A 72,089-nucleotide genomic window follows, 5' to 3' on the forward strand; every position below is an offset into this window, starting at 1 on the left:
AGAGGGATAGGGGAGGGAGATGATAGAGACAGAGGGACAGAGGGATAGGGGAGGGAGATGATAGAGACAGAGGGACAGGGGAGGGAGATGAGAGAGAGACAGAGGAGCAGAGGGACAGGAGAGAGAAATGATAGAGAGACAGAATAGCAGAGGGACAGGTGAGGGAGATGATAGAGAGGCAGAGGAGCAGATGGACAGGTGAGGGAGATGATAGACAGACAGAGGGGCGGGGGAGGAAGATGATAGAGACAGAGGGACAGAGGAGGGAAATGATAGAGATAGAGGGACAGAGGGACAGGGGAGAGAAATGATAGAGAGACAGAATAGCAGAGGGACAGGCGAGGGAGATGATAGAGAGAGGGACAGAGGGACAGGGGAGGGAGATGATAGAAACAGAGGGACAGGGGGATAGGGGAGGGAGATGATAGAGAGAGGGACAGAGGGATAGGGGAGGGAGATGATAGACACAGAGGGACAGGGGAGGGAGATGAGAGAGAGACAGAGGAGCAGAGGGACAGGGGAGAGAAATGATAGAGAGACAGAATAGCAGAGGGACAGGTGAGGGAGATGATAGAGAGGCAGAGGAGCAGATGGACATGTGAGGAAGATGATAGAGACAGAGGGATAGAGGGATAGGGGAGGGCGATGATCGAGACAGAGAGACAGGGGGATAGGGGAGGGAGATGATAGAGAGAGGGACAGGGGGATAGGGGAGGGAGATGATAGAGAGAGGGACAGGGGGATAGGGGAGGGAGATGATAGAGACAGAGGGACAGGGGGATAGGGGAGGGAGATGATAGAGAGAGGGACAGGGGGATAGGGGAGGGAGATGATAGAGACAGAGGGACAGGGGAGGGAAATGATAGAGACAGAGGGACAGGGGAGGGAGATGAGAGACAGAGGGGCAGAGGGACAGGGGAGAGAAATGATAGAGAGACAGAATAGCAGAGGGACAGGCGAGGGAGATGATAGAGAGACAGAGGGACAGAGGGACAGGGGAGGGAGTTGATAGAAACAGAGGGACAGGGGGATAGGGGAGGGAGATGATAGAGACAGAGGGACAGAGGAGGGAGATGATAGAGAGAGGGACAGAGGGATAGGGGAGGGAGATGATAGAGACAGAGGGACAGGGGGATAGGGGAGGGAGATGATAGAGAGAGGGACAGAGGGATAGGGGAGGGAGATGATAGAGAGAGGGACAGAGGGATAGGGGAGGGAGATGATAGAGACAGAGGGACAGAGGGATAGGGGAGGGAGATGATAGAGACAGAGGGACAGGGGAGGGAGATGAGAGAGAGACAGAGGAGCAGAGGGACAGGGGAGAGAAATGATAGAGAGACAGAATAGCAGAGGGACAGGTGAGGGAGATGATAGAGAGGCAGAGGAGCAGATGGACAGGTGAGGGAGATGATAGAGAGAGAGGGATAGAGGGAGAGAGATGAGAGACAGAGGGGCAGAGGGATAGGGGAGGGAGATGATAGAGACAGACAGGGGAAGGTGATGAGAGAGAGAGAGACAGAGGGACAGGGGTGAGAGATGATAGAGAGACAGAGGGGCAGAGGGATAGGGGAGGGAGATGATAGAGAGACAGAGGGGCAGAGGGATAGGGGAGGGAGATGATAGAGACAGAGGGACAGGGGAGGGAGATGATAGAGAGACAGAATAGCAGAGGGACGGGTGAGGGAGATGATAGAAAGGCAGAGGGGCGGGGGGGAGTTGACAGAGGGGCAGGGGAGGAAGATGATATAGACAGAGGGACAGAGGGGCAGAGGGATAGGGGAGGGAGATGATAGAGACAGAGGGACAGGGGAGGGAGATGAGAGACAGAGGGGCAGAGGGATAGGGGAGGGAGATGAGAGAGACAGAGGGACAGGGGAGGGAGATGAGAGAGAGACAGAGGGGCAGAGGGATAGGGGAGGGAGATGATAGAGAGACAGAGGGGCAGAGGGATAGGGGAGGGAGATGATAGAGACAGAGGGATAGGGGAGGGAGATGATAGAAACAGAGGGACAGGGGGATAGGGGAGGGAGATGATAGAGGGACAGAGGAGCAGAGGGACAGGGGAGAGAAATGATAGAGAGACAGAATAACAGAGGGACAGGCGAGGGAGATGATAGAGAGAGGGACAGAGGGATAGGGGAGGGAGATGATAGAGGGACAGAGGAGCAGAGGGACAGGGGAGAGAAATGATAGAGAGACAGAATAACAGAGGGACAGGCGAGGGAGATGATAGAGAGAGGGACAGAGGGATAGGGGAGGGAGATGATAGAGACAGAGGGACAGGTGAGGGAGATGATAGAAACAGAGGGATAGGGGAGGGAGATGATAGAGACAGAGGGGCAGAGGGATAGGGGAGGGAGATGATAGAGAGACAGAGGAGCAGAGGGACAGGCGAGGGAGATGATAGAGAGACAGAGGGGCAGAGGGACAGGGGAGGGAGATGATAGAGAGACAGAATAGCAGAGGGACGGGTGAGGGAGATGATAGAGAGGCAGAGGGGCGGGGGGGAGATGACAGAGGGGCAGGGGAGGAAGATGATAGAGACAGAGGGACAGAGGGGCAGAGGGATAGGGGAGGGAGATGATAGAGACAGAGGGACAGGGGAGGGAGATGAGAGACAGAGGGGCAGAGGGATAGGGGAGGGAGATGATAGAGACAGAGAGACGGGAGGGAGATGATAGAGACAGAGAGACAAGGGAGGGACATGATAGAGACAGAGGGACAGGGGAGGGAGATGAGAGACAGAGGGGCAGAGGGATAGGGGAGGGAGATGATAGAAAGAAGATAGAGGGAAGTGAGAGCGAGATGGACACATTTGGTTATTGAATTGAATACACTTTCTATGACACAGGGCAAATTGTTAGCGGTCTGTCCACTAATAATGAATATGACCCCCAGGCTGTCTGTCTGTCTATTCTAACTCAATAAAACCATCTCCTTTCTCCAAGCTTTTCCTTTTCACTGTAGTCATTTCACAGAATTGACCCCCGTGCCCCTTTGGTCATGTGTAGTGTCCCTTTGTCCTGTCACCCACTGACCCATGCTATTACTGGAAGGCTAAATCGAGACACACATGTTGAATACTTTATCAGGGTTCAGTGTTGAGCAATACAATATGAAGGACCCAAATTGTCAAAGGTCATACAGACGCCTGGACTTAGGAGCTCAAACACACACACCCACGCACGCACGCACACACACACACACACAGTAGTGTACAATGGTTGCCTGAGGCAGGGGTTTCTGGGGTAATTAAGGTCTTAATCGAAGTTGTATGGCGGCCTTCCAAATATGGGCGTCTTACGCACATACAACACATGCATGCTGTGTTTAGTATGTTGTCTGCAGAATGTCAGCGTTTGGCACCATGAAAGAACACACACACAGTGCACTCCGCCTGTTCCAATGGCCTTTTTCCTACTTGTTATTGGCTGTATGGTCAGCGGGTCAGCTTATTAAAACCTGTTGAGGACAGGCGTTCCTCAAAAATCGAATAATTTCAATTTCTCAAACATACGACTATTTTACACCATTTTAAAGATAGACTTCTCCTTAATCCAACCACATTGTCCAATTTCAAAAAGGCTTTACAGCGAAAGCAAAACATTAGATTATGTTAGGAGAGTACATAGACAAAAATAACCACACAGCCATTTTCCAAGCAAGTATATATGTCACAAAAACCCAAAACACAGCTAAATGAAGCACTAACCTTTGACGATCTTCATCAGATGACACTCCTAGGACATCATGTTACTCAATACATGTATTGTTTGTTCGATAAAGTTCATATTTATATCCAAAAGCAGCATTTTACATTGGCGCGTGATTTTCAGAAAATGTATTCCCACCAAAAACTGCCGGTGAATTTACAAAAATACTCATCATAAACGTTGACAAAATACACAACAATTATTTTAAGAATTATAGATACAGTACTCCTTTATGCAACCACTGTGTCAGATTTTAAAATAGCTTTACGGAGAAAGCACATTTTTCAATATTCTGAGTACATAGCTCGCCATCACAGCAAGCTATCACGCCATCACAGACACCTGCCAAGTTTGGGGTCACCTAAACTCAGAATTAGTATTATAAATATTCTCTTACCTTTGCTGATCTTCGTCAGAATGCACTCCCAGGACTGCTACTTCCACAAGAAATGTTGTTTTTGTTCGAAATAATCCATATTTATGTCCAAATACCTCCGTTTTGTTCGTGTGTACAGAGCACTATCCAAAGGCATAACGCGCAAGCACGGTACCAGAGACAAAAAGTCAAAATGTTCCATTACCGTTCTTAGAAGCATGTCAAACGCTGTTTAAAATCAATCTTTATGGTATTTTTAACGTAAAAATGCGATAATATTCCAACCGGACAATAGCATATTCATTCAAGAAGAAAAAGAGGGAACGGCGCGCTCGCGGGACCGCGCATATCCAATCCCTTTGTCCCCAGGCAGTCCACTCAGTGACTGAGCTACTATACTCTGCCCAGTGACAGGAGAATGCTGAAAGAACTTTCTGAAGGCTGTTGACGTGACCCCACAGACACTGTAGTTTCGATAGAGATTCAAAAGAAGAACTACAATTCTCAGACTTTCCACTTCCTGGTTGGATATTTCTCAGGTTTTTGCCTGCCATATGAGTTCTGTTACACTCACAGACACCATTCAAACAGTTTTAGAAACTTCAGAGTGTTTTCTATCCAGATCTACTAAAGATATGAGTAGTAACCAGTTTAATTTGGGTACATTTTTCATCCGGCCGTGAAAATACTGCCCCCTATCCCAAACAGGTTACTCTCTGAGGCCACGTTTGAATGAGATGGGGGGTCCTCATAACAGTCAGCCTATTACCGTAAAGAATAGTGTTGTTAGTTATCTGATGCGTGGGTGGGAATGTACTGAGCTGTGTATGTTTGCGTGTGTGCGTTGAATTAATTAACACAGTGTTATACACTGTAACCAACAGCTGCATTGAGAGGCCCAGTGACACCACAATGAGAGGGTCACATATTTTTTTTAAAGGTATTTTTAAGGGTCAGTATGTTATTTCATGTAAAAAGAAAAAAGGCTGCCAATGATCCCCCCCCCCCCCCCCAGTAAATTAACTGCAGGCCAATAGTCTTGTTCCCTTACGTGGGCCACTTGTACAAAGGGAAACACACACGCATACAAACGCACACTCATGCACACAAACCCACGCTGTGAGAGTATGCACGTACGTGTACATGCGTGTGTGTGAGTCTGGGAAGAGGGGGAACCAAACCTGTGTAACTGCGTCAAAAGAGAGAGAGAGAGAGATCCTCTAGGTCAGGGCTCTTCAAACCTGTTCCTGGAGAGTTACTGTCCTGTAAGTTTTCACTCCAACCATAATCTAGCACACCCGATTCTAATAATTAGCTGGTTGACGAGATAAACGGGGTTGGGGTGAAAACCTACAGGAGGGTAGCTCTCCGGGAACAGGGGTTGTACAACTAACAGTAACAGCATTGTGTAGCTGGAGAGAAGACGAGGAAGTGATACGGAGTCTCATGCCTTTACGCATGTGACACTCATCTTGTGGATTACTTACACTCGTCCCTTTTCTACATTTCTGTTCCACTTTCCATTTGTGATGGCTCAGTTTAGCGGTGTGGGAGACAGTGAGTCAGCTAACCCAGGTCCTCTGTGTTTCTGTGTGTCTTTATTTTCACTGCATGGAGACCAATTGTCCACTTGCGAGAAAATAAGGAAAGTGAAAACGTACCGCAGAGGTTTTCAACCCTACGAGGTCCGGAGTCTGCTGGTCTTCTGTTCTACCTGATAATTGATTGCACCCACCTGGTGTCCCAGGTCTAAATCAGTCCCTGATTAGAGGGCAGCACTGGGGGAAAAAACACAGTGGAACTGGCTTTGTGGTCCAAAGTGGAGTTTGAGGGATGTATTGAATTGAGTAAATGTAATACAGTATATACTGAGTGTACAAAACAGTAGGAAGACCTTTCTAATATTGTTGCGCATTCTTTTGCCCTCAGAACAGCCTCAGTTCTTTGGGGGCATGGACTCTACAAGGTGTCAAGCGTTCCACAGGGATGCTGGCCCATGTTGACTCCAATGCTTCCCACAGTGGTGTCAAGTTGGCTGATGTCCTTTGGGTTGTGGACCATTCTTGATACACACGCAAAACTGTTGAGCGTGAAAAACCCAGCAGCGTTGCAGTTCTTGACAGAAATCGGTGCGCCTGGCACCTACTACCATACCCCGTTCAAAGGTACTTCAATCGTTTGTCTTGCCCATTCACCCTCTGAATGGCACACATACACAATCCATGTCTCAATTGTGTCAAGGCTTAGAAATCCTTCTTTAGCCATGTCTGATATACCACAGCCTTCAGCCAATCAGCATCCAGGACCCAAACTACCCGGTTTATAATGGAATATACTGTATAACACAAAATAGAAAATAAATCTGCCCCTGTGGTGAAACCCTAGCTCCGAGGCGCCCGCGCCTGCCAGTAACCACAAAACACAAACATCCCTAGCAGGAAGACATACTTTCCATCAAACTCACAGTAGGTAAGTGAGTAGGACAGTGAATCCAGACTACATCAGCTCACTGACCCACAGAACGCGCTTTCGTGTGGCACGCATGTCTGTCTGTGCATGTCTGTCTGTGCATGTCTGCATGCTCAGCCCTGCTCAAGGTCAGCCCAGTTGTCCTTGCGATCCATAGTCTAAACAGAGGCTTTCAGACCACTGTCTCTGTCTGTCCCCATCACCAGTCCACTCATCTCCTCTGACAACACAGTCACAACCATGTCGGAGAGCACTGCTGAAATGACCTTATTTTCTCTCTCCGTCTCTCCCCCCCCCCCCCTCATCTGCGTGTGTGTGTTCTGTCCCAGGGCAGGACATTTTAAATCAGGCGTCTGAGGGGGAAACTGATATCGCTATATTTAAAAAAGGATTTATTCCTTATCTGGAGCAGCAATACAGAGTGGAAGCCGTGACAGAGGTTTAGAGAGAGCGAGAGAGAGAGAGAAAGAGAGAGGTTTCAGGGACATATTCAGTGAGGACCAACCACACTAATACGTCATACAAGGCCAGAGCTCCAGATACTGTTCATTCTAGGTAACTACACTGACCTCCTCAATCAAACACAGGGGTTCCCAAACGTTTTCCACTTGGGCCCTCCTTCCAGCATTGGGGAACGTCCCGCGCCCCCACCACGTCTATTTCTATGTGCACAAGCCCTGTTCATGACAGAAACTGTTCACACCCTCTGGTTGTCGGAGTGAACATATATACAGTTTCTTTAATTACTTGTCACTTTTATCTCTTATTCTTATCCATATATTTTTTTAACTGCATTGTTGGTTAGGGGGACTCGTAAATAAGGTCTACCTGTTGTATTTGGCGCATGTGACTAATACAATTTGATTTGACCTACTCATTCAAGGGTTTTTCTTTTTTACTATTTTCTACATTGTGGAATAGTGAAGACATCAACATGATGAAATACCACATATGGAATCATGTAGTAACCAAAAAAAGTGTTAAACAAATCAAAATATATTTTATATTTGAGATTCTTCAAAGTAGCCACCCAACCCCATTGGGTTGAGGTCGGGTGATTGTGGAGTTCAGTTAATCTGATGCAGCACTATATCACTCTCCTTCTTGGTCAAATAGCCCTTCCACAGCCTGGAAGTTTGTTGGGTCATTGTCCTGTTGAAAAACAAATTATAGTCCTACTAAGCGCAAGCCAGATGGGATGGCGTATCGCTGCAGAATGATGTGGTAGCCATGCTGGTTAAGTGTGCCTTGAATTCTAAATAAATCACTGACAGTGTCCCCAGAAAAGCACCCCCACACTTCTTCCTCCATGCTTCACGTGGGAACTACACATGCGGAGATCATCCGTTCACCTACTCTGCGTCTCAAAGACACAGCGTTTGGAACCAAATATCTTAAATTTGGACTCATCAGACCAAAGGACAGATTTCCACCGGTCTAATGTCCATTGCTCGTGTTTTTTAGATGGGCTTCACAATTGACCTCAGGATCTCGTCACGGTATCTCTATGCATTCAAATTGCCATCGATAAAATGCAATTGTGTTTGTTGTCCGTAGCTTATGCCTGCCCTTACCATAACCCCACCGCCACCATGGGGCTCTCTGTTCAGAACGTTGACGTCAGCAAACCGCTATACACATGGTCTGCGGTTGAGGCCGGTTGGACCTATTGCCAAATACTCTAAAGCGACATTGGAGGCGGCTTATGGTAGATAAATTGATATTAAAATTATGTTGCAACAGCTCTGGTGAACATTCCTGCAGTAAGCATGTCAAATTACACGCTCCAACACTTGAGACATCTGTGGCATTGTGTGACAACTGCACATTTTAGAGTGGCCTTTTACTGTCCATAGCACAAGGTGCAACTGTGTAATGATCCTGCTATTTAATCAGCTTCTTGATATGCCACACCTGTCATGTGGATGGATTATCTAGGAAAAGGAGAAATGCTTACTAACAAGGATGTAAAGAAATATGTGCACAAAATTGAGAAATAAGCTTTTTGTGCATATGGAATTTTTTGGGGATATTTCATTTCAGCTCATTAAACATGGGACCAACACTTTACATGTTGCATTTATATTTTTGGTCAGAGTATATGATTTTTTGGGGGAGCCCCCCTTGCCCCCGCCAGAGGGTACGCCCCACAGTTCGCGAACCACTGATCTAGCAGACCATAGACAACCAATTGCGTGATCTGAGTCACGGCACCAATGCGACCCACCCGGTATTGAACCTGGGTCGACCATGTTCTTTCAGACCATGTTAGCCCACAGAATATGAAACAAGTGACTTGGAACCAATGATGTATGTGTTAGCGTTTTACAAGCTTATCCACAGAATCCTCCATCCCGTGTCTCATGCTCTACTCAAATGATCAAATGTAGGTCATGAGCGCTGTTCATTTTGGGGGGGGGGGGGGGGGGTTGTGTTTGTTTGGCTCGTGGCGGAGTGTAAGTTTTAGATCCTCTCTGGCGTAAACCGTCAGATAAATTATCCAGCAGGCTGTTGGCCCACTAACGGATGTAACTGTCAAACATTTGAGAATCTCCCTCTAAATTATCTTCTTATCTTCATAGAAGCATTATGTGTGTTTTTCTGTGTACTGTATATCAGCTCTTTCTCTCAGGGGTTGCAATGATTGATTTAATTGATCCGATCAACAACAACAAAAATAACGTTGAGGAATGGATCCCAAAATCCCAGGATCTGTAAATATGCTATTTGACTGGTTTGATTCTAAGCAGTGGTGTAAAGTACTTAAATAAAAATACTTTAAAGTACTACTTAAGTAGTTTTGGGGGGGTATCTGTACTTTACTATTTATATTCTTTGACAACTTTTACTTTTAATTCACTACATTCCTAAAGAAAATGATGTACTTTTTACTCCATACAGTTTCCCTGACACCCAAAAGTACTCGTTACATTTTAAATGCTTAGCAGGACAGGAAAATGGTCCAATTCACGCACTTATAAAGAGAACATCCCTGGTCATCCCTAATACCTGATCTGGCGGATTCACTAAACAAAAATGCTTTGTTTGTAAATTATGTCTGAGAGTTGGAGTGTGCCCCTGGCTATCTGTTTGGTTTACTTAATATAAGGAATTTGACATGATTTATACTTTTACTTTTGATACGTAAGTGCATTTTAGCAATTACATTTACTCTTCATACTTAAGCGTATTTAGAACCAAATACTTTTAGAGACTTACTCAAGATGTATTTTACTGGGTGACTTTCACTTTTACTTGAGTCATTTTCTATTAAGGCATCTTTACTTTAACTCAAGTATGACAATTGGGTACTTTTCCCACCACTGATTCTAAGCTACATACGGCGACAGGTAGCCTAGCGCTTAAAGCATTGGGGAAGTAAGTAACTGAAAGGCACTTTAACCCTAATTGCTCCTGTATGTCACTCTGGATAAGTGTCTGCTAAATCACTAAAATGTAAGTGTTATCTGATAAAGCATTCCTGAATAAAGTTAGGCAAAATGTTGTCTTTTAGAAAATAGTATTTTTGTTTGAATAATATACCGTTAATGTGTCTCCTTTGAGCTAATGCGCTCATTGAATGATGATTCACAAACTGCAAGTATATCCCTATCAGTCAGTGAGCACATGGCACAGTAAGGTACAGTATATTGAGAGATACAGGGGAGGGCATACGTGTCTCAAGAGAGAATCACAAAACAGAAGCAGCAGTTTGGACTGAGACATACGCTCAGCTCAGGAGGTCCCCAGGGCCTGGTTCCATTTCTGGCGAGAGCTCCTCACATCTGCTCCTGTTCTCCTCCCACATGGCTACATTCCAAATCAAACCGTTATTGCCTTCCCTCTGCCCTTGGTGAAACTCCAGGTAGATCTGAATTCTGAAAGAGACGCTACAGTAGGTAAGAGCAAGTGATGGTCCGAAAATACTGAATAGAGCTTCTACCATGTCTGTCCATCTGTCTTTCAGTTCTATCAAATTAGAGGGAGCAAATCATCAAGGACACTTTTGAATGGAGCCCAGACCCTGATCCCTCCAACACAATGAGCCAACCCCTTTACCCCAGGTGCAGAATGGGGAAGAATACTACCCACCATGCACCACAGCGATTGAAACCCCCCACTCTATGGCCATTGGCTCTCTGCGTGCGTGTGTGTGTGTGTGTTTCGTTGGTAAGCTTGGATTTACACATTCTGTGGACTGTTATTGGTCAATATTGTCTTAATTTGGGTTTCTGACTGAGCCTTCTCCTCTGTGAAATGACTGAAAACACCAGCATTCTCAAACTTGTTTGAGTAGTGAAGCTTTGCATACCAATGATAAGAGTAAAAATACAACCATAATGGCTCAGATTCAGCAGCGTTAGAATAACAGGCATCCATACATGTCTAATAAGTCCCATGGTGTCTTTTCGTAAATAAAAGAACTAGGCACAGGCATTTCACACACACACACACACACACACACACACACACACACACACACACACACACACACACACACAAAGTCGAGGTTCATGGCAATCTTTCCCCAGCGGTCCCCTGAGTTCCCATCATCTTCTCACAAACACTGAAGAGGAAAACTGGGAATTTATCCACCGAAATAAAATAACAATTACATCTAAGAGCCTTTGAATTATTCATGAGTTATTGTCTGAGAGATGCTGTGTGTGTGTTTTTAGAGAGATTGTGTCGTTTAAAAAAAAAGTGTGCTAGATTTAGGGTCCTGGCGGAGAGTAAAATAACGCATGTGTGCTAGAGAGTGCATGCATACACATGGTGCACAGTGCCACCCTGTGGAGCAATGTGTAACTGTCTGCTCTGGGACTTGGATGAAATGACAGGTATGACAAAATCCATAGCTGATATGAACGGATTGGACAGTAAGCATATTGTAGTAACTTCATATTGCCTTGATAGTCTAAGTGGAATTTTACCATATTGATTATACGATTGCACTTATAAGACACTATTTGCTGTATCCAAATAAAATGATCGGACTTATGCACACGCGTACAGTACCAGTCAAAAGTTTGGACACACCTACGCATTCAATGCTTTTTTTAATTTTTTATTTTTTTTACAATTTTCTACATTGTAGAATAATAGTGAAGACATCAAAACTATGAAATAACTCATATGGAATCACGTAGTAACCCATTTTCCTTTAACAAATCAAAATATATTTGGCATTCTCTCAACTAGTTCCACCTGGAATGCTTTTCCAACAGTCTTGAAGGAGTTGGCTGCTTTTCCTTCACTCTGCGATCATCTGTTCACCTACACTGCGTTTCACAAAGAAACGGCGGTTGGAACCAAAAATCTTAAATTTGGACAGATTTCCACCGGTCTAATGTCCATTGCTTGTGATTCTTGGCCAAAGCAAGGCTCTTCTTATTGGTGTCTTTTAGTAGTGGTTTCTCTGCAGCAATTTGACCATGAAGGCCTGATTCACGCAGTCTCCTCTGAACAATTGATGTTGAGATGTGTCTTACTTGAACTCTGTGAAGCATTTATTTGGTCTGTAATCTGAGGCTGGTAACTCTAATGAATTTATCCTCTGCAGCAGAGGTAACTCTGGGTCTTCCTTTCCTTTGGCGGTCCTCATGAGAGCCAGTTTCATCATAGCGTTTGATGGTTTTTGTGACTGCACTTGAAGAAACTTTCAAAGTTCTTGAAATGTTCCGCATTGACTGATCTTAAAGTAATGATGGACTGTCGTTTCTCTTTGCTTATTTGAGCTGTTCTTGCCATAATATGGACTTGGTCTTTTACCAAATAGGGCTCTCTTCTGTATACCAACCCTAACTTGTCACATCACAACTGATTGGCTCAAACACATTAAGGAAAGAAATTCCAAAAATTAACTTTTAACAAGGCACACCTGTTAATTGCAATGCATTCCAGGTGACTACCTCATGAAGCTGGTTGAGAGAATGCCAAGAGTGTGCAAAGCTGTCATCAAGGCAAAGGGTTGTGTCACGACTTCCGCCGAAGTCGGCTCCTCTCCTTGTTCGGCGATCGATGTCACCGGTTTTCTAGCCATCGCCGCTCCATTTTTCATATTTACATTTGTTTTGTCTTGTTCCATACACACCTGGTTTTCATTCCCTAATCACACTGCATGTATTTAGTCCTCTGTTCAGCTCCATGTGTAAGGATCTATGTGTAGCTGGTGCAGAGGAGTCAGGGGCAGGACAGCAGAGATGAGTAAATAAAAGTAACTTTACTTAAAGTCATCAAAATACAAGAGAATGACCAAGCCCACAAATACGGACCACAATACAACAAACAATCACTCACAACCAACCATGGGAACAGAGGCTTAAATAATAAACAGGTAATTGGGTGAGTGAAACCAGGTGTGTAAGACATAGACAAAACAAATGGAAAATGAAAAGTGGATCGGCGGTGGCTTGAAAGCTGGTGACGTCGACTGCCGCGCGAACAAGGAGAGGGACCGACTTCGGCGGAAGTCGTGACACCATGTCTTTGTGTGAAATTGTTGGATGTCATATTCCGTGTTTTGGACACGTTTATTGTATTTTGTGCTGTCGTTTTGGAACGGAATAAAAGTGCGCCTGTTACTACATGCTACTCTCCTGCACCCGACTTCGCCTTCCTTACACACCTGTAACAGGTTGCTATTTGAAGAAACTCAAATATGAAATATTTTGATTTGTTTAACACTTCTTTGGTTACTATATGATTCCATATGTGTTATTTAATAGTTTTGATGTATTCACTATTATTCTACAATGTAGAAAATAGTAAAAATAAAGAAAAACCCTTGAATGAGTAGGTGTTCTAAAACTTTTGACCGGTAGTATAGGTTGTAATAGACCTATGGCTTTTTTTCTGGTTTTGCTTCCCCGTGATTTTACCCACGCACCACCACTGCATTGTAAGGGATTGGTTTGAGTAATTTTAAGCAGCAGAGAAGGTAATTTAGAGACCAGTCCCTGTGTACTACTATGAATAAATACACTGAACAAAAATATAAAACGCAACATGTAAAGTGCTGGTTTCATGAGCTGAAATAAAAGATCCCAGAACTTTTCCATTTGCACAAAAAGCTTATTTCTTCCAATTTTGTGCACAAATTTGTTTACATCCCTATTAGTAAGCATTTTCTCATTTGTCAAGATAGGCCACATCTGTGGATGGATTATCAAGAAGCTGATTAAACAGCATGATCATTACACAGTTGCACCTTGTGCTGGAGACAATAAATGACCACTCTATTTGCAGTTTTGTCAATGTCACAGATTGAGGGAGAGTGCAATTGGCATGCCTTGTGAAGCTGGTTGAGTGAATGCCAAGAGTGTGCAAAGCTGTCATCAAGGCAAAGGGTGGCTACTACATGATTCCATGTGTTATTTCGTAGTTTTGATGTCTTCACTATTATTCTGCAATGTAGAAAATAGTAAAAATAAAGAAAAACCCTTGAATGCGTAGGTATGTCCTAACTTTTGACTGGTACTGTATATAATCCGGACTCCAACATTGCTCATCCTAATAGTTCTACATTTCTTAATTACATTATTTTACTTGTATATGTGTGTTTTGTTAGATATTACTGCACTGTTGGAGCTAGGCACACAAGCATTTCGCTCCACCCGCAATAACATCTGCTAAATGTCTAAGCGACCAAAAAAATTGTATTAGATATTTTGAAGAAAATAAAACTGATCCGATTATATAAAATTATCGATAACAGAGCTTTGGTCCGCGATGCTTTATGCTAGAAACAAGCTGTGAAATACCTGGTTAAAACGTGATGTCATTGTTTCGGTTATTTGACATTCAGGGACTGACTTTACTTGGGAAGTAATCCAATTATGTCACTATCACTTGATTTAGCTATTCACTTTCTGTACAATAGAACATGTTTAAACCCAGATAGCTTTTAGGGAAACACTTGTGAGTTGAAGCACTTAAAGCTTACATGTTCTGCGTCGGTAGGCCTACTCTGTCTGGGGTGGAAAGGTAAACCTAACTTTTGGAAGTACCATGCTCAAGATTCCTAATGACGTCTCAAGATGTAATTATTTGCAAACGGGCAGTTTCGTTGTAAACAACACACATGGATTTGGCATTGGAGAAATATGATAAACACAGGCCTATTTCTGTCCATTCTTAGCCTGTAATTTGTGTGGTATTAATAAAAGATTCTGCTAACATGTAAAATGACATAAATCATGCAATTCTTTCTCAGACCTACAAATACAATGCTAGATTCATGCGTGGTCTTCTGGCCTACAGCCCTGTGCGCTATAAAAATTCCCACCTTGCCATTTAATGCTTACAGGACTAATAATAGTTAGCAAAACTGCATATCTAAGTCTCTGGGCCCAGATTAACAAAACCGTTTTAAGAAGAATTGTCTTCTTAACTATAGACTTATGAACAAAGTAAAGCAAATGTGCTATTCCTCAAAAAGGTTATTGGAAATGTTCTTGCGTTATGTTTCTCCTTAAAAAGTTGTAAAGAAATGAAATTCTTGAAGAAAAGATTATTGGATTTGTTCTTAATTCCAAGATTGCTAAACCCCTATTTTAAAACTCAGGGCAGTGGGAGAATAAGCTAATGAAAGCAATTGAACATGTTAAACTTTCAGATGAAGTATTGATTATTTGAAACCCAACAAGGTGTCTCAGTGTGAAATACGCTAACATGATTGCCAATGCTAGCTAGATACAGTTGAAGTCGGAGGTTTACATACACCTTAGCCAAATACATTTAAACTCCGTTTTTCACAATTCATGACATTTAATCCCAGTACAAATTCCCTGTTTTAGGTCAGTTAGGATCACCACTTTATTTTAAGAATGTGAAATGTCAGAATAATAGCATAGAGAATGATTTATTTCAGCTTTTATTTCTTTCATCACATTCAGAGTGGGTCAGAAGTTTATATACACTCAATTAGTATTTGGTAGCATTGCCTTTAAATTGTTTAACTTGGGTCAAAAGTTTCAGGTAGCCTTCCACAAGCTTCCCACAGTAAATTGGGTGAATTTTGGCACATTCCTCCTGACAGAGCTGGTGTAACTGAGACAGGTTTGTAGGCCTCCTTGTTCACACACGCTTTTTCAGTTCTGCACACACATTTTTTGCTGCCCTTAAGCCATTTTGCCACAACTTTTGAAGTATGCTTGGGGTCATTGTCCATGTGGAAGACCCATTTGCGACCAAGCTTTAACTTCCTGACTGATGTCTTGAGATGTTCGGCTTGCAAGCCTCTCCCTTTTTCCTCCAAACATAATGATGATCATTATGGCCAAACAGTTCTATTTTTGTTTCATCAGACCAGAGGACATTTCTCCAAAAAGTATGATCTTTGTCCCTATGTGCAGTTGCAAACCGTAGTCTGGCTTTTTTTTATGGCGGTTTTGGAGCAGTGGCTTCTTCCTTGCGGAGCGGCCTTTCAGGTTATGTCGATATTGGACTCGTTTTACTGTGGATATAAATACTTTTGTATCTGTTTCCTCCAGCATCTTAACAAGGTCCTTTGCTGTTGTTCTGGGATTGATTTGCACTTTTCGCACCAAATTACGCTCATCTCTAGGAGACAGAACGCGTCTCCTTCCTGAGCGGTTTGATGGCTGCGTGGTCCCATGGTGTTTATACTTGCGTACTATTGTTTGTACAGATGAATGTGGTACCTTCAGGCTTTTGGAAATTGCTCCCAAGAATGAACCAAACTTGTGGAAGTCAACAATTTATTTTCTGAGGTCTTGGCTGATTTCTTTTGAGTTTCCCATGATGTCATGCAAAGAGGCACTGAGTTTGAAGGTAGGCCTTGAAATACATCCACAGGTACACCTCCAATTGACTCAAATGATGTCAATTAGCCTATCAGAAGCCTCTACAGCCATGACATCATTTTCTGGAATTTTCCAAGCTGTTTAAAGGCACAGTCAACTTAGTGTATGTAAACTTCTGACCCACTGGAATTGTGATACAGTGAATTATAAGTGAAATAATCTGTCTGTAAACAATTGTTGGAAAAATTACTTGTGTCCTGCACAAAGTAGATGCCCTAACCGACTTGCCAAAACTATAGTTTGTTAACAAGAAATGTGTGGAGTGGTTGAAAAACGAGTTTTAATGACTCCAACCTAAGTGTATGTAAACTTCTGACTTCAACTGTAGGTTGCCTAGCGAATCTTAAGATAGTTAAGACATTTGTGAGAAAATATTTTAGAAGTTCGTAAGAAAAACATTAAATGTTAAGATATTGTTGAGGAATTCACTTAAACTATCTTTTTAACTTCCTAAAAAGTGTTTTGTTAATCTGGGCCATGGTCTGTCGTTGTTTTGTGACAACTTTTACTAAACTTACTAAAGAAAATAAGAAAATTACTCCATACATTTTCCCATAGACCCAAAATTACATTACATTTTGAATGCTTAGTAGGACAAGAAAATGGAACAATTAACGCATTTATCAAGAAAACAACATCTACGTAACATTGCAAAAATCTGAAACTTTCTGTCCAAAAATGTTGCAGAAAAATTAATCCATGCTATTGTCACTTCTAGGTTAGACTACTGCAATGCTCTAATTTCCGGCTACCTGGATAAAGCACTAAATAATCTTCAGTTAGTGCTAAACACGGCTGCTAGAATCTTGACTAGAACCAAAAAAATGTGATCATATTACTCCATTGCTAGCCTCTTTACACTGGCTTCCTGTTAAGGCAGGGGCTGATTTCAAGGTTTTACTGCTAACCTACAAAGCATTACATGGGCTTGCTCATACCCATCTTAACGATTTGGTCCTGCCGTACATACATACATGTACGCTACGGTCACAAGATGCAGGCCTCCTTACTGTCCCTAGAATTTCTAAGCAAACAGCTGGAGGCAGGGCTTTCTCCTATAGAGCTCAATTTTTATGGAATAGTCTGCCTACCCATGTGAGAGACGCAGACTCAGTCTCAACCTTTAAGTCTTCATTGAAGACTCATCTCTTCAGTAGGTCCTATGATTGAGTGTAGTCTGGCCCAGGAGAGTGAAGGTGAACGGAAAGGCACTGGAGCAACGAACCGTCCTTGCTGTTTCTGCCTGGTCGGTTACCCTCTCTCCACTGGGATTCTCTGCCTCTAACCCTATTACAGGGGCTGAGTCACTGGCTTACTGGTGCTCTTCCATGCCGTCCCTAGGAGGGGTACGTCACTTGAGTGGGTTGAGTCACTGACATGATCTTCCTGTCCGGGTTGTCGCCCCCCCTTCGGTTGTGCCGTGGCGGAGATCTTTGTGGGCTATACTCGGCCTTGTCTCAGGATGGTAAATTGGTGGTTGAAGATATCCCTCTAGTGGTGTGGGGGCTGTGCTTTGGAAAAGTGGGTGGGGTTATATCCTGCCTATTTGGCCCTGTCCGGGGGTATCGTCGGATGGGGCCACAGTGTCTCCCGACCCCTCCTGCTTCGTAGGCTGACCACACCGCTCGCGTCGCGTGCGTTGCAAAATACATTTAGAAATCTATGTTATTCTATTATTGCACCCACACTGCTCACGCGCGTCTGCGTTGCCAAAGGCTAAAATAGAACTCTTTTCTATTTCTGACACAGATCGTGCTGCAAGTTCTTCCTCTCCCATCTCCTCATTGGTTAATAGAAGCAGGTACCCACGTGCCATCTCATCATTGGTTATACCCATGTGGGTAATTGTCATAGCAGAGGACCTTGTGCATTTCAGGTAAAATAACAACTCACTGTTTATATCCTAGGACAAATTAGCTAGCAACAGCAAGCTAGCTAAATAGGACAAATTAGCTAGCAAGCTAGCTAAATTGCCATAAATGTTTAATGCTTTTCAACCTGTTCCCAAATTAATGTAATTGGTTCAGAGTTTGTTTTGATATTTTAACCTGCGTATTGTCGTCGCATTTGGTGTAGGGGAACACAATAAATGTATGCACGATGGCGCACGCGCGCAGCCGGTTTGGGTTCCGTGTCAGCCTCCAGTATTTCTGCTGCAGTAGTTTATGTGTGGGGGGGCTAGGGTCAGTCTTTTATATCTGGAGTATTTCTCCTTTCTTATCCGGTGTCCTGTGTGAATTTAAGTATGCTCTCTCTAATTCTCTCTTTCTCTCTCTCGGAGGACCTGAGCCCTAGGACCATGCCTCAGGACTACCTGGCCTGATGACTCCTTGCTGTCCCCAGTCCACCTGGCCGTGCTGCTGCTCCAGTTTAAACTGTTCTGCCTGCAGCTATGGAACCCTGACCTGTTCACCGGACGTGCTACCTTGTCCCGGACCTGCTGTTTTCAACTCTTTAGAGACAGCAGGAGCGGTAGAGATATTCTGAATGATCGGGTATGAAAAGCCAACTGACATTTACTCCTGAGGTGCTGACCTGTTGCACCCTCTACAACCACTGTGATTATTATTATTTGACCATGCTGGTCATCTATGAACATCTTGGCCATGTTCTGTTATAATCTACACCCGGCACAGCTAGAAGAGGACTGGCCACTCCTCATTTCTTCCTAGGTTCTGGCCTTTCTAGGGAGTTTTTCCTAGCCACCGTGCTTCTACACCTACATTGCTTGCTGTTTGGGGTTTTAGGCTAGGTTTCTGTACAGCACTTTGTGACATCAGCTGATGTAAGAAGGGCTTTATAAATAAATACATTTGATTGATTGATGGTCATCCCTACTGCCTCTGATTTACTAAACACAAATCAAATTTTATTGGTCACATACACATGGTTAGCAGATGTTAATGCGAGTGTAGCGAAATGCTTGTGCTTCTAAACTCAAAAAAAGAAACATCCCTTTTTCAAGACCCTGTCTTTCAAAGATCTTCATTGTTAGAGGGTTTAAACACTGTCTCCCATGCTTGTTCAATGAACCATAAACAATTCATGAACATGCGCCTGTGGAACGGTCGTTAAGACACTAACAGCTTACAGACGGTAGGCAATTAAGGTCACAGTTATGAAAACTTAGGACACTAAAGAGGCCTTTCTACTGACTCTAAAAAACACCAAAAGAAAGATGCCCAGGGTCCCTGCTCATCTGCGTGAACGTGCCTTAGGCATGCTGCAAGGAGGCATGAGGACTGCAGACGTGGCCAGGGCAATAGATTGCAACGTCAGTACTGTGAGACGCCTAAGACAGCGCTACAGGGAGACAGGATGGACAGCTGATCATCCTCGTAGTGGCAGACCACATGTAACAACACCTGCACAGGATCGGTACATCCGAACATCACACCTGCGGGACAGGTACAGGATGGCAACAACAACTGCCGGAGTTACACCAGGAACGTACAATCCCTCCATCAGTGCTCAGACTGTCCGCAATTGGCTGACAGAGGCTGGACTGAGGGTTTGTAGACCTGTTGTAAGGCAGGTCCTCACCAGACGTCACCGGCAACAATGTCGCCTATGGGCACCAACCCACCGCCGCTGGACCAAACAGGACTGGCAAAAAGTGCTCTTCACTGACGAGTTGCGGTTTTGTCTCACCAGGGGTGATGGTCAGATTCGCGTTTATCGTCGAAGAAATGAGCGTTACACCGAGGCCTGTACTCTGGAGTGGGATCGATTTGGATGTGCAGGGTCATGGTCTGGGGCGGTGTGTCACAACATCATCGGACTGAGCTTGTTGTCATTGCAGGCAATCTCAACGCTGTGCATTACAGGGAAGACATCCTCCTCCCTCGTGTGGTACCCTTCCTGCAGGCTCATCCTGACATGACCCTCCAGCATGACAATGCCACCAGCCATACTGCTCGTTCTGTTTGTGATTTCCTGCAAGACAGGAATGTCAGTGTTACATACACACAGAAATGTAAGGGATGAATAAGAATATGTACATATAAATATATGGATGAGCGATGGCTGTGCGGCATAGGCAAGATGCAGTAGATGGTATAGTATACAGTATATACATATGAGATGAGTAATATAGGAAATGTAGACATTAAGTGGGGTTATTTAAAGTGACTAGTGATACCTTTATTACATCCTCTGATTCAATTTATTAAAGTGGCAAGAGATTTGAGTCTGTATGTTGGCAGCAGCCACTCTGTTAGTGATTGCTGTTTAACAGTCTGATGGCCTTGAGATAGAAGCAGTTTTTCAGTCTCTCTGCCCCAGCTTTGATGCACCTGTACTGACCTCACCTTCTGGATGATAGCAGGGTGAACAGGCAGTGGCTCAGGTGATTGTTGTCCTTGATGATCTTTTTGGCCTTCTTGTGACATCGGGTGCTGTAGGTGTCCTGGAGGGTAGGTAGTTTGCCCCAGTAATGCGTTGTGCATTCCGCACTACCCTCTGGAGAGCTTTGCGGTTGTGGGCAGAGCAGTTGTCGTACCAGGCGGTGATACAGACCAACAGGAGGCTCTCGATTGTGCATCTGTCAAAGTTTGTGAGTGTTTTCGGTGACAAGCCAAATTTCTTCAGCCTCCTGAGGTTAAAGAGGCGTTGTTGCGCCTTCTTCACCACGCTGTCTGTGTGGGTGGACCATTTCAGTTTGTCCGTGATGTGTACGCCGAGGAACTTAAAACATTCAACCTTCTCCACTCCTGTCCAGTCGATGTGGATAGGGGGGATACTCCCTCTGCTGTTTCCTGAAGTCCACGATCATCTCCTTTGTTTTGTAGATGTTGAGTGAGAGGTTGTTTTCCTGACACTACACTCCGAGGGCCCTCACCTCCTCCCTGTAGGACGTCTCGTCGTTGTTGGTAATCAAGCCTACCACCGCAGTGTCGTCTGCAAACTTGATTATTGAGTTGGAGGCGTGTACGGCCACGCTGTCATGGGTGAACAGGGAGTACAGGAGAGGGCTGAGAAAGCACTCTTGTGGGGCCCCAGTGTTGAGGATCAGTGGGGTGGAGATGTTTCCTACCCTCACCACCTGGGGGCGGCCTGTCAGAAAGTCCAGGACCCAGTTGCACAGGGCGGGGTTGAAACCCAGGGTCTCGAGCTTAATGACGAGTTTGGAGGGTACCATGTTGTTAAATGCTGAACTGTATTCAATGAACAACATTCTTACATTTGCTTCCTTTGTAAATTATGTCAGTGATGGAGTATGCCCCTGGCTATCAGTAAATAAAAAATGTCAAAAAACAAGAGTAGTGCCATTTGGTTTTCTTAATATAAGGAATTTGAAATTACTTATACTTAAGTGTCAAACGGATACTTCAATATGTTTAAAACCAAATACTTGTAGACTTTTACTCAAGTCGTATTTTACTGGGTGACTTTCACTTGAGTCATTTTCTAATAAGGCATCTTTACTTTCACTCCGGTATTACATTTGGGTACTTTTTCCACCACTGAATTTAACCTTATATTGATTGGGGGGAAGAGAGACAAGACTGAACTACAACTTCCGTTTAAGAACAAAACATAACTCAACAACATTTGGTGTAAACGGTTTCTGTTGCAAAACGTTTTGCAAGAGACGAAAGGTTTTGCAACAGAATATGTATAATGAGACCACCCCAGCTATGTTGTAAACTGACTGCCTGGAATGAAGTATTCTCCATTTTACAATTTACCTGCAAGATTATTTTACGGATTTTCCACGTCATCCACAATTGGTTATTTTCCACCCGTAAAAAACAAATCCTCACTCATGTTTTCCCTCGTCTTTTTAAATCACGTTTTCCGCACTTAAACATCACGTGTTTGGAAGGTCCCCATTTGTCTTTCTACAATTTTGCCTGCAGTTTGAACCATTTGTTTAAACGATTATCTACATAAACACAGTTGCAGAATTGAATGTATCATTATATAGGACATATTACAAATAACAACTGTGTAGCTTAAACATTTGTAACGTTGAAGATGATAACATGGTACAGAAAAACAGGCGTTATTAATGTCGTACTATGCACCGTGTGATGCTGTAAACAAGATTTTCACGGACAGATCTGTGAAGAGGTCTACTGTTTTTGGTGTAGCTAATGTTTACGAAAGCACAAAATGCAAACGCTCCGGGAGGAACAGGGTAAATTATTAATATATTGCAATTAACTGTATAGGTGACATGTTGCAGTCTGCATTGCTGCCACAATTTCAAGCTAGCTACCTTACTAGGTAGCTAGCCAACCACCATCTTTGCCAGTAGTCTCGCGGAAAGGGCTATAACAAAGATGGTTTATTTAGTGGTAATACAGACTTTAAATATTTAATTTGAGAATTTGTAAAACATTTGGTTAGGGTCAAGGTTAAGGGTTTGTTAAGGTAAGGGTCAGTTATAGATTTTGGCAAGTCGTTTTGCACGTCAGAACCATAGCCCTTCCCCACTTCAGCCTGAAGCTGGGCCCTGGTTTGAGACTTGGAACGTGTTTAAACCATAACCAATTTAGTAAAATACCCATAACCAGATAGAAAATAATGCATTAGTATAAGAACTCAAGAATATGAGTCATTAGAAATGTTGTGCAACTCAGACAGTAATGTTTTTTTAGTGTAATGTGTGTAGTTATATACTGTAACTTCCTCCATAGAATTAGGAATTATAATAATTCAATAGGATCTCTATGGCTTCCTCGTTGATCAAGGCTCAATTTTATTCCAAAAAGGTGTTCCCTCCCACTGTTACTCATTATATATCTGACATGGATGGCACTGTTGTTTACACCTGCCTGTATCTAGAAGAGCTGGAAAGGGGCGTGAACAAGTGCAGAAAGGGTTGGGGCATTATATAAAGTACTGCCCAAGTTATAGAAGCTAGCTTGCTTTTTCACTCAAGTTATCTTTGAACGCACATAATCTTCTCTTCTAGGTCTTCCTCTGTCGTCTCTGCGTCTTTTTGTTCCGCCCCTGCGGCTGGTGTGTGCTGCTCTGTGGCAGGTGATCGAGCGGAGAGACATCATGGACTATGGACTGCTGGAGGAGTTTGCCACCACCGTGTTGGAAATAGTCCCTGAGCTGATGAGTTACAGAGAGAGGGTCCAACTCCTCATGGGACTAAGAGCACGGGTGAGTGGGGGTGACAAGAGGGAAAGACGCAGAATTTGCCGCTAGGCACAGATCTAGGATCAGTGTACCGTCAAATCTGAACCTTTATTGAAGGAAACGCAAGATTTACCTTAGATAAGTATCTAGGGGAAACCTCAACCTACTTCAACATTAAACTCAACGATCACACATACACCTGTTGCAATGAATACTCAATTCTCATTTTATTGACAGCTGGTCCTAGAGTTATGTCGCTGTGATGATGAGTTGTGTCGCCCTGACACCGTTCAGCCACACCTGAACAGGATGAGGAGCTGTATCTCCAATCATAAGGGAGAGGTGAGGAACCGTGATTCTAATGGCTCAGTTGGTTGGAGTGTTGTCCTTGTAACATGGAACACAGTGCTTATAATGTGGGTTTTATTCCCACATTCGCCTCAAAATACTAAGTATACAAGTATGTAAGGCCGTAAGTATATTTGCTAAATGGCATTATGGATGAACATCCACTGTGCATTCTTGCTGCAGGTTTCAGATCCAAATGTGGAAGCATCAGAGGCGAACTTCACGAAGCTGATTGAAACCCTAATGGAGGAGCCAAAGGAGAGGGAACTCTTCTTCCAGGTCAGTGGCTGTGTCTGAATACCCATACTTGCATTCTAAATAGTAGGCATTTTGGGTATGCGAAAATAGAACGATTTATAGGGTGATTCCGTGTAAAAGTTAATCTGAGCATGCACAAATAAAGTTAATTTCCAAATGAAACCATGTCATAATTATCCTTGAAGTCAATATGTTGGAGTTCAGGCTTTATTTGATACGTTTTTAAGTAGGAAATTGCATGAATTCTGACCATTACACAGTAGTATCAAAGGTTTTTCAGACAATCATGTTTCATGGTTTTTAGACAGGGCTCACTGAGCTTGTTTTTCCACTCACAGCTGTCTCCCAGTATATGTTACAAAAGATGAGATGTTAATGAAAAACAATCCAAACCAAGTTGAAGTCACTTGAATTTTGTTTGCATGTTCTACAGTCTTGTAAAGATAGGGGGGTGAATGGGACAGGCAATGTTACATTCATGACGTTTTTTTTTTTAGGTTAAACGTTTTTGTAAAACATGCACCTTTCATCGGATCTTGAAACTTAATCAGTATAGCTAACGTTCATCAAGGTTTTATATGGTCTATAATTGACAGTGTTGTAGTACTTGAGTCCCGATTTTCACGACTTGTGACTCGACCATTAGTGACTTGGACTCACCTTCTCGTGACTTATATTTGCACTTGAACTGAATAGGCTACTATGATAAGCAGAACATTAGCAAAGCTGGGTGCGCAGAGCAGCGAGGGTTCTGTTCTCTAGCAGTGGGAAGGGTGCGGAACACACAGCCTACATCAGCTGGTGAGCTGCAGCGAAGCAAGCGATGACTGTGGGCAGACAGGCAGGCTCCGCTCCGCCTCCGATCATATGCTTCACATCACACAAGCGACTCTTGCTTCCCCATAATCACCAGTCACCAGCCTACTATTTGATTTTTGACTGTGTGGCTACCCAATATGCATGGGGTCTATTGTTGCCCCATAGTGACGAAGGACTTGTTTTGATAGCTACGTTGCTCTACGTGGCTACATTAGCATCAACTAAGGGTAGCTACCGTGAGAGTTTTGATTTCTGTTAAAGGATAGGTAGCATAAATGTAACAACATGTAATATATGGATTTGCATTAGTATACGCATCAAAAGTCCCAATGCAGTTTGATACAAATCAGCTTAAGGTTGCTAGCCAAGTAGCCTGCTATCATTCGCCCTACTAGCCTGATAACATTAGCCCTACCAACCTGCTAACGTTAGCACTGCGTGAGTCAGCCAGTTGCAATCAACACCTAGCTTACACCTTCATTAAAGTAAACCAACATTTGCGAAATGCAGCGCTCTAAGGTGCTAGAGGCGTCACTACAGACCCTGGTTCGATCCCGGGCTGTATCACAACCGGCCGCGATCGACCGCCATAGGGCGGCGCACAATTGGCCCAGCGTCGTCCGGGTTAGGGGAGGGTTTGGCCGGGGTAGGCGTAATTGTAAAATAAGGATTTGTTCTTAACTAACTTGCCTAGTTAAATAAAGGCTAAATAAACAAAAATAAAATCTAACCAGTTATCAAATAATGTTACCAGTATATGCAGTTTTCTTAGCCAGCAAGCCAGCCAGCTGAAGTTTATTTTAGCCTGCTAGCTAGCCTAACCAGCTAACTAGTCTAGCTAGCCAACCACCACGGTCGACATAGCTAAGTAGTAAGCCAGAGAACAACTAGTCTAGCACAAGCAGGGTCCCACAGAACACAACAACAACAAAAAGCCAACAGATAAAAAGTAGAGAGAGGAGACTTATCAATTGACGACTGAGTTAGCAACCAAAGTCAAAGAAGAGCCAAGGAGAGGCCTTCAGAGGGAGAGGCCGTTTCACCAGTCGAGGGAGAGTTAGCTAATCCAATAGCAATATAGTGATGTAAATCCACATAGAATTTATCTGGTTTATCTCCATCCCTGCTGACACTAGCGATGTAGACGGGCTTCACATTCACGCTCGGCACAGTTCCTGGTTTCACTCAGTCTCATTCCGAATCCTGCCTTCCACTGGTTGTACTAAGCAATCGAAGTCCTCTGCGACGAAATGAGAACGGCATGCAGTAGACGTGTTCACTGTTCCCATTCTCCAATTCGCTTGCTTGAACCAGACAAACCGGTCCCACTTCAAAGATAGCTTTTCATTTTAGGCCACAAATGAGTCGTAACCCAGTCTTTGTTGGTATTACAGTACTAGCTACTAGCGACAAATGACTGAAAGCTATTAGAACTCTCGCTCGACTACCACTACCAAACGCACAGGAAAAAAATATGCAGTTTTGCGCATTTGTTTATATGGTTAATTTTTCGTTGATGTACATAGCTCACCAGCGCCAACTCTTGGTTTGGAATGTAATTACATGCTAGCATGGCTAGTAGCTAACATTAGCCAGCTGGAACTAGCTAGGTAACACTGGTTCTCCATATGATGTTGAGAAATAGTGCATTTTGGGTTGTTCTGAAGATATCTGGAAATAAGTTAATAAAGATGCAAAAATGCTAAAACATACAGTGCATTCGGAAAGTATTCAGACCCCCTGTCTTTTTCCACATTTTCTTAAGTTACAGCCTTATCCTAAAATGTATTACATTGTTTTTTTTCTCCCTCATCAATCTACACACAATACCCCATAATGTCTAAGCAAAAACAAGTTTTTAGAAATGTTTGCCAAAAAAACACATTTACATAAGTATTCAGACCCTTTACTCAGTACTTTGTTGAAGTACCTTTGACAGCAATTACAGCCTTGAGTTATCTTGGGTATGACGCTACAAGCTTGGCACACCTGTATTTGGAGAGTTTCTCCCATTCTCTGCAGATCCTCTCAAGCTATATCAGGTTAGATGGGGAGTGTCACTGACAGCTATTTTCAGGTCTCTCTCCAGAGTTGTTCGATCGGGTTCTAAGCACTCTGAAGCAGGTGTACTTTGCTTCCTTCATCTTTCCCTCGATCCTGACTAGTCTCCCAGTCCCTGCCTCTGAAAAAAAATCCCCTCAGCATGATGCTGCCACCACCATGCTTTACTGTCGTGATGGTGCCAGGTTTCTTTCAGACATGACACTTGGCATTCAGGCCAAAGAGTTCAATCTTGGTTTCATCAGACCAGAGAATCTTGTTTCTTATGGTCTGAGAGTCCTTTAGGTGCCTTTTGGCAAACTCCAAGCGGGCTGTCATGTGCCTTTTACTGAGGAGTGACTTCCGTCTGGCCACTATACCATAAAGGCCTGATTGGTGGAGTGCTGCAGAGATGGTTGACCTTCTGGAAGAGGAACTCTGGAGCTCTGTCAGACTGACCATCAGGTTCTTGGTCATCTCCCTCAAGCATGATCAATGGAAACAGGATGCACCTGAGCTCAATTTCAAGTCTCATAGCAAAGGGTCTGGATAATTATTTAAATACGTTTTTTTTTTTTTTTTCTAAAAACCTGTTTTTGGTTTGTCATTATTGGGTATTGTGTGTAGATTGAGGTCATTTTTAAAATGTAATCCATTTTAGAATAATGTAATTTTTTTTGGGGGGGGGGGGGGGGGGGGGAAGTCGAGGAGTCTGAATTCTTTCCGAAGGCACTGTTAAAACGGATAAGATTATGAATACGAGTATGACAAGTTCGGCACACCCCTAGTAAAAACTCATGCTACCTACCCTTTAACGTTACAATGAGGGAAGTAACTAGCTAGCTATGAAACCGGTACACAGTGTACTTTGTCCCTGCCCCAGAAGTAGCTAGATATATTCCAGTTATTGACAAACATTTTTCCATAACAGCTAAATAGCTTCCTTTAGTCATTTGTCAGCATGGACCTCGTGTGAATTTGGTAGTATGATCATGGGATACCCAATTCACACAGGGTCCATTGTTAACAAGGATGTAACGTTAACAGAAGTCCAATCTCTTGTGGTAGCTACTCATAGTTGACACTAACGTAGCCACGTAGAGCCTGACATGACCAAAGGTATGTGGACAACTGCTTGTCGAACATCTCATTGCAAAATCATGGGCATTAATATGAAGTAGGTCCCCCCTTTTGCTGCTATAACAGCTTCCACTCTTCCGGGAAGGCTTTCCACTTGATGTTGGAACATTGCTGCAGGGATTTGCTTCCACTCAGCCACAAAAGGTCGGACACTGATGTTGGGCGTTTAGGCCTTGCTCGCAGTCGGTATTCCAATTCATCCCAAAGGTGTTTCTTGGGGTTGAGGTCAGGGCTCTGTGCAGGCCAGTCAAGTTCTTCCACACCGATCTCGACAAACCATATCTGTTTGGATCTCGTTTTGTGCACAGGGGCATTATCATGCTGAAACAGGAAAGGGCCTTTCCTAAACTGTTGCCACAACGTTGGAAGCACAGAATCGTCTAGAATGTCATTGTATGCTGTAACATTAAGATTTCCCTTCACTGGAACTAAGAGGCCTTGCCTGAACCATGAAAACAGCCCCAGACCATTATTCCATTTCCACCAAACTTTACAGTTGGCACTATGCATTGGGGCAGGTAGCGTTCTCCTGGCATCCACCCAACCCAGATTCATCCATCTGACTGCCAGATGGTGAGGCGTGATTCATCACTCAAGAGAACGCGTTTCTACTGCTCCGGAGTCCAATGGCAGAAAGCTTTACACCTCTCCAGCCAACGCTTGGCATTGGGCATGGTGATCTTTGGCTTGTGTGCGGCTTCTCGGCCATGGAAACCCATTTTATGATGCTCTTGATGAATAGCTAAGTGCTGATGTTGCTTCCAGAGGCAGTTTGGAACTCGGTAGTGAGTGTTGCAACTGAGGACAGACGATTTTTACGCGCAACACGCTTCAGCAATCGGCGGTCCTGTTCTGTGAGTTTGTGTGGCTTACCACTTTGCGGCTGAGCTGTTGTTGCTCCTAGACATTTCCACTTCAAAATAACAGCACTTACAGTTGACCGGGGCAGCTCTAGCAGGGCAAAAATTTGACAAACTGATTTGTTGGAAAGGTGGCATCCTATGACGGTGCCACATTGAAAGTCACTGAGTGCTTCAGTAAAGCCATTCTACAGTCAATGTTGGTCTATGGAGATTGCATGGTTGTGTGCTCGATTTTATACGTCTGTCAGCAATAGGTGTGGCTGAAATAGCCAAATCCACTAATACTTATGTATATATAGTGCAGCTATCAAAACAACGTTATTCGTCACAATGAGGCTGATGGAATGGACCCAGTGCTTATTGGGTAGCCCTTGCTCATTGGGTAGCCACACCTGGTTAAGAAACACAAACTGCTTTACGAAATTGAAAACAATAGTATTGAGTTTAATTGCAAAACAACAGTCTAGCTATTTCTCTCTCTCCTAGAGTATAAAAAAGTATTTCAATTTGTCATGTCACTCTACCCTCTCAACTTCTCCCCTGCATCCCATAGCCAGGTTTCTCTGACAAGTCTCCCTTTAGTTTTCACTCTGCAGTAAAAAAAAATAAAATACATCCACAAATATCAGTGGGCGATTACAAAAATGTAGCTGAGAAGCTGTCACAATTATTGCAAATAATAATCTCATCAGTCTGACAGGAGCAATAGCCAATTCCGTATAGAGACCATTCATCCCTTCAAAATATCCTTATTGATTTGACACAACTATTCAACATTGTTAAAATAAAATGTGTGTGAACCTGAATTACTTATTCGTTTCATAGGCTATTGCATATTGCAGGCAGTTATGACCATTGGGCAGGGAGGAAAATCTTTGCATTACTCTAATTCTCACATGAAAATCTTCCCACCAGTAGTTGATGCTGAGGGGATTTATTCTTCCAAATCTCAAGAACCCTGAATCATTCGTTTTGCTTTCAAACGTTTTTCAGCAGATGTTGCAAAGTGGGTGGCAGAATGTCATATATGTAACAGAAAATTAGAAGAGAAGCTTCAAAACTCAGACCTACTGACTCAGACTTGAGCACTTGGACTCGGAGTCAAGGTTTAGTGACTCGACTACAAGACTTATTGTTTTTTTCTCTTTTCCTTGTCAGTATCCTTTATGATATCCATAACATGTGGATGTAATGGATATTGTTGTATCATATCTTAGCTTCAGAAGCTTGTGCATTCACCACATTTTGTGTGCTTGTTCTGGGACGTATTCTTCAGACTTTTACCGACTAAATTGTTGATATCTTAAAATTGTGTGTGTTAGCTAAGATTCTCTTGGAAAATACATGCTGAAATGCATTTCTCATACAGGTTTTTTTTTAGATAAAAAGATGAGAAGAGTGTTTATCAACAATCTGTGAATAGTCCCGGAGTGTCTTTTTCAATTGAAAGACCCCAAAATATACTGACTTCAACCAGTGTCCAGAAAAGTGGATTGGCAGTATAGGCACATGTACAGTGCATTCGGAAAGTATTCAGACCCCTTGACTTTTTCCACATTTTGTTACGTTACAGCGTTATTCTAAAATTGATGATTATTATTTTTATTTAATCTATCTACACACAATACCCCATAATGACAAAGCAAAATGTATTTAATAAAAAAAACATTTTTTACGAGTATTCAGGCACACAATCCTGTCTTGGAGCTCCATGGACAATTCCTTCGACCTCATGGCTTGGTTTTTGCTCTGACATGCACTGTCAACTGTGGGACCTTATATACACAGGTGTGTTCCTTTCCAAATCATGTCCAATCAATTGAATTTACCACAGGTGGACTCCAGTCAAGTTGTAGAAGCATCTCAAGGATAATCAATGGAAAGAGGATGCACCTGAGCTCAATTTTGAGTCTCATAGCAAAGGGTCTGAATACTTATGTAAATAAGGAATTTCTAAAAACCTGTTTTCCGCTTTGTCATTATGGGTTATTATTGTGTGGCGATTGCTGAGGGAAAATGTATTTAATCAATTTTAAAATAAGGCTGTAACGTAACAAAATGTGGAACAAGTCAAGGGGTCTGAATTCTTTCTGAATGCACTGTACATTGAAGTAGCCTATTATTTGCATTTGTCACTATGATAAACACACCCTGAAAGCACAGAATGGTCTTGTTGTATTAATAGGCAGCGTGCAGTGGGATGCGTTGATCAGTTGATCGACAGGTGTAGGGACTGTAGAACAATAAATTGTAAACTTTCCTCTAGTGTGGATGCTCACAAACATTTTATAGTTAGGCTATGTAGCCTATAGTTTATCGTTACACTTACACTTGTTTACTTTTATGCTCTATAAATTGACTCCTTCGAATAATTTACTACAGCAAGTTTGCCACCGCTCACTGCATTAGGGAAGTCAAGCGGAAGTCGTATCCATCACTTCTGTTGTTTGTCTGTGCCCATAGCAACGTTAGAAAATGAGGCGGATACTATTCAGGCTACCTATAATTATGCGACTCTAAAGTACTGTGCCTTCTGCTGACATTTTAAAAACATTTCAAATGACAACAAATGTTATGATAGATTTAGATCAAGAAATCTGTAAGTTTTGAATGTCTATTTTAGACTCTTAACGTCTATAATGGAGGGTGTAACATCGTATGATGCCGGCAATTCTTAGTTAATGGAAATCATAATCTTTTCAAAATTATCGCTTTTTGTGTTCAGCCAAGCCTTTCCTTCGAAATGGCAATCCATGTTTTGACCTATGACTTACAAACTCAGACTTTTCCTGATACAGTCATCTGTATTCTTATAAATAAAATCAAACTAAATAAAATCTGCATTAACATTCTACTTTTTAAAGTTAATCTCACCCTAAGGAACTGTGTTGTGGCCTTCCATGGCTCCCTGTTTCACTGTGGTATAAAAATTAGGTAACAGGTAAAATCCCTTTGGGATCACTATGGGAAAAGGCATAGAACTCACAAACAAAAAGAGGGTGTTGACCTTCATAAATCAGGCAATGGGTTCACTTACCACTATTAGGGCAACAATTAAAGGGATAGTGACATTGGTTTCCTTACCTTGTCCATAGTCTGCTTACAGGGTAAATAGCATGATCATTACACAGGTGCACCTTGTGCTGGTGACAAAAGGCTACTCTGAAATGTGCAGTTTTGTAACAACACAATGCTACAGATGTCTCAAGTGTTGAGGGAGCATGCAATTGACATACTGACTGCATGAATGTCAACCAGAGCTGTTGCCAGATAATTTAATGTTAATTTCTCTACCATAAGCCACCTCCAATGACGTTTTAGAGAATTTGGCAGTACGTTCAACCGGCCTTACAACCGCAGACCACATATAACCACGCCATCCCAGGAACTCCATCCGGCTTCTTCACCTGCAGGATCGTCTGAGACCAGCCACCCAGAAAGCTTATTAAACTGTGGGTTTGCACATCCGAAGAATTCCTGCCAAACTGTCAGATACGAACTCAGGGAAACTAATCTGCGTGCTCTATATATATTTTTGTTTAATATAATTTGACCACATTTGTTAAGATAATAATCCATATAAAGTACAGTAAATTGTCAAATTAGAGGGACGTGTGAAACCATTGTTGAAATACTGTAAAAGACTGAGATAATGGGAGATGGCTGATCTTGCTCTGTTGGAAAATGTGGCACATGCTGCATTTCGCAGAGAGCGTGTTTTTAGGCGGGTAGGACTTTTTTGTTGTTGCAGGAATTAAAGATATCACTTCCCAAAGCCAATATTATTGGATTTATGCCAAGATTTAATACCTACCTTAGAAAGGCAAACAAAGAAAATGCATGCCATTCCGGTGCACATCCAAGTGCTATCCACTTTCTGCTTTTTGGCAACAGAATATTTCAGCTGGCGCTTGCCATTGGTTTGGCATCTCACAAACCTAGATGAGCTGATTCATGCCAGCTGTTTTGGATGTAATCATCAGCAAAGGTTACAGTTGCATCCAATTTCCATACACCGTCACACAAAAGGTTGAAGTCAAGAGGGGTTTGTTTGCCATCAACGGTTTCTCAAATACGATCAGCGCAATAGATGGTACCACATCTCGATAAAAGCACCATCCCAAAATGGGTTCAACTATGAACAGAAAAGTTTTCCGCTCAATGAATGTCATATGTGATGCCCAAAAGACGCTACTGAATGTGGTGGCCAGGTGGAACACACGACTCGCTCATTCTGCAGAACAGCAATGTTGGCCTTCGCTTACAGGAGGGAGCTGTTGAGGATGGATGGCTTATTGGTGAGTGTTGACTACTCATTTGAAGTATATTTGACATTGCTAAAGCAACTTGATTTGTCCTAATGGTTCTCTCTCTTTGTAGGAAACAGAGGTGATCTGTTAAAACCCTGGCTGATGACAAGGGTGGGAAATGAACTTTTTGGTCCACCAGCCACTGTGGCAGGTATATGAAAACAAATCTACCAGCCACTCAGATTTTTTTTATCAGCCAAAATATGTTTTTCCATAATTACACCAAAAATCACAAAAACATGGATGAGCATGCTTTCTAATGTTTCAAAAACAATACATGTACTACTAGTAAGAAATAATGGGGTATTGCTTCATTTCATTTTTATGACTTGCGTCTTTTAACCAATGTATGTTAAAATAAATCATTTAGATCCGATGATAAAAACAAGAACATCAAGAACGTCTACAACTGAACATCAATAATCAACAAAGTACCTGCCCTGCCACAAAATGCTGAGTGATACGACTTATTTATTATCATAGTTCAGGGCTCTACGCTAACATTTTTTACAAGGAGTACATGATGTGCTCCTAAGTAGAAATGTAGACGCACACAAATAAATCTAGGAGAACAATGACTAAAAGTTCATGAATAAAAGTTTTTGGTGGTGATCCATTCTCAATCAAGCACAATCATTAGATGAGACAAATGTTCAGCTGGCCCTTTAAGGGACAGGCTGCTACTGTGGTAACTTGGGCACTCAGCTTGTCTGTGATTTAAAAAATCTCAGACTGCGAGATGTCTTCCTAGCAGCAGATAGTTGCAGCAAATTAACATTGAAAACAACCTGGCATGTGAACAAAACAGTGTAACTGGCCAAGAAACGAGCTAAAGCACACTTTAGTAGCCTTGTACATGTGGGCTTTGGATAAAAATAATAAAACTCTTCCCAAATGCTGTGTGTGACCACCCGCCAACGTGGCTGGTGAAATATACATTCTAACCGCCAAAGACAAAATCTACCCTCATTTGGCAGTGTTAATTTCCTACTCCGCTGATGACGGCACAGGAGAGGGCCTATGCGCTTACAAGGTCCATGGCGGAGCACACAATTGGCATGCTCAAGGGTTGTGGCTGAAGCACAAATGTAGTTTAGATCCATTTTTTTTATTCATTGAACATTGGATTTGCACATGTGACCAGTTGCTTTAGTGAATCATTTATGTTATTTAATGCCTCCCTCATTTGATTGTTTATTTCGAGGATGGAGTTATTGATGCCGTCTTGTTTTTTCAGCACCGTGTCAGTCAGCACCGTTGGCTCCCGACTTGATGTGGCACTGGCACGAGTTGACTTCCCCTGGTTGGCACTGTCACCAGTTAACTCCCCCTGGGTGGCACGGGGACTGGATCTCTGCGAGTCACTCTCTGCAATAGACGTTCTTTTATGTGTATTAATGACTTGTCGTGTTATTGTTTGATTCATTTTGTTCCGAATCATTAGCCTGCAATTATTTGTTTTAAACACAGGACAAAGAAAAAACAATTTGTTTTCAATATCATGATAAATAAATATGAATTGATTGAAATTGATATGCTGTATCCTTACCTTCAACCTGAACTTGCAATGGCCTTGAGTCAGACACCGGGCTGGGGGTCACTGCCACCCCCCAGTGGTATCCCTTACAGTAGTGGTTCTAACCAGGGGTACTAGGAGCCCTGGGGGTACTTGGTCAATCCACAGGGGGTACATGACAAGATTCATGAGACCATATGCTTACTGGTAAAATGCACATGAGGGGGTACTTCAGGGCACAGTAACTGAAAGGGGTTGGGAACCACTGCCGTATCTCATATGATGCCGGCAATTCTTAGTTCTAGAGGAGAGAGGCTCATCTCACTCAAATAAAATGTTATTTGTGACATGCGCCGAATACAACAGGTGTAGACGTTACAGTGAAATGCTTACTTACAAGCCCTTAACCAACAATGCAGTTTTAAGAAAAATACCTGCAAAAAACTTTGAAATAAAAGTAACAAATAATTAAAGAGTAGCAGTAAAATAACAATAGCGAGGCTATATACAGGGGGTACCGGTACAGAGTCAATGTGCGGGGGTACAGGTTAGTCTAGGTAATTGAGGTAATATGTACATGTCGGTAGAGTTATTAAAGTGACTGCATAGATAATAACAGAGAGTAGTAGCAGCAATGCAAATATTCTGGGTAGCCATTTGAATAGATGTTCAGGTGTCTTATGGCTTGGGGGTAGAAGCTGTTTAGAAGCCTTTTGGACCTAGACTTGGCGCTCCGGTACAGCTTGCCGTGCGGTAACAGAGAGAATAGTCTATGACTAGGGTGTCTGGAGTCGTAGAAAATTTTAGGGCCTTCCTCTGACACCGCCTGATATAGAGGTCCTGGATGGCAGGAAGCATGGCCCCAGTGATGTACTGGGCCGTACGCATTACCCTCTGTAGGGCCTTGCGGTCGGAGGCCGAGCAGTTTCCATACCAGGCACTGATGCAACCTGTCAGGATGCTCTCGATGGTGCAGCTGTAGAACCTTTTATAGGTTCTCTGCCACCCTCCAGTTGCACCAATGTCCTGCCTGTGAACTATTAGTGCCTTTTTGGCATTTAACTTAAGATCAAATCACTTTACTTTATCTCCACCACTGACCGGCATTCTGAAGAGGCGGCATTCACTGCAATTCCTACTTTCTCCCACACTATGTTTGTATTTTTACTGGTCAAGCCACAACTGAGCGAGCCAAGTAAAATGTTTTGGTTGCACTCAACCTCTGACACTAGCACCTTTTATTACAGTCTTGGATCAACAACAACAAAAATATTTTATTTTTGTGGTTGAGCCATTGTTTTTCATGGTACGGGGTTGTAAATTCACAACGGGGCTTTAAAGGGATGATTTTCATCATATATGGTTAACTATGGGAGTTTCAAAATGCAAATAGCAAAGGCTGTGCTCAAGCACCGGGACTGAAAACAATGGTGATCTACCACCTGTGTGTGTGTATGATGCTCGTAGGATTGCTTGATAAATCACTATGCATACGAATATTCCAAATTCCTTCCGTATGTATTATTTTAGAATAGTTCCGACGTAATATTGATAAATTAGTCCCCTGGAGTTTGCTAAACGGCATTGGCACTTGGAATGAAACGGGTGTGAGCTACACATTCTACCTGATCACCTCAATCGAAACGTCCTATTTTTGGGGTGGATAAAACCATGAATTTGTTCAACAGTAAATTGCATTATCCACATGATTCCTGTAATAAAATGGTCTGCCCTGCCACTGGGCCTTCCTGTTTCGCTGGAGCCGGCTGCTGTAATGAGTGAGTTCTGTAATGTTCACACACTCTCTCCCCCCTCGTGAGTGTATAACATTTCAAAATGCAATTACTGGGGTCAAAAACTACTTTGGAAACAACTAGTTGTCCATATTAAAGAGAGGATGGTCAGCTTTCTGTAGGTATAACTTTGTATTTCCCAACGATCATTATTGAGCTCAAAGCACACTGTTTTACCATCAAGATATCTGATATGGCTTTGATATCCAAAGCGTGCAAAATTAAGCATCGGCCATCACGAGTGCACTAGGCCTCATTGCTAAGTGTTTTTAGTACATTACATTTACACTTGCAAAATGCACTCATTAAAAATAACCTCTGTGATCTCCATCTTGCTAGTTAATATTTTATTCAAGCGGATAAGGTAGTGACGTAGGCCGTGACGTGACCGCCATTGAAACCAGATCCTAGTTACGTTACCTAGGGTCAGGTGTTCAAAAAATGTAGTATATTTTAAAACACCAGGATGGCATACTCATTGCGGCTTTTCGTCTAGTAGAATTCGCTGCACACGATTGAGGAAGATAATCAAAATTAACCAACGGCAGGAATCAACTCAGTCGAACATTAGATGAGGTATTCTCAGTATGAATAAACCTGGTATGTTGATATTTGTTGCTTACTGCATTCGTTTTTATGTAACCGTACGTTCTAATTAGCATGTAGTATGATTAGTACACAGTATATCGTTTTAGTAAGTAGTAGGCGAGACTGATTTTGGACACGGCCAGTGTCAAAATATGCTGGGGAAAAGTGAAATGATTACATTTCATTGCTTCCTGTTCCAATCTGGTGCCAGTGAGCCATTCATTTCAATGGAACTCGTTTTCTTCCCATGAATAGCAAACCAATAACCATATTTCTAGGCTTGTGTTATAGAGACATAATTGATGTATGTATGTACTTTTGACTGTCATCTGCTTGTCCTGTATTTTAGAATGTTTTTCCAGAGGAGTTTGGTCCCAAGTATGACTCAACACTGCAGATTCTTGTGTGGGAGTTCCTGTCCAGACTGGAGAAACTGCTTCCTGCTCCAAACATTAAACAGGTATTATTTTACTGTACATCATTTGAGGTATGCATTACGGATGGGCATTTGAAAGAATCTGTACATGTACTTACATGTCAGCGTGAAAGGAGGACGAATGCAACAAGTTTATGGTATGCTATCGGTTGCTACAATTTCTGGTTGTTCTGATACAACTGAAAACGAAATGTAACATTTTCACTGCACTTGACATATATCCCACAAATAATGAACACGTCTTAGAGTTTGAAATGTTGTCAGTGGTTTTAATGTAACCTGCTACTTAATAGAATTTGTACATTGATTATTAGCAATCAAATACAAACCTTGAATCGAGCACTTGCGCACCATACCTAGTATGCATGTGGATCTCAAGTAATTATTTGGCCCAAAGTGCCTTTGATTCCAGTCAAGACCTTGAAACGCCGTTTTTACTTTCTCCACCTCTTAGACTGCATCGTGGCTCAACCTTGCCCCTGCTCTCTTAGAGGAGTGTGTGCAGTCTGTGGCTCACCCTGAGCCATTACAGGCACTCCTCCATCACCATAAAAATGGAAAACAGTTAGACACCAATGGTAGGTGGGGTACAGGATTTGGAAATAATTGACTTTCCTGTTTGCCTGAATTTCTATATTTATGGGTAGAAATTAGGAAATGCAGGAAATGAAGAAAAAAGTTATCATTGATCTCAATAGTTATTCCTGATGTTTACTCGTGATGCTCTCCTTGTTTCTAGCTCTAAGGTCCACTGGTGGTGACTACATCCTCTCTTCACTGTCTTCCCCTTCCTCTGTGAAGGAAGAAAGTGCCTCTTACCAAACTGACCCAGAGAGACAGTCCTATCCCACCATGCAGGGATATCAAAGCCCTTTCCCATGTGATGAACCAGAGATGAGTTGGGACTGCCAAATGGCAGATTGTAGGGTCTGGACTGTAAAACCACCAGCTGGTTCTGCTTCTGTGGAGGTAGAGGTCGAGACTATAGAGGACGCAACTGATATAATGGTTAAACGCAAGACAATCGACAAAGAGTCGATAAAAGAGACTAGGAGAGAAGCTGTTCTCTGCCCTCAGACACGCAGCGGGCTGAAAACCAGCCGCTTGACAGCTGCCTGTCTGCGCCGTCAGCCTGTACTGCGTTTGAACAGGCTTGACATTAGCAATATGCCATTACCCAAGTCCTTGCTAACACTGATTCTAAGGAGAGGGAGACTGCAGGCTGAGGCAACAAGACGCCCAGGACCGAAACGAAGAGGCAGAAAGAAAAAACGGAGACGAGGACGTGGCGTTGCAAATGAGAAGATTGAAACAGACACACTTGACGAAAGCGATATGCCGCTACCCAAGTCATCACTAACACTGACCCTAAAGAGAGGGATAGTGCAGGCTGAGGCAACGAGTTCCCAAGTACCGAAAAAAAGAGGCAGAAAGAAAGGACAGAAAATAGGACCTGGTATCACAAGTTTAAAGATTGAAAAGGTTGGAGTACATACGCTTGACATTAGCGATATGTCATTACCCAAGACCTCGCTAAAGCTGATCATAAGGCGAGGGAAACTGCAGGCTGAGGCAACGGACAGAAAAGAAGGACAGAAAAGACGAGGCAGAAAGAAAAAATGGAGAAGAGGACGTGGTGTCAGAAATGAGAAGACTGAAGCAAAGGGTGTGAAAAGAGAGCGGTCACCTGAAACCGAGTGAGTGTCAACTGTGTAACAGACGTATTCAAATCCAGGCCTCAAGGTCTGCAGTGCTGCTGGTTTTCTTTTCTCCCAGGTAGTAAATTGACTTATTAATATAATTGATTTACCAGAGAATACAGTCACCTAGTGTACAGAGAGGACTGAATCGGTCCCTGATTTGAGGGGTATTAGGGGAAGGATGAAAACCAACAGTGGTGCAGACCTCAACCCAGATTTGAAGACCCCTACAGTATTGACTACCCAGCAAACCAAAATTGGTTCTATGAAAGTTCCCAGAATATTTGTTAGGTTGCCACAAATGTTCTCCTAACACAAAAACTGTCCAGTTGTAATGATGATTATATAATGTTTGTATAAAATATTCGCCTGCTGTTGCAAGAACATTCTCAGAACGTTGCTCTTCTGAAAAACATTACTGGTACATTTTGTTATTACATAACCTGGAGAACGTTTGGGGAATGTTCTGTGGTGGTTGTTACAGATTTTGTGCACAACATTTTAGTGAATGTTAAAACATTCCAAGGATATTTCATTTAAAATGCTTTCTGAACAAACAAAAAAACTTATGAAAAACATTATTTGAATGTTTTTAGAATGTTAACCTAATGTTATATAAAAACCCTAGCTTATGTTCTGATAATGTTCTCAGTTCGCTGGGTAAGGGACCTTGGCAATGAACTCGACTATTGAAAATCATAACTGACTTTAATTTTGGACTCTTCTCAGGGAAGATGCCGAACCATCAGATAATGAACTTTGGACCACTGTCAATAAAGGGCCCACTGTCGATGAGTCTGGTAAGAAAAGTTCCTTAGTGAGTGTAGAGCAGTGAACGTCAAGCTCCTTAGATATACAAAACTCCTGAATAAAGAAGAAGAAACTAGAAATGACAGGCTTAAAGATGCAAAGAAAGTGGTTACTAGACCTAAATGTCCATGATATTCTGCTGTGAGAATAGCTAAGTGCTTATCATTCCATTGCGAGTTCAGTAAACACTTTCTCTGCATCTATAAGGCTGCAGTACCTTGTTCTTTATTTTAGGAAAGTTCTGTATCCTTTCACTTTATTGAGCTTTGTTCAAATGTGGTCTATTCTATTTTTATCAAGCACCAGATCTGTCATACTTGTGCTCTTTTACTTTGATTGAGTTAATGTCAATATGGAGATGTCTTGCTCACTTCTCTCTTTTCAACACTAGGTGGAGTCCATGCATCTCCTCATTGTCCATCATCTCATAAGAGGGAGGAGGAATTGCAACATCCCGTACAGAACTTTCACTCAGAGGAGCACAGTGGTCATATGGCCAAAGGGCAGAACAGAGAAGAACGGTCAGAGAGTGTACCTCAGGACTCTCAAACTCCTGAGCCATCCAACAGCTCTCACAAAAGAAGCTTTCGCTCAGAGGAGCACAGAGATCATATGGCAGAAGGGCAGAACAGAGAAGAATGCTCAGAGAGTGTACCTCAGGACTCTCAAACTCCTGAGCCATCCAACAGCTCTCACAAAAGAAGCTTTCGCTCAGAGGAGCACAGAGGTCATATGGCCAAAGGGCAGAACAGAAAAGAACGCTCAGAGAGTGTACCTCAGGACTCTCAAACTCCTGAGCCATCCAACACCTCTCACAAAAGAAGCCAACGTGTCAAAGCATGCTCTTTCTGTGGCAAGACTTTCACTGACACACTGGGCTTGACAAGACACATGCGATCTCACATTGATCAGATGTCACATCAATGCACCCAGTGTGGGCAAGACTTTGAATTCAGTGAGGACTTAGAGGATCACCAGAAGCATGGCTGTGAGGAGATGAACAAAAAGGATAATAGTGAGGAAAATGGTGATGACTACTGTGGGAGAACTGTACAGCAAAGACCTGATCCGAAAAAAAACCCTGATCTAAAAAGAGACAAAAAACCTGATCTGAAAGGAGACAAAAAACCTGATCTGAAAGGAGACAAAAAACCTGATCTGAAAGGAGACAAAAAACCTGATCTGAAAGGAGACAAAAAACCTGATCTGAAAGGAGACAAAAAACCTGATCTGAAAGGAGACAAAAAACCTGATCTGAAAGGAGACAAAAAACCTGATCTGAAAGGAGACAAAAAACCTGATTTGAAAGGAGACAAAAAAACTGATTTGAAAGGAGACAAAAAACCTGATCTGAAAGGAGACAAAAAACCTGATCTGAAAGGAGACAAAAAACCTGATCTGGAAGGAGACAAAATACCTGATCCGGAAGGTGACAAAAAACCTGATCTGGAAGGTGACAAAAAACCTGATCTGGAAGGAGACAAAAAACCTGATCTGGAAAGAGACAAAAAACCTGATCTGGAAGGAGACAAACAACCTGATCTGGAAGGAGACAAAAAACCTGATCTGAAAGGAGACAAAAAACCTGATCTGAAAGGAGACACGCAAGACTGCTCCATAAAGTGCCATGTGTGCGGGAAAATAACTACTCGTATGCTGGGTTTGCGAAGGCACCTTCTAATTCACTTCAACAATGGAGCATACAAGTGCTCTGCGTGTCCAAAGACTTTTATATCAAATGCTGATTTGAGATCGCACCTGAGATCAAAAAGATCTTGCAGGGAGAAATGTTCTGATGAAGTAATTACTACCGGGCTCCACCTCAAATCTGTCCCTGGTGAATACAAGTGTCCTTACTGTGGGGACACTTTCCAGCTCCCAGATGATCTGAGAGGACACACAAAAGACTGTTCCAGAAAGTGCCATGTGTGTGGGAAAACTACTGCTCGAATGCTGGATATGCGAAGGCACATGTTAAAACACAACAACAACGGCCCATACAAGTGCCCGGTGTGTCCAAGGACTTTTATATCCCATACTGATTTGAAGATGCACCTAAAAACAAAAAAACTTTGTAGGGAGAAATGTTCTGATGTAATGATGAATGAATTACTCTCTTCAGCAGATGGTAAATGTAGGGAAAATGTCAATGAAACAGGAGTCATGACAAGGTGCCAACAACCAAGCTCTAACAACACAGCCAGGCCTTTGAAGAGCATTGAAGAGTTCTTTGAAGAATTCTCTCATGACTTGCAGCAATCCGATAACAGCATAAGTAGTGAAGTGAACCTGAATAGCCTGAATAGCCTCGATGAAGACTACAGTGACGAGATCAGTCAATACCAACCCATGAAGGATGTTGACCTGAATAGCCTCCATGAAGACTCCATAATGACCACTGAAGACTACAGTGACGAGATCAGTCAATACCAACCCATTAAGGATGTTGACTTGAATACCCTCCATGAAGACTACAGTCAGGCAGAGATAAGTCAATACCAACCCGTTAAGGACGTTGACCCAGAGGAGGACAGAAGGTCTGTGGATGATTCAGGGGGAATTGAGATGGCCAATGACAAAGAACCAATCTCAACCGAATGCTTAACAGAGGAGCAGGTGTCCCACACTGAGGCATGCCCTCTCCAGGATTCTCAATCGGAGACAAGCGGAGAAGTGAAGAACGAGATACAGGTGATACCGGTATCAACAATAGATACGACAATACTAAAGGCACTGCAATTTGAGGTTTTAAGAAAATGATGGACTGCAACAACTTCCTACCACTTTCCCTATATTTCATTGTATTGTATGGCCATAGTTCTCCTTAACCTGGGGCTGTATTCACAAAGTGTCTCAGAGTAGAAGGGATCTAGAATAAGTTTTTCCTTTCAGATCAGAATAACTAAGAGGAGCTGATCCTAGATCAGCATTCCTACTCTGAGAAGCATTAGGAATATGGGCCCAGATTGGAAGGCAAATGGAACACCAACATGTTGCTGTTACCGAGTGAGTTCCATCTCACCCTCTCTCTGTACACAACCCTTGGCACTGAAGTCAACCGTGCTGACAGACGGAGCTTGTTACTCAATGAGAAATAGTTGCCGTGAGATCTCGGCGCGGGTGACATCACCCCATGACGGCTACCAATTCCAGCCTGCTAGTTCCACATCCACTACACTCGCTCCCTATTAGTCTGCTACAGCCGATTTGTAATCTGAGTCACGGCACCATTGAAACAGAGTGAGTTCTATCCCCACCTGGGGGGCAAACTCTGCGTTGCCTTTGGACTGGGCTGAAATGACATTACTTTTTTTTTTTTTTTTTGTTTTTACTTAATGTAAAAATGTGACAACTATATCTTTCCCCTTTCTCTCCCTCGCTATCGTTAATTATCCACTTTTATAACACTTTTATAACACGTTAATATCATGTGATGTCACTGTATACTGTAAGTTACTTTGGATAAGTGTCTACGCCGTCTAGTATTATCTATCTAGTATTATCTACATGTTTATCCACCTTGTTTTGAAGTTTACATAGGTGTGATACATTTAAATTCATTAAAGAAAACATATGAAAAGGCATGGCTTTGAGTCAGACTGTGCATTTTTATGACTATCATATATATTGTATACAGAGAGGGAAACTGCAGGCTGAGGCAACGGGTTCCCAAGGACAGAAAAGAAGAGGCAGAAAGAGAAAACAGAAAAGAGGACGTGGTGTCAGAAATGAGAAGACCGAGGCAAAGGGTGTGAAAAGAGAGCACTCACCTGAAACTGAGTGAGTGTCAGCTGTGGAACAGACGTATTCAAATCCAGGCCTCAAGGTCTGCAGTGCTGCTGGTTTTCTTTTCTCCCAGGTAGTAAATTGATTTATTAATATAATTGATTGACCAGAGAATACAGTCACCTAGTGTACAGAGAGGACTGAATCGGTCCCTGATTTGAGGGGTATTAGGGGAAGGATGAAAAACAGATTTGAATGTCGCTACAGTGGTGACTACGCTGCAGGAAGTGAAATCAAAAGCAAGCTATAATATATTGAGGGATAATTCACTTACATTTTTTTCTTTTTCTACCAAGCAAAATTATTTAATGTCATTGGCAGATAATTTTGCTTATTTTAACTTTAAAAAAGGCTTAATACAAGATATGGTCCTGTGTGGCTCAGTTGGGTAGAGCATGGCGCTTGAAACACCAGGGTTGTGGGTTCAATACCCATGGGGACCAGTATGAAAAAGAAAAACAATCTGAAAACGTATGCACTCACAACTGTAAATCGCTCTGGATAAGAGCGTCTGCTAAAGTGTAAATGTTATTAAGGTAAAATATATTGAAATAAGATAAATTACTTGTATTATGCCTTTTTTTTTGGTTAACATAATCCAAATGATTTGCCAATGACGTTATATCACTCAATATAAGATATTATGGCTTGCTTAGATTTCACTTTTTGCACTGTAGGATCTTGGCAGTGAACTTACCCATTGAAAATCATACCTGACTTTCATTTTGGTCTGTCCTCAGGGAAGATGCTGAACCATCAGATAAAGAACTTTGGACCTCTGTCAATGAAAGGACCACTGTCAATGATTCTGGTAAGGAGTGTTCCTTAGTGTTTAGAACACTGAACGTCGAGCTCATGCAAAACTTCTGAAATAAAGAACAAACTAGAAATGACAGCATTAAAGATGCGGAAAAAATGGTTACTATACCTAAACGTCCGTGCTATTCATGCCTAGTGCTTATCATACCCTTGCGAGTTCAGTAAACACTTTCCCTGCGTCTACAGGGAGCTCCAAAAGTGACCGTTTTTGTATTTTTATTTTTTGTCTCTACTCCAGCACTTAGGATTTCAAATGGTACAGTGATTCCATTATGAGGTTAAAGTGTAGAGTGTCATCTTTAATTTGAGTTTTTTTTAAATCTATATCCGGTGAACAATTTAGAAATTACAACTTTTTTTGTACATAGTGCCCCATTTTAGCGGACCAAAGTATTGGGACAGATTCACTTATGTGTATTAAAGTAGTAAAAAGTTAAGTATTTGGTCCCATATTTATAGGACGCAATGACTACATCAAGCTTGTGACTACAAATCTGTTGGATACATTTTCTGTTTGTTTCAGTTGTGTTTCAGATGATTTTGTGCCCAATAGAAATTAATGGTAAATAGTGTATTGTGTCATTTTGAAGTCACTTTTATTGTAAATAAGAATATATGTTTCTAAAAACTTCTACATTAATGTGGATGTTCCAATTGATTACGGATAATCCTGAATGAAGTGAGAAAGTGACAGACGCACAAACATAATACCCCAAAGACATGCTAGCCTCTCACCATTACAATAACAGGGGAGGTTAGCATTTTTGGGGGGTATGAAATTTGTGCGTCTAACTTTCTCACTCATCATTATTCAAGATTAATTCAAGATTATCATGGCAGCTAGGCTTGGGCGGTATACCATATATAGCGTTTACCGTGGTATTTGGAAATAGCCACGGGATGGTTTTTCAATACCTTTGAAACTTTTTTTTAATACATTTTCATATTTGCAGCCACTTTTTAAGTCAATACCTGCAGGTCAACTTGTGCAATACATTAGCAGATTGCGTTCTTCATTTCCCAGGTCACATTATTTTACATTATGAAGCTTATCATAGTTCCCCAGATCAGTTGAGCCAGTTATGTGTTTGTTTGTAAATAGCACAACGGGAGAAAGCGGGAGCAGGTGAGTCCAGCTGTGTATTGACGGGGGTCGCTTTTTATCTTGAAAGTCAACAGAGTGATCAGGCACGTTCAACTATAGTTTTCCTTCACAGAAAATATATTAGTGCAACACATTTGGCAGAAAATAGCTTCATTTTCATCAGATGACAACAGAAGTGCAACGCTATTTGGTTTGCAGCCACACAAGTAAATGAGCTTACAATGAAAAAGCTAAGTATTTTTTGCAAAAACGATGCATGGCCATATTTATAATGTTTATCACAGAAATGATGTAGCCAGCTACATTTCCTAAAGTTAATCTTGCATTTTACCAGAGAAAAATAGCTACACATCAGTCAGAGTGCTGTCTGCTGATAGAATGCCCATTCATGAATTCTCATCTGAGTGAAATGCAACGGAAGCAAAAAAAATTGACTGAAATTACAATAAGAAGCATTTTAGATCTGATTTACAAAACACAGCAAGAGATTTCTTATGCGTTCTTTTTTTCCTGCGTGAAATATTAAGAATTCTGCATTAACGTGACCCCTAAGTTTAACTTGCTAGTTATCGAAGTAAGTTACTGAATTAAGGGGGAATCATATTGTGTAAGATTTCTGCCGTGTTTGAGAAGTCAAAGCTCTTTGTACAGTTGCCACTGCAAGCTTTTGATTTCCTTGCATTTTTTCTCTCCATTCTTGGCCAGTCTGCTCCTCCCCCATCTTCACCAAGCAGAGCAGGCAGGCCTGTTGCCCTAGAGACTCCAGACTCCATACAGACACAGTGTGTACATTTACATTTTTACATTTAAGTCATTTAGCAGACGCTCTTATCCAGAGCGACTTACAAATTGGTGCATTCACCTTATGATATCCAGTGGAACAAACACTTTACAATAGTGCATCTAAATCTTTTAGGCGGGGGGGGGGGGGGGGGGGGGGTTAGAAGGATTACTTTATCCTATCCTAGGTATTCCTTAAAGAGGTGGGGTTTCAGGTGTCTCCGGAAGGTGGTGATTGACTCCGCTGTCCTGGCGTCGTGAGGGAGCTTGTTCCACCATAGGGGTGCCAGAGCAGCGAACAGTTTTGACTGGGCTGAGCGGGAACTGCTTCCTCAGAGGTAGGGGGGCCAGCAGGCCAGAGGTGGATGAGCGCAGTGCCCTCGTTTGGGTGTAGGGACTGATCAGAGGGACTGATTAGAGCCTGATCAGAGCCTGGAGGTACGGAGGTGTCGTTCCCCTCACGGCTCCGTAGGCAAGCACCACACATGCTGCTTCAGAGACAGTTCTTCCTTCAGACAAGCATGTTCATTTGCGCAATGTCTCTCGTTTGCACTCATCATATTTAGCTAGCAGCCTCCATGGACATTCGCTATTACTTGTGATAATTTTGTTAGCATTTTGGTAACAGACGCCCAGTGGTCTTTTTAGCATGCTTTGGCGCCCCCTTGTGTACTAAACCCGTAATAATATAAATCCCAGGATGAGAGAAGGATGGTATGACCAGTGGCGGATTTAGGCATAGGCGACATGGGCAGCATCTTGCCAGGGGCGGTATGTGGCGCCCGCACCAAAAAAACACCAAAAAAACAAACATTTGGAATGGTGACATTTGCGCAATCGCTCATTTGCACGTCACGTCAATGATATGCCACCGTGTGGGACTGTGGGTTAATTAACCTTGTCGGAGTGGGTGCCCTGATTCTAGTTTGTGAGCAAGGAAGGCTACTGCCTGGAAGGTCTCCCACTCAGAAGTACGAGATGGGGAGGGGGTGGGGGTAGGTTGACCTCAGGTCTCCCCACTGGAAGCCCAAGGTAGGGGGAGCAGGGGAATCTATCAAATAGCGCACCTCTAACTTTGTACAGTACTAATGCAATTACTTGTGCAATAATTTGGTTTGTGTGTTTCTTGTTTGAAGTGCAATAGTGTAATAATCAGGTTCTCTTCTTTATAAGTGTGTTATTCTATTTGTGTATTTGTGTTATATAGGATTTGTGCAATTTAGTTTTATTTGTGCTTTTTTTGTTAGCAATAGGGTAATGGGGTAATAATTCAATTCTCTTTTTTTATTTGTATTTATATACTACAATTTGTTTCTATTTGTCTTTGTTACTTCTTTTTGATATTTAGGAGTCTTCTTTTTTTATATATTTGTATATTTATATAGTTTTAAATGTTATGATTATTTATGTGTTGTTCCAAATGTCTGAATAAAAATGACAGTTAGTGCAGAATGGTGCTTTTTGTTTTTGTTGGGGGGGCTGAAGGGGGGGCTCGCCCAGGGAGCCATACAAGCTAGAACCGCCACTGGGTATGACGATGTGGACATCTGGATACTGCCCAACCCTAGTAGCATCCACATTAATGTAGAAGTGTTCAGAAACATATTCCATTGTTATTTACAATAAAATAGACTCCAAAATGACACAATACATTATTTACCATTCATTTCAATTGGGCACAAAATAATCTGAAACACCTCCAAAACAAACAGCAAATGCATCGAACAAATGTATAAAGTCAATGTGTGTTATGAACATGGGACCAAATACTTAACTTTTTACTACTTTAATACACATACAAGTGAATTTGTTCCAATACTTTTGGTCCCTTAAAATAGGACTATGTACAAAAAGTGCTGTCATTTCTAAACGGTTCAACCGATATGGATGAAAATACCCTCAAATTTAAGCTGACAGTCTGCACTTTAACCTCATAGACATTGTATTATTTCAAATCCAAAGTGCTGGAGTACAGAACCAAAACAAACACAAAATTGTCACTGTCCCAATACTTTTGGAGCACACTGATGTTTTTTGGGGGGAATTTTCTGCATCACTTCACTTTATTCTATTCGTACCTGCATTGAGATGTGTTCAAATGTGTTCTATTCTATTGTCTATTCTATTGCACTGGATCTGTCTTGTTTTCTGACTGAGTTCATGTCAATTTTTAGATGTTTTTCTTACTTCTTGATGTTTATTTGAGGAAAGTTCAGTATCCCTTTACTGTATTAAGCTTCAAACACTAAGCTGTTCTCTTTGACTTTGATTGAGTTTATGTCAATATGGAGATGTCTTGCTCACTTCTCTCTTTTCAACACTAGGTGGAGTCCATGCTTCTCCTCATTGTCCATCATCTCATAAAAAGGAGGAGGAATTGCAACAGCCCATACAGAACTTTCACTCAGAGGAGCACAGTGGTCTTATGGCCAAAGGGCAGAACAGAGAAGAACGCTCAGAGAGTGTACCTCAGGACTCTCAAACTCCTGAGCCATCCAACACCTCTCACAAAAGAAGCCAACGCATCAAAGCATGCTCTTTCTGTGGCAAGACTTTCACTGAAACACTTGGCTTGACAAGACACATGCGATCTCACATTGAGCAGAGATCACATCAATGCACCCAGTGTGGGCAAGACTTTGAATTCAGTGAGGACTTAGAGGAACACCAGAAGAGTAGCTGTGAGGAGAAGAAGAATGAGGATGGAGGGAACAATAACGAGAATGGCGAGGACAATGGAGATGACTACTGTGGAGAAAGTGTCCAGCAAAAAACTGAATTGAAAAAAATTCGTGATCTGCAAGTAGACCTAAAACAACATGTAAAAGGAGACACGCAAGACTGCTCCATAAAGTGCCATGTGTGCGGGAAAATAACTACTCGTATGCTGGGTTTGCGAAGGCACCTTCTACTTCACTTCAACAATGGAGCATACAAGTGCTTTGCGTGTCCAAAGACTTTTATATCAAATGCTGATTTGAGATCGCACCTGAGATCAAAAAGATCTTGCAGGGAGAAATGTTCTGATGAAGTAATTACTACCGGGCTCCACCTCAAATCTGTCCCTGGTGAGTACAAGTGTCCTTACTGTGGGGACACTTTCCAGCTCCCACATGATCAGAAAGGACACACAAAAGACTGTTCCAGAAAGTGCCATGTGTGTGGGAAAACCATCTCGAAGGTATGTGACATGCGAAGGCACATGTTAAAGCACTACAACAACGGCCCCATCAAGTGCCCGGTGTGTCCGAAGACTTTTATATTCCATACTGATTTGAAGACGCACCTGAAAATGAAAATACTTTGTAGGGAGAAATGTTCTGATGTGATGGCGAAGGAATTACTGTCTTCCGTAGATGATAGATCTAGGAATCTTTTTCATGAAACAGGTGTCATGACAAGGTGCCAACAACCAAGCTCCAGCAACACAGGTGGGCCTTCAAAGATCGGGCCTGTGTTGGGTTTGAAGAGCTTTGAAGAGTTCTTTGAAGAGCTCTCTCATGACTCCGATATCAGCATGAGTAGTGATGTTAACCTGAATAGCCTCCATGAAGACTACAGTCAGGAGGTCAGTCAATACCAACCCATAAAGGACATTGATCAATCCAACCCTGGTGAATACAAGTGTCCTCACTGTGGGGACACTTTCCAGTTCCCACATGATCTGAAAGGACACACAAAAGACTGTTCCAGAAAGTGCCATGTTTGTGGGAAAACAACTTCGAAGACATGTGACATGCGAAGGCACATGTTAAAACACTACGATGGCCCCATGAAGTGCCCGGTGTGTCCAAAGACTTTTATATTCCATACTGATTTGAAGAAGCACCTGAAAACGAAAAGACTTTGTAGGGAGAAATGTTCTGATGTAATGGTAAAGGAATTACTGTCTACAGTAGATGGTAGATGTAGGAAAAACATCAGTGAAACAGGAGTCATGACAAGGTGCCAACAATCAAACAGTTTGAAGAGCTATGAAGAGTTCTTTGAAGAGCTCACTCATGACTCAGATAAGAGCATGAGTAGTGGTGTGAACCTCTATAGCCTCCATGAAGACTACAGTCGGGAGATCAGTCAATACAAACCCATGAAGGATGTTGACCTGAATAGCCTCCACGAAGACTACAGTGATGAGATCAGTCAATACCAACCCATTTAAGGACATTGACGCAGATGAGGACAATAAGTCTTTGGATGATTCAGGGGGGAATGAGATGCCCAATTGTCACACCCTGGACGAAAGGGGCTGTGACTAAACTCAGTCAGTATCATAGATCAGACTACACCACCCTATGTTTACACTAAGAATAGGGAGCACTGAATAACAGTTCTACCATAGACAACACTGGTTCTTTTAGTTTGGGTTTGAGTAGAAGAACATGGAAGAATGGTCAATCTCAGTTTCCTTGAACCACATTAGCGTAAGCTTTTGTTCAGCACAAGATGGAGGATACACCATAAAACAAGTAACACCATCAAATAACAAAAACAGGTTTCAGTTCAGGTGGAAGGTAATACTTCCCTTAGTAAAACCAAGGCTTCTGAAGGAGCTCTGACACAGCTTCAACACAAACACAGCTTCCCTCTCACCTGCACCTTCCCCAAGGTGGCCGCACCCCAAACAGAATTATAAAGGGGCAGGGAAACACAGGGAGACAATCACATCTTTCATTTAATCACGGAGTTAACAAATACTACATTTGGAGCACCTGGGCCAAAGCATGTACAGTATAGGGCATTCGTCACACCTGTGACACAATGAAAAGGAACCAAACTCGACCAACGGCTTAACAGGGAAACACTGACCCAAGCCCTCTCCAGGATTCAATCTGAGAGAAGAATGAGATACAGGTGATACCAACCTGGTCTCAGTATTTCGTATTATTCTTTACGTAAATTCGAGACACCCCATTTAGTATGATATGTTACATTTCGAATGGTATGTACAGTTGAAGTCGGAAGTTTACATACACTTAGGTTGGAGTCATTAAAACTCGTTTTTCAACCACTCCACAATTTCTTGTTAACAAACTATAGTTTTGGCAAGTCGGTTAGGACATCTACTTTGTGTATGACACAAGTCATTTTTCCAACAATTGTTTACAGACAGATTATTTCACTTATAATTCACAGTATCACAATTCCAGTGGGTCAGAAGTTTACATACACTAAGTTGCCTGTGCCTTTAAACAGCTTGGAAAATTCCAGAAAATGATGTCATGGTTTTAGAAGCTTCTGATAGGCTAATTGACATCATTTGTGTCAATTGGAGGTGTACCTGTGGATGTATTTCAGGCCTACCTTCAAACTCAGTGCCTCTTTGCTTGACATCATGGGAAAATCAAAAGAAATCAGCCAAGACCTAAGAAAAATAATTGTAGACCTCCACAAATCTGGTTCATCCTTGGGAGCAATTTCCAAATGCCTGAAGGTACCACGTTCATCTGTACAAACAATAGTATGCAAGTATAAACACCATTGGACCACACAGCCATCATACCGCTCAGGAAGGAGATGTGTTCTGTCTCCTAGAGATGAACGTACTTTGGTGCGAAATGTGCAAATCAATCCCAGAACAACAGCAAAGGACCTTGTGAAGATGCTGGAGGAAACAGGTACAAAAGTATCTGTATCCACAGTAAAACGAGTCCTATATCGACATAACCTGAAAGGCCGCTCAGCAAGGAAGAAGCCACTGCTCCAAAATTGCCATAAAAAAGCCAGACTACGGTTTGCAACTGCACATGGGACAAAGATTGTACTTTTTGGAAAAATGTCCTCTGGTCTGATGAAACAAAAATAGAACTGTTTGGCCATAATGACCATCATTATGTTTGGAGGAAAAAGGGGGAGGCTTGCAAGCCGAAAAACACCATCCCAACCGTGCAGCACAACATCCCAACCGTGAAGCACGGGGGTGGCAGCATCATGTTGTGGGGGTGCTTTGCTGCAGGAGGGACTGGTGCACTTCACAAAATAGATGGCACCATGAGGAGGAAAATTATGTGGATATATTGAAGCAACAACTCAAGACATCAGTCAGGAAGTTAAAGCATGGTCGCAAATGGGTCTTCCAAATGAACAGTGACCCCAAACATACTTCCAAAGTTGTGGCAAAATGGCTTAAGGACTACAAAGTCAAGATATTGGAATGGCCATCACGAAGCCCGACCTCAATCCTATAGAAAATTTGTGGGCAGAACTGAAAAAGCGTGTGCAAGCAAGGAGGCCTACAAACCTGACTCAGTTACACCAGCTCTGTCAGGAGGAATGGGCCAAAATTCAGCCCACTTATTGTGGGAAGCTTGTGGAAGGCTACCCAAAACGTTTGACCCAAGTTAAACAATTTAAAGGCAATGCTACCAAATACTAATTGAGTGTATGTAAACGTCTGACCCACTGGGAATGTGATGAAAGAAATAAAAGCTGAAAAAAATTATTCTCTCTACTCTTATTCTGACATTTCACATTCTTAAAATAAAGTGGTGATTCTAACTGACCTAAGACAGTGAATTTTTACTTGGATTAAATGTCATGAATTGTGAAAAACTGAGTTTAAATGTATTTGGCTGAGGTGTATGTAAACTTCTGACTTCAACTGTATTTGAATGTCCATCATCCATTTCATATGATATGTTACGAATAACAATTCTTATATGTTATGGATTTGCAAAACTTAAAATATTTGTAACAAATTTGCAAAATGTACAATATGTTACGAATATGCAAAACGGATGATATGTTACGAATTCCAATTTGTTGTGGCTGACATTAGCTAGGTGGCTAATGCTAATGTTTGCTAGCTGGAAAACGTAGGCCAGGGTTTAGGTTTAGGAGTTAGGTTAAAGGGTTAAGTTTAGGGTTAGCTAACATGCAAAGTAGCTAAAAAGTAGTAAGTAGATGAAAAGTTGCCAAAATGCTAAACTTATCCATGATTATATTCAAACATGCAATCTTTGGGTTGCTAGATGTTTGTGTTATACCCCCACCCATCCACCCTGACCAACCACCCTCCTTCCATTTTTTTTCGTCAAGTAATCTTCTGTCTTACGTAACCATGCCAAAACCTTAATTTCAGGGTCACAGATTTTACATTTAGTATGTTATGTCTAGTCTATGAGACCAGGCTGGTGATACCAGTAACTACAGTAGATACAACTAACTATACTAAAGGCACAATCATTTGAGGTTGACATTTATTTACAGAAACAACTTCCCTATATGTCTTTGTTTTTTTTGTAGATATTGTTATAGTATAGGTTAGGTAGTTAAGTTGTAGGAACACAAAATAAAAAGGGGGAAAGAAATATAAAACGTTTGGAAAATTTCAGGAAAATACATAGTCGTGACTATGTGAGTTAAAAAATCTATTTTCTTTTTGGAGGATGTGTTATGGGGAAGGTGTTTGTTATTTAAGTAAGCATGAACACACTTGGACACTACACTGGCATTTCCACACTCCATCCCCAGGGGGCAGCAGCAACTGGGTCCAGGTGCTGAGCAAGGCTTTGATAAACCCACAGGTGCAGGTAATCAGGAGGATTTTCAAACCGTGAGAGTGAGGTGGCTAGTAGCCTGCCATTTTTTGTTTGAGTTACCTTTTTAGTTTTGGGCATGCTTTACTGTACTATCGTTTTTGTATATATTTATTTTCTCACCATGAACTGGACAAGTCAAGAATCAGCTTGGGCTGCCGACCCAAGGAATCATTACTGAGCTGGACCAAGGTAAGGTTGCTGTCTCTAGGGGGCACATGCAAACAACACAGTTTGTATACTCTTACTTATTACATAAATGCACACATTACATCAGGTTACAGACTATTTAGCTAGGCCTAGGACCCCTAGACATAACGAGTGTAGCAAAATCAGTAGGGTAGTTAATCGGTTTCATAACATAATTGGAGCTCGTCCAGGCATAAATGTTGGCATTTTCGGTGCTCATGTGGGGCAGGTGTTAAGTCTGGGTGGATTTGAACCGGTTTCGTATTGTGGTGCATTTGTTGAGAAAGTTTGTAGCAAGTGTTTGTGTTGAGCTCGCATGCTAGGAGAGGTTTCCAGTAGCGCTAGTGTGGTTTTCAGTTTGTTAGTTAGCAAGATAGCTGATATTATTGGTCAACAAGACATTTTGGGCTGTCGGCCAAGAGGTTAGTCCAATTGTTTCCAGCTGGTATTCGTTATCTACTGTAGGGCTGGTGAGTGTTTTGCTCGTGGGCCGGAACATTTTCTGTTGAGTTAATTACTACTTAATTACCAAGTTTTTCTTTGGTAAACTGTTGAATATTTGCCTGTTGAAAACCACAACTTCCTACTAAGTCCCACTGTTTGTGCTGCTTGATTTGATTTCTCTCACAAAAAAATGGAATTCAAATAATTGAATCAGTCAATTCGTTTTTTTAAACTGAAAATAAACCAACATTTCGGCTAATCCCTCAGCACTAGTGTACATATTGGTATCTTAGTTAAGGAAGTTTTATTAAAATAAAAAATAAAGATTAAAAGTTTGAAAAAATTCTGGAAAATAGATAGATAGTGGTGACTGAGGTTTTCTTATCTTGTTGGGCCAGGTGTTCTGGAATATGTTTGGTAGTTAAGTAAGTAGGCCGATGACCTCTGGACATCATGAGTGTAGCAAAATCAGTAGGCTAGTTAATCGTTCGTAACAATGTGTAGGAATAGGAATATGGCTGTAGCTCTCCTAAACCTGGGCCCCTATTCTCAGAGTAGGAGTGTTGATCTATGATCAGTTTTGCCTTTCAGATCATAATAAATAAAATAGGGAGGACCTGATCCTAGATCAGCACTCATACTCTAAGATAAACTTTAGAAGGCAAATGAAGCATCAACATGTTGCTGTACAGAATTCCATCGCCACCCTCCGTACACAACACTTGGCACTGAAGTCAACTGTACTGACAGACCAAGCTTGTGACTGAGAAACAATTGACTTAACATAATAATAATATCCATTTAGCAAATGCTTTTATCCAAAGTGACTTAGTGAGGGTGACTTCACCGCATGATGGCTACTAGTTCCAGCCAGCTAGTTTCACAAACACTACATTCGCCTCCTAGTAGCCTACTAGAGCCAACTGCAATCCAAGTTAGGGCAGAGTCAGTTCTGTGCCACCCGGAATGAAAACTCTTGGTTGGCTCTGGACTGAGCTGGTGACATTTGTTTTTGTTTTTACTAAATCCCATCTTTCCCCTTTCTCTGCCTCTCTTTATCATTATCCACTTTTATAACATGATTATAATACTTATCATGTATTGTCACTATACACTTTGGATAAAAGCTATGGGTTGCCGCTGGACCGGGCTGAAGCAACCATCGTTTTTCGTTTGTTCTTTTTGAACTATCGGACGCAAACTCTTGGTTGGCTCTCGACTGAGCTAAAGTGACATTCCTTTTTTTGTTTGTTTTTGTTTTTACTTTACGTCAAAATGTGACAACTATATATCTCTTCGTTCTCCTTTCTGTCCCTCTATATCATTATTATCCACTTTTATAGCATGTTTATAATACTTAAATATTATGTAAAGTCACTGTACACTTTAAGTTACTTTGGATAAAAGCATCTACGACTTGGAATTATCTACATGTTTATACATCTTGTTTTCAAGTTCACATTGGTGTGATACATTTAATGTATTAAAGAAGAAAAATGAAAAAGCGTGGCTTTGGAGAGTGCATTTTTATGACTAATATATACAGTGCGGTGGCGGTCGGTGCCGTTTCATATTCCATTCACCCAGTTCCTTGTAATTTTCCCTATACCCATCATGATGTTGCTACAACCTAGCCTATGAATGAAAGTTTACAACGTAGGTGCACACAGGTCGAGAGAAAAATTTGAGGCGCTGGACAGTGACACATGGACAGACTGTCACGCATTCAATACCGCCATGCACACTCGTGCCTACATCTAGCTGATCTAGGGTGTAATCATTAGTTGCAAACGAGAGTTTCTATTGGACAAATTCAGATATGTTATCCCCTTCCGTTTGCTTCTATTTAATAAATGTTTTTCAACAATCGGCGGAATGAATACATCCCTGATCACAGGTAAAAACAGTTCACTTTCATAGCTGCCACGTATTCCGTCTCGCATCTACATGCTCTCCTCCTCTCACCTTTTCCCTTCGCTTGTGGACTTCAATGTGCAACAGATCAGCTGTATATGACCAGGCAAAAAAACCTTTCCAAGTAAAACCATATCATAACCGCTTCCCACAGCCTACATCATTGTCACCATATTAGCTAAAGTAATGTCATAGTCAACATAGCTAATAGAACTAACACGTTAGTAAACCCGTTACAAGCTCTATTTTCATCTCATCTGACCATAGCACCGCCTGAAGTTTGCTAAATGGCTTTGGCACTTGGATTGGAACCAGTGCTTTGATCAAATTACATGAAAATAGAGGCCTTTGGCCACACACACCAGCAGTGAGTTTGTCATTCAAAAGAACAATGCATAGGCAGAAAATACCTCAACCCTACTGTAAAATATGGTGGTGGAGCTTTGATGTTATGGGGCTATTTTGCTACAGCTGGTCCTGGGGCCCTTGCTAAGGTCAACAGCATCATGAACTTTACCAAGTACCAGGACATTTAGCCAAAAACCTAGATGCCTCTGCCAGGAGGCTGAAAGTTGGCCGCAAGTGGATCTTCCAGCAAGACAACCCATGTCTACCTCAGATCAGCCTTTCAGAATAGTACTAAAAACAAAATAAATGAACAAAAAATAACCCATATTAACATATGTAGCCTGCAAAACAAGGTTCATGAAATTGACAATTTACTAACATCAGAATATTTTTATATTCTAGCCATCTCTGAAACACACATAATTCCTTTGATGCAGTAGTAGCTATACATGGTTATACAGGAAAGATGGAAATGCAAATGAAGGTGGTGTTGCTATATACACTGAACAAAAATATAAACGCAACATGCAACAATTAGAAAGATTTTACTGAGTTACAGTTCACATAAGGAAATCAGTCAACTGAAATACATACATTAGGACCTAATCTATGGATTTCACAACTGGGAATAGATAGCTTTAAAAAAAAAAAAAAAAGGTAGTGGTGTAGATCAGAAAACCAGTCAGTATCTGTTGTGACCACCATTTCCCTCATGCAGCGCGACACATCTCCTTCGCGTAGAGTTGATCAGGCTGTTGATTATGGCCTGTGGAATGTTGTCCCATTCCTATTCAATGGCTGTGCGAAGTTGCTGGATATTGGAGGGAACTGGAACATGCTGTCGTACACGTCGACCCAGAGGATCCCTAACATGCTCAATGTCTGGTGAGTATGCAGGAAATGGGAGAACTGGGTGTGCAGACTATTTCAGCTTCCAGGAATTGTGTACAGATCCTTGTGACATGGGGCCGTGCATTATCATGCTGAAACATGAGGTGATGGCAGCGAATAAATGGCACAACAATGGGCTTCAGGATCTCATCTCGGTATCTCTGTGCATTGAAATTGCCGTCGATAAAATGCAATTGTGTTCGTTGTCTATAGCTTATGCCTGCCAATACCATAAACCCACCGACACCATAGGGGACTCTGTTCACAACGTTGACATCAGCAAACCCCTCGCCCACACATCTGCCATCTGCCCGGTACAGTTGAAACCAGGACTCATCCGTGAAGAGCATACTTCTCCAATGTGCCAGTGGCCATCGAAGGTGAGCATTTGCACACTGAAGTCGGTTACGACGCCGAACTGCGGTCAGGTCAAGACCCTGGTGAGGATGACAAGCATGCAGATGAGCTTCCCTGAGACAGTTTCTGACAGTTTGTGCAGAAATTCTTCAGTTGTGCAAACCTACAGTTTCATTAGCTGTCTGGGTGGCTGGTCTCAGACGATCCTGCAGGTTAAGAAGCCAGATGTGGAGGTCCTTGGCTAGCATGGTTACACATGGTCTGCGGTTGTGAGGCAGGTTCGACGTACTGCCAAATTCTCTAAAATGACGACGGAGGTGGCTTATGGTAGAGAAATTAACATTCAATTCTCTGGCAACAGCTCTGGTGGACATTCCTGCAGTCAGCATTGCAATTACACGCTCCCTCAAAACTTGAGACATCTGTGGCATTGTGTTGTGTGACAGAACTGCACATTTTAGAGTGGCCTTTTATTGTTCCCAGCACAAGGTGCAAGTGTGTAATGATCATGCTGTTTAATCAGCTTCTTGATATGCCACACCTGTCAGGTGGATGGATTATCTTGGCAAAGGTGAAATGCTCACTAACAAGGATGTAAACAAATTTGTGCAGAAAATTTGAGAGAAATAAGCTTTTTGTGCGTATGGAACATTTTTGGGATCTTTTATTTCAGTTCATGAAACATGGGACCAACACTTTACATGCTCTTTTTTTTCAGTGTATGTCCAGAGTCATATTCCTGTTAGGCTGAAAGACAATCTCGTCACATGATGGCTACAGGTTCATCTGCCTTACGTGAAGCCTATTCTCGTAGGAAGTTGCTAAAAGTCAGTATTTGGACTATATGTGTGAAATGTATGTGATATCAACAGAGGTATATATTCTGGGTGACATAAAAATTGACTGGTTGTCATCAAGCTGTCCACTCAAAAAAAGCTTTAAGCTGTAACTGTAAGGTTCATTTTTTCTTTCCTTAGTCAATCTTGTGTTCTTTTTCTTTGTGTTCTGGAACGTAGTCCTGTTTCTTTGTATTCTGGAACATAGCCCCATCTTTCATTTTTGTTCATTGATTTCACCTGTGTTTGTTTCTCCCGTGGTCTCATCAGCTCCCTATTTAGTTCAGTTCTTTCTGTTTGTATGGTTGTGAGGTATTGTTTGTTTTTAACTGCCTACCTGTGTTTGACCACTGCCTGCCTGCGACCACGATTCCTGCCTTCTGCGAAGGCTTAATAAACATCTGCCGCGCTCTGCGCGTGAATCTACACCTTTTTCTCCCTGAGTATTCATTACAGTCACTGATGCCTGCAATCTGGTTCAGGTTATCAGTCAACCAACCAGGATTTTTACAAACAGAACAAGAAATAAATCATGCATGTGTAAATCTTCTCTAAAGTAGTATCCAAATAAAATGTTATTTGTCACATGCTCCGAATACAACAGTGAAATGCCAGCATTGCAGTTTTAAGAAAATAGAGTTCAGAAAATATTTACTAAATAAATAAAGTAAAAAAAAGTAATACAATAAAATAACGAGGCTATATACAGGGCGTACTGGTAGTGAGTCAATGTGCGGTGGTACAGGTTAATTGAGGTAATTTGTACATGTAGATAGGGGTAAAGTGACTATGCTTAGATAATAAACAGCAAATTATAGGCAAATAGTCTGGGTGGCCATTTCATTGATTGTTCAGCAGTATTATGGCATGGGGGGTAGAAGCTGTTAAGGAGCCTTTTGGACCTAGACTTGGTGCTCCGGTACTGCTTGCCGTGCGGTAACAGAGAGAACAGTCTATGACTTGAAACTTTAACAAACTTGAAGCATTTATGAAATTGCTCCTTCCTGTTACTGATAGGCATGCGCCCATCAAGAAACTGACCGTTAGAACCGCCAAATCCCCATGGATAGATGATGAATTGAAACTGTATGGCTGAGAGGGAAGAGGCAAAGGGAATAGCAAATAAGTCTGAAACACAGCACATTCTCAAACATACAGTAAATTAAGAAATCACTTAACTAAGCTTAACAAAAAGAAAAACTATACTATGGAACAAATATAAATTATATAAAGAATGACAGTAAAATGCTCTGGAGTGCCTTAAATGAAATTGTAGGCAAAAAAGTTAACTCTGCTCCATCTTTCATTGAGGCAGATGGCTTGCCAACCACTTTAATAACTTTTTTGTTGACACGATTAGCATACTTAGGCATGACATGCAAAGAACAAACGCTGAGCATTCATATTCATGCGTAACAGACCAAATAATTAATTACAAGCACTGTAGTTTTGAGTTCTGCAAAGTTGGTGTTATTAAAGAGGTGAAAAATGTGTTGCCATCTATCAATAAGGACAAGCCACCTGGTACCAACAACCTGGGTGGTAGGTAAATTGCTGAAGTTGGTAGTGGAATACATTGCGACTTTTGTTTGCCACATCTTCAATTTAAGCCTAGAAGATGATGTGTGCCCTCAGGACTGGAGGGGGGCAAAGGTCATTCCGCTGCCCAAGAATAGCAAAGCACCCTTTAATGGTTCAAACAGCCAACCAATCAGCTCGTTACTGGTGCTTAGCGAACTTTTGGAAAAAATGTTTGACCAAATACCTTCGGTTTGACAAATTATTTTGACCAATTATTTTATAGAAAACTAAATTAACAAACTTTCAGCATGCTTATAGGGAAGGGCACTCAACATGCTTAACACTGACACAAATGACTGATGATTGGCTGAAAGAAATTAATAATAAGATTTTGGGAGATGTTTTGTTAGATTTCAGTTTTTGATATCATTGATCATAACCTATTGCTGAAAAAACGTAGGTATTTTATTAGCATCCATATTAGCTGTTGCAAAAGCAGCAGCTACTCTTCCTGGGGTCCACGCAAAACATTACATAATACAGAACATTAATAGACAAGAACAGCTCAAAGACAGAACTAAATACATTTTTTTATGGATGGAAAGTTACCTACAGTGAGGGAAAAAAATATTTGATCCCCTGCTGATTTTGTACGTTTTCCCACTGACAAAGAAATGATCAGTCTATAATTTTAATGGTAGGTTTATTTGAACAGTGAGAGACAGAATAACAACAACAAAAATCCAGAAAAACACATGTCAAAAATGTTATAAATTGATTTGCATTTTAATGAGGGAAATAAGTATTTGACCCCCTCTCAATCAGAAACATTTCTGGCTCCCAGGTGTCTTTTATACAGGTAACGAGCTGAGATTAGGAGCACACTCTTAAAGGGAGTGCTCCTAATCTCAGTTTATTACCTGTATAAAAGACACCTGTCCACAGAAGCAATCAATCAATCAGATTCCAAACTCTCCACCATGGCCAAGTCCAAAGAGCTCTCCAAGGATGTCAGGGACAAGATTGTAGACCTACACAAGGCTGGAATGGGCTACAAGACCCATCGCCAAGCAGCTTGGTGAGAAGGTGACAACAGTTGGTGCGATTATTTGCAAATGGAAGAAACACAAAAGAACTGTCAATCTCCCTCGGCCTGGGGCTCCATGCAAGATCTCACCTCGTGGAGTTGCAATGATCATGAGAACGGTGAGGAATCAGCCCAGAACTACACAGGAGGATCTTGTCGATGATATCAAGGCAGCTGGGACCATAGTCACCAAGAAAACAATTGGTAACACACTACGCCGTGAAGGACTGAAATCCTGCAGCACCCGCAAGGTCCACCTGCTCAAGAAAGCACACATACATTCCCGTCTGAAGTTTGCCAATGAACATCTGAATGATTCAGAGGACAATTGGGTGAAAGTGTTGTGGTCAGATGAGACCAAAATGGAGCTCTTTGGCATCAACTCGCCGTGTTTTGAGGAGGAGGACTGCTGCCTATGACCCCAAGAACACCATCCCCACCGTCAAACATGGAAGTGGAAACATTATGCTTTAGGGGTGTTTTTCTGCTAAGGGGACACAACTTCACCGCATCAAAGGGACGATGAACGGGGCCATGTACCGTCAAATCTTGGGTGAGAACCTCCTTCCCTCAGCCAGGTTATTGAATATGGATCATAGATGGGTATTCCAGCATGACAATGACCCAAAACACATGGCCAAGGCAACAAAGGAGTGGCTCAAGAAGAAGCACATTAAGGTCCTGGAGTGGCCTAGCCAGTCTCCAGACCTTAATCCCATAGAAAATCTGGCTGAAGGTTCGAGTTGCCAAACGTCAGCCTCAAAACCTTAATGACTTGGAGAAGATCTGCAAAGAGGAGTGGGACAAAATCCCTCCTGAGATGTGTGCAAACCTGGTGGCCAACTACAAGAAACATCTGACCTCTGTGATTGCCAACAAGGGTTTTGCCACCAAGTACTAAGTCATGTTTTGCAGAGGGGTCAAATACTTATTTCTCTCATTAAAATGCAAATCATTTTGTAACATTTTTGACATGCGTTTTTCTGGATTTTTTTGTTGTTGTTATTCTGTCTCTCACTGTTCAAATAAACCTACCATTAAAATGATTGACTGATCATTTCTTTGTCAGTGGGCAACGTACAAAATCAGCAGGAGATCAAATACTTTTTCCCCTCACTGTAAGCGGGTCAGATAGACCCTAAAAGGGCAGAAGCTGCTGTTTACAAACTATGAATAAAAACTATGGTTCAATGGTTAAATAGCCTTCATTTTTTTAAAACATACATGTAAATGCCAAGAATTAATACCTATCATTCTTAAATAATATATATCTATATACAAACATCACATTGAATATTCAACTCCCCTTCAAAAAAGTTCCATGAGGATGGATTCACAGATTATCTATTAGCTGCTCGGTATTCCGCTGTTCTGGGCTGTTGGCTGGTGTTTGGAGTTAGGGTAAGGCCATTAGTACAGAACCGTAGAATAGAATCTGTTTCATCTGCTCCTCCGAAGTCGTTCAGAGTCCCTAATGCATCATGTACCCCTGTTTGTTGGCTGTCAGCTGTAAACACAAAAATAGCTTTCAAAATAGGGTGCCCACTTTTTGTTTTTAATGTATAAATATTTTTATGGATTTTATTTTGGGATTTACGTTGGAAATAGTGTGATGGTGAAGGGCTACGTAAAGGACCGGGCGCAGTTTGCTTCTGAGAATCCCCGTCTAACGAAGGCTGTTCCAAATCAATTAAGCCCAGGTAGCCTCTGGGTATCATACAGACGTTAGATAATATTAACATGTATTTATACTATATATATATATATATATATATATATATATATATATATATATATATATATATATATTTTAACTTATAAGAATACATGCATTTGACATATTACCTAAAAAATCATTGTCCATCCGTTTTAGAATATCGGTAAAAAAAACAACAACATATAACTCCTGTTTAATATTACAATAATATCAAATTGTATTATCCAAACAATTCCCTGAAAATATCTAACGCCTTCAAATGTAATACACTGCTCAAAAAAATTAAGGGAACACTTAAACAACACAATGTAACTCCAAGTCAATCTCACTTCTGTGAAATCAAACTGTCCACTTAGGAAGCAACACTGATTGACAATAAATGTCACATGCTGTTGTGCAAATGGAATAGACAACAGGTGGAAATTATAGGCAATTAGCAGACACCCCCAATAAAGGAGTGGTTCTGCAGGTGGTGACCACAGACCACTTCTCAGTTCCTAGGCTTCCTGGCTGATGTTTTGGTCACTTTTGAATGCTGGCGGTGCTTTCACTCTAGTGGTAGCATGAGACGGAGTCTACAACCCACACAAGTGGCTCAGGTAGTGCAGCTCATCCAGGATGGCACATCAATGCGAGCTGTGGCAAGAAGGTTTGCTGTGTCTGTCAGCGTAGTGTCCAGAGCATGGAGGCACTACCAGGAGACAGGCCAGTACATCAGGAGACGTGGAGGAGGCCGTAGGATGGCAACAACCCAGCAGCAGGACCGCTACCTCCGCCTTTGTGCAAGGAGGAGCAGGAGGAGCACTGCCAGAGCCCTGCAAAATGACCTCCAGCAGGCCACAAATGTGCATGTGTCTGCTCAAACGGTCAGGAACAGACTCCATGAGGGTGGTATGAGGGCCCGACGTCCACAGGTGGGGGTTGTGCTTACAGCCCAACACCGTGCAGGACGTTTGGCATTTGCCAGAGAACACCAAGATTGGCAAATTCGCCACTGGCGCCCTGTGCTCTTCACAGATGAAAGCAGGTTCACACTGAGCACGTGACAGAGTCTGGAGACGCCGTGGAGAACGTTCTGCTGCCTGCAACATCCTCCAGCATGACCGGTTTGGCAGTGGGTCAGTCATGAGGAGATCCCTCAGGAGACCATCCGTCACCTCATCAGGAGCATGCCCAGGCGTTGTAGGGAGGTCATACAGGCACGTGGAGGCCACACACACTACTGAGCCTCATTTTGACTTGTTTTAAGGACATTACATCAAATTTGGATCAGCCTGTAGTATGGTTTTCCACTTTAATTTTGAGTGTGACTCCAAATCCAGACCTCCATGGGTTGATAAATTGGATTTCCATTTATTATTTTTGTGTGATTTTGTTGTCAGCACATTCAACTATGTAAAGAAAAAAGTATTTAATAAGATTATTTCTTTCATTCAGATCTAGGATGTGTTATTTTAGTGTTCCCTTTATTTTTTTGAGCAGTGTATATTATTTTCACTAACTCACCTTCAGAAAGCTCCATTAGGATGGATTCACAGATGATCTTTTAGCTGTTTTGGGCTGATAACTCTTCTGGCTGTTGGCCTGGTGTCTGGAGTTGCGCTTTAGCCTTTCGTACAGAATGGCTAGTATCCGTTTCACTAGTCTCGCTCCACCGTCGTGTCTCTAACGAGAGATATTCTGCAATGAGTTTACAGAGCGGGGGTGCCGTTTTTTCGGGCGACATCCTGTATGCAAAATTGGTCATATAAAGTACCCCCGAATGTCTAGAGACCCAAAAATCACAGGCGGGTGTCTCGACATATTCTGTCTGCCGGTATTGCATTTATGCTTCATAGCACAGCTTGGGGGGCGCTGATTAGAAATAACATATGTTTTAAACCGTAGGAGGTTGTCTAGACAAGATATATTCTGCCAGGGTTGTTTGACTTTTTAGCCTCCCACATCCTTGGGGGTGAGATAAATACTTATTTGAAAGGCTTGTGTGGTAATAAAAATGAAAGTGCCCAAACCCAATTGAAGAGACGCACACCCAATCCTAAACAGCCTCCCTACTAGCCTTTTGGTTTCAAAAGCCTCCCATGCAGAGACACACACCCCCCCACCCCCTTTTTGTTTTGAAACACACACACATACATGCCCCGCACACGCACACGCACGCACACGTCTTTCCGGAATCCTTTTTTCTCCGGGACGGGCATGTTGATAGAGCGAAAAGACAGAGTCCCTTCGTTAAACGTGAGATACAGCTTTAAAACCATTTATTTAATTCATAATATTTAGTACAGCCCTTTTTAAAACAGCTTATAATTATTTAAACATTTTTACTATTCCTTTCTTACAGATAAAGGGCCCTGTTATAGGGTTGTCCCTGACCCCCGTCAGTTTCCAATTCCCCCTCGTCAAGACAGGCTCTCTTGCTCGCAGGATATCCCACACACGCTCCAGCCTGGTTCCGTAAGTTTTCACTCCATGGATAGATCAAACGTCTTGCATGTAGACTCTGGGTATGTCTTAAGGATAGAAACGGCCAGCGACGTAATTGTTCACGATTTTGGAAAAGACTGTCCAGCTTATTCATCAGGGTTATGAATATAGGGTAATCCCTCCATTTAAAGCTAAACACAGGCATAAAAAAAGTTTACATCCTTGCAGGCTTTGGAAAATACATATGAACTGACAGACTTCGTCGCATTTGTACTATGAAATTGTTCACATGCTAAAATTGTCACTTTGGAGTCGGGGCTATACGCCATTGAAGAGATACTTATGGCTTTCAAATCATTGCGCCTGCACACATGCTCTCCCAATGCATAGCCTGGCACGGTTGTACCATTCAGGGCCTGTTCAATTTTACAGAGCGCTATCTGTATCTTAAGCCATTCTCTCATAAGCAGGGCAGGAGAAAAACTCCCGGGTTTTGCATGATAAAGGGGTTTGGGACCGCTGTCTGTGAAAATCTTCACAGTTGAATCCTCAGGTTGGAATATGTAAGTCATATGGCCATCACTCGTATCCAAAACTCCTTTAAAACATTCAGGGGCCTCATACAAAATGTCCACGATGCTTTTATCATTGGGTTCGCGACAAGAGGCGCATAGTACCCCGAGAATTGGCCTAGGAGACATAATTGTCTGTGTAATGTTCAGGGTTTTATTTAAAAAAATGTTGTATAGTGTTCTGGGGCCGCATGTGTGTCTGGGGCGTATTTATAATGCTTCTGCCGCCAACACAACCCCCCCCCCCCCACATTCCTAATTCATAGACAACAACCCTAAGAGCAATAAAATAGGTGGGGTGTGGGGGTCATCCTCTTTGAAATGTTCAAACACAACCCCCCCAGTTCAACGAGGTCCCTACACATCAATCATCATGACCAGTTCAAAGGAATAGATGCAATATAGATATAAAATAACACACACTCTAACACGTGACAGAACAGGATGCAACTATATGGCCCTAACCACGTGACACCTTCCCGCCAGGATGTCCTGACCGATGCCCTTATTTGGGCATGTACGCGTCATCCGGATCATAAATCACAATTTTGACCGATGCCGTCTACTTTATTCTCTCTACTGTCCATTGCAAATTAGTCTGGCATAATGTCTCTTATCTGGTCCTCATCTCTGCTGTCACATCCAACCTGGAGCGATATTTGGTTTGAATGCAAACGAGAGAAATGAATCCAGCTTCACACATATGAGCTGTTGAAGGGTACCATGAGTTGTATGGTGCTTTCAAGACAAGTGGGAACTCAGAAAAATACGAGGTCAAATCATGACGTCAGTGATCTTCAGGTCGGAAAGTCATAGTTCCAGAAAGAGGCTTGAGTTCCAGAGTTGGAATTCCGAGTTGGATGACCGTTCAAAGCAATTTTTCCCAGTCAGAGCTCGTTTTTTTTACGATTTCCCAGTTGTCTTCAACACACTGAAGTCGGAAGTCTGAGATTTCTGAATTCCCAGTTCCAAGTTCCCAGTTGTTTATTTATTCCTTTTGTGTCAGGAACCAAAACTCCTCCATAGTGACTCATGAATGCTTGTCTGCAGCATTCGGTCACATGACAGCTCGATCATCTGTTCAATTTCACTTACCGGCATGTCAACTGAGCCAGGATCACAGTCAAACAGATTGGGAAGTAGGTCCCAAAGTGGTCTTCCAAGCGTTGGAAGTGAGCAATCATCATTGGTGTGGGACACTTACCGATGCTGTTATTTAAAATGTTGTACCCCTTTTCTTCCCAATTTTATGATATCCACTTGTTAGTTACCATCTTATCCAATCGCTGCAACTCCCTTACGGACTCGGGAGAGGCGAAGGTCAAGAGTCATGTGTCCTGCGAAACACAACCCGCCAAGCTGCATTGCTTCTTGACACACTGCTCACTTAATCCGGAACCCGTAAAGCTGGCGACCAAAGTCAGTGTGCATGCACCCGGCCCGCCACAGGAGTCGCTAGAGCGTGATGGGACAAGGACATCCCGGCCGGCCAAACCCTCCCCTAACCCAGACGACGCTGGGCCAATTGTGCGCAGCCTCATGGGTCTCCTGGTTGTGGCCGGCTGCGACACAGCCTGGGATCGAACCTGGATGTGTAGTGGCGGCTCTAGCACTGTAATACAGTGCCTTAGACCGCTGCGTAAAAATTCCTTGTCTTAGGTCAGTTAGTATCACCACTTCATTTTAAGAATGTGAAATGTCAGAATAATAGTAGAGAGAATGATTTATTTCAGATTTTATTTCTTTCATCACATTCCCAGTGGGTCAGAAGTTACATACACTCAATTATTATTTGGTAGCATTGCCTTTCAATTGTTTAACTTGGGTCAAAGGTTTTGGGTAGCCTTCCACAAGCTTCTCACAATAAGTTGGTTGAATTTTGGTCCATTCCTCCTGACAGAGCTGGTGTAACTGAATCAGGTTTGTTGGCCTCCTTGCTCGCACACGCTTTTTCAGTTCTGCCCACAAATTTTCTATAGGATTGAGGTCAGGGCTTTGTGATGTCTAGTCCAATACCATGACTTTGTTGTCTTTAAGCCATTTTGCCACAACTTTGGAAGTATGCTTGGGGTCATTTTCCATTTGGAACACCCATTTGCGACCAAGCTTTAACTTCCTGACTGATATCTTGAGATGTTGCTTCAATATATCCACATAATTGTCCTTCCTCATGATACCATCTATTTTGTGAAGTGCACCAGTCTCTCCTGCAGCAAATCGCCCACACAACATGATGCTGCCACTCCTGTGCTTCACGGTTGGGATGGTGTTCTTCGGCTTGCAAGCCTCCCCCCTTTTCCTCCAAACATAACGATGGTCATTATGGCCAAACAGTTCTATTTTTGTTTCATCAGACCAGAGGACATTTTTCCAAAAAGTACGATCTTTGTCCCCATGTGCAGTTGCCAACCGTAGTCTGGCTTTATGGTGGTTTTGGAGCTGTGGCTTTTTCCTTGCTGAGCGGCCTTTCAGGTTATGTTGATATTGGACTCGTTTTACTGTGGATGTAGATACTTTTGTACCTGTTTCCTCCAGAATCTTCACAGGGTCCTTTGCTGTTGTTCTGGGATTGATTTGCTCTTTTCACAACAAAGTACGTTCATCTCTAGGAGACAGAACGCGTCTCCTTCCTGAGCGTTATGACGGCTGCGTGGTCCAATGGTGTTTATACTTGCGTACTATTGTTTGTATACATGAACGTGGTACCGTCAGGCATTTGGAAATTGCTCCCAAGGATGAACCAGACTTTTGGAGGTCTACACTTTTTTTTCTGGGGTCTTGGCTGATTTCTTTTGATTTTCCCATGATGTCAAGCAAAGAGGCACTGAGTTTGAAGGTAGGCCTTGAAATACATCCACAGGTACACCTCCAATTGAGTCAAATGATGTCAATTAGCCTATCAGAATTATACTAAAGCCATGACAACATTTTCTGGAATTTTCCAAGCTGTTTAAAGGCACAGTCAACATGTATGTACACTTCTGACGCACTGGAATTGTGATACTGTGAATTACAAGTTAAATAATCTGTCTGTAAACATTTGTTGGAAAAATTACTTGTGTCATGCACAAAGTAGATGTCCTAACCGACTTGTCAAAACTATAGTTTGTTAACAAGAAATTTGTGGAGAGGTTAAAAAATATGTTTTTGTGACTCCAACCTAAGTGTAACTTCAACTGTATACCACAGGTATTAGTAAAAGGGTGTCGTAAAACATTACTCAAACCCACATCAGTGCATCTTCCTTTTTTTCCAGAAACATATACACATTTGATCAACAAGCAATGTCAATTCACGAATTCATCCCTGTTCCAATCTGGTCAATAGTGAAATATCAAAACAACACCAAGAACTCAGTGAGTCAGCCTCTGTCTTTGGTCCATTGAACATCACCTCTGAATAGTCCGTCTTTCTGGAGACCTGCACTGTGTCATTAGCTCCTGTCACACTCCCAGTACCTGGTATCAAATAAACATCCTCACTAATGTCACACTCCCAGTACCTGGTATCAAATAAACATCCTCACTACTGTCACACTCCCAGTACCTGGTGTCACAGAAACATCCCCACTACTGTCACACTCCCAGTACCTGGTGTCACAGAAACATCCCCACTACTGTCACACCCCCAGTACCTGGTGTCACAGAAACATCCCCACTACTGTCACACTCCCAGTACCTGGTATCAAATAAACATCCTCACTACTGTCACACTCCCAGTACCTGGTGTTACAGAAACATCCCCACTGTCACACCCCCAGTACCTGGTGTCACAGAAACATCCCCACTACTGTCACACCCCCAGTACCTGCTGTCAAAGAAACATCCCCACTACTGTCACACTCCCAGTACCTGGTATCAAATAAACATCCCCACTACTGTCACACTCCCAGTACCTGCTGTCACAGAAACATCCCCACTACTGTCACACTCCCAGTACCTGGTATCAAATAAACATCCCCACTACTGTCACACTCCCAGTACCTGGTATCAAATAAACATCCCCACTACTGTCACACTCCCAGTACCTGGTATCAAATAAACATCCCCACTACTGTCACACTCCCAGTACCTGCTGTCACAGAAACATCACCACGTGTTTCTTTTTCCTGTGTGCCCAGTGGCAGTATGCCTGTGTCCGGAGTGTCTTCAAATGTCTCCTGTGTTTTCAAAAGGTTTTGTCTATTGCGCCGATACACAGCCCCATCTTCTGTCCTGACTGTATATGACCGAGGCACAACCTCCTCCAAGACAGTAGCCTTTCTATTCCATGAATCCGGACCCCGAATTCGAACTACATCCTGAGCTGCCAATGGTGGCAACACTCTACCAGTTTTGTCAAAGTAGAGTTTTTGTCTTTCCTTCAACTGCAGGACCCTGTCCTGCACAGCTGATGGGCAGTCATTCCTGCAGAGAATAGGCAACTTGGAACGCAACTTGCATCCCATTAGGATTTCTGTAGGTGACCAGCCATACTCCAAGGACGCAGCTCTGTAAGATAATAAATTCAAGTTTAGATCAGTCCCACTGTGTGCTGCCTTTTTAAAGAGTCTTTTCACAATTTGCACACCATTTTCAGCCTTATCATTACTTTTAGGATATAGTGGACTAGAGGTTATATGTCTGATCTCATAATGCTCTGCAAAAATCTTAAACTCACTGCAAGCAAATTGGGGTGCATTATCAGAAACCACCACTAGGGAGAGCCCATGCCTAGCAAAACATTATTTAAAATGCAAAATGACAGTCGTTGCTGTAGTGCTGGATAGGAGTGCAATTTCAAGGTAATTTGAGAAGTAGTCGATAGTTAACAAATAGTCCTTATCATTGCAGTGAAACAGGTCGACTCCAACCTTCTCCCAGGCTGTAGTGGGTACCTCTCCCATAACCATGGGTTCCTTGGGCTATCTATAATTACATTTGAGACGTGTCACAATTTCCCACCATTTGCTCAATGCCCAAATTTATATTTGGCCAATAAAGGAAATCTGGCCCTTATCTTACATTTCTTAGCTGCCAGATGTCCTTCATGCTGTAGCATCTCCTGATGCATTGAAGTGGGTATCACCATTCTGTTTGTCTTCAACAGCACACCGTCGACCACTGACAGCTCTGCACTTAGTGGGAAGTACTGCTTACAAGAGCCTTTTTGCCAGCCATTTTCCAGATTCTGGATCACCTTGCAAAGATTGGGATCTTTTGTGGTCTCTTCAGCTATTCTCCTTAGTTGCTGCTCAGAAACAGGAAATGACCATGACCATATCCACCATGACCATAACCACCTGCAAGGCAACCTCCTCCATAGACTCCTGACTGATGCTGATCTGGGTCACCTCTGGTGGAGCCCTTGAGAGGGCATCTGCTACCACTAAAGTTGACCCAGGCACATAGGTTAGAACAAAATCATAGTGTTGCAACCTCATCATCATCTTTTGAATAGGAGGAGGCATGTCATTCAGATTCTTTAAAGGGATTGGAATAAGTGGTTTATGGTCTGTTTGTAGAATCAGCTTTGGTAAGCCATGAATGTAACAGTAAAACTTCTCACAGATGACAACCAATCCTAGGCACTCCTTTTGTATTTGAGCATAACGCTGTTCAGCATCAGTCGGAGAGCGGGCTTCCACATATCTTGACGCTCCTGAATCAGCACTGCTCCAA

The 72,089-nt window shown here is 42.3% G+C and overlaps 1 protein-coding gene and 1 long non-coding RNA gene across 3 annotated transcripts; one reads left to right on the forward strand and one right to left on the reverse strand.

Annotated features, from left to right (window-relative positions):
• Positions 1 to 12,761: 12,761 nt before the first annotated feature.
• Positions 12,762 to 22,270, reverse strand: LOC145877573 (uncharacterized). Its single transcript, XR_014391899.1, has 2 exons — positions 22,076 to 22,270; positions 12,762 to 20,321 (listed from the first exon to the last, which is right to left on the reverse strand). It is a non-coding gene; the product is annotated as an uncharacterized LOC145877573 (long non-coding RNA).
• Positions 22,271 to 22,379: 109 nt separating this feature from the next.
• On the forward strand, positions 22,380 to 56,263 carry LOC106599937 (uncharacterized). 2 transcript variants are annotated; one of them, XM_082973489.1, is made up of 12 exons: positions 22,380 to 22,527; positions 23,308 to 23,504; positions 23,718 to 23,822; positions 24,012 to 24,107; positions 37,505 to 37,615; positions 38,046 to 38,169; positions 38,331 to 39,288; positions 40,021 to 40,091; positions 40,493 to 42,792; positions 43,739 to 43,881; positions 44,628 to 44,698; positions 48,916 to 56,263. In XM_082973489.1, exons 1-12 carry the CDS (start codon positions 22,503 to 22,505, stop codon positions 50,748 to 50,750), a joined length of 6,036 nt encoding a protein of 2,011 aa, XP_082829615.1. In that variant the 5' UTR covers positions 22,380 to 22,502; the 3' UTR covers positions 50,751 to 56,263. The 2 variants fall into 2 exon arrangements, with proteins under 2 accessions (XP_082829615.1, XP_082829616.1); XM_082973490.1 differs by lacking the exon at positions 48,916 to 56,263 and adding an exon at positions 46,517 to 48,043 and having other exon boundaries at positions 22,382 to 22,527.
• Positions 56,264 to 72,089: the final 15,826 nt, after the last annotated feature.

The sequence above is a fragment of the Salmo salar genome, chromosome 03 (genome assembly GCF_965601325.2).
Source record: "Salmo salar chromosome 03, fSalSal1, whole genome shotgun sequence".
Taxonomy (NCBI): domain Eukaryota; kingdom Metazoa; phylum Chordata; class Actinopteri; order Salmoniformes; family Salmonidae; genus Salmo; species Salmo salar.

Bases quoted from the DNA above. Each gene is read 5' to 3' on its own strand.
- LOC106599937 (XM_082973489.1), top strand. From the start codon at position 22,503: ATGCAAACGCTCCGGGAGGAACAGG. The intron at 22,528-23,307 runs GTAAATTATTAA...CTTCTCTTCTAG, and splicing joins AACGCTCCGGGAGGAACAGG to GTCTTCCTCTGTCGTCTCTG. The intron at 44,699-48,915 runs GTAAGGAGTGTT...TTTCAACACTAG, and splicing joins GACCACTGTCAATGATTCTG to GTGGAGTCCATGCTTCTCCT.